Source organism: Eschscholzia californica, unplaced genomic scaffold, assembly GCF_041429995.1.
Source record: "Eschscholzia californica isolate CP2 unplaced genomic scaffold, dmEscCali1.0.p SCAF_2, whole genome shotgun sequence".
Taxonomy (NCBI): Eukaryota; Viridiplantae; Streptophyta; class Magnoliopsida; order Ranunculales; family Papaveraceae; genus Eschscholzia; species Eschscholzia californica.
In genome coordinates, this window is record NW_028238309.1 from 60,387,109 (window position 1) to 60,439,038 (window position 51,930).

General features: G+C 37.0%; 6 protein-coding genes and 1 long non-coding RNA gene across 11 annotated transcripts; 2 read left to right on the forward strand and 5 right to left on the reverse strand.

Moving 5' to 3' along the window:
* Positions 1-8,921: 8,921 nt before the first annotated feature.
* LOC147559819 (protein CYTOSOLIC ABA RECEPTOR KINASE 5-like) lies at positions 8,922-13,943 on the forward strand. 2 transcript variants are annotated; one of them, XM_086661769.1, is made up of 8 exons: positions 8,922-9,042; positions 9,655-9,784; positions 10,157-10,389; positions 10,543-10,669; positions 10,768-11,041; positions 11,893-12,025; positions 13,143-13,229; positions 13,521-13,943. In XM_086661769.1, the coding sequence occupies exons 2-8, from the start codon at positions 9,703-9,705 to the stop codon at positions 13,644-13,646; spliced, it is 1,062 nt and encodes a 353-aa protein (XP_086517895.1). In that variant the 5' UTR covers positions 8,922-9,042; positions 9,655-9,702; the 3' UTR covers positions 13,647-13,943. The 2 variants fall into 2 exon arrangements, with proteins under 2 accessions (XP_086517895.1, XP_086517894.1); XM_086661768.1 differs by having other exon boundaries at positions 9,041-9,379.
* Positions 13,944-14,425: 482 nt separating this feature from the next.
* LOC147559820 (protein VERNALIZATION 3-like) lies at positions 14,426-19,554 on the reverse strand. Its single transcript, XM_086661770.1, has 4 exons — positions 19,354-19,554; positions 18,981-19,042; positions 15,087-15,127; positions 14,426-14,716 (listed from the first exon to the last, which is right to left on the reverse strand). The coding sequence occupies exons 1-4, from the start codon at positions 19,552-19,554 to the stop codon at positions 14,493-14,495; spliced, it is 528 nt and encodes a 175-aa protein (XP_086517896.1). The 3' UTR covers positions 14,426-14,492.
* On the reverse strand, positions 15,908-18,648 carry LOC147559821 (uncharacterized). 2 transcript variants are annotated; one of them, XR_015234669.1, is made up of 8 exons: positions 18,458-18,648; positions 17,309-17,399; positions 17,205-17,228; positions 17,070-17,120; positions 16,910-16,973; positions 16,550-16,580; positions 16,096-16,221; positions 15,908-15,996 (listed from the first exon to the last, which is right to left on the reverse strand). It is a non-coding gene; the product is annotated as an uncharacterized LOC147559821 (long non-coding RNA). The 2 variants fall into 2 exon arrangements; XR_015234670.1 differs by having other exon boundaries at positions 16,910-16,976; positions 18,458-18,634.
* A 2,462-nt stretch (positions 19,555-22,016) lies between the features above and the next one.
* On the forward strand, positions 22,017-23,449 carry LOC147559822 (uncharacterized). Its single transcript, XM_086659218.1, has 2 exons — positions 22,017-23,118; positions 23,415-23,449. The coding sequence occupies exons 1-2, from the start codon at positions 22,017-22,019 to the stop codon at positions 23,447-23,449; spliced, it is 1,137 nt and encodes a 378-aa protein (XP_086515344.1).
* Positions 23,450-28,273: 4,824 nt separating this feature from the next.
* LOC147559823 (2-isopropylmalate synthase A-like) lies at positions 28,274-35,914 on the reverse strand. Its single transcript, XM_086661771.1, has 12 exons — positions 34,743-35,914; positions 34,250-34,463; positions 34,084-34,164; positions 33,770-33,862; positions 33,065-33,151; positions 32,462-32,562; positions 30,942-30,975; positions 30,684-30,758; positions 30,230-30,313; positions 29,984-30,121; positions 29,207-29,352; positions 28,274-28,652 (listed from the first exon to the last, which is right to left on the reverse strand). Exons 1-12 carry the CDS (start codon positions 35,444-35,446, stop codon positions 28,529-28,531), a joined length of 1,881 nt encoding a protein of 626 aa, XP_086517897.1. The 5' UTR covers positions 35,447-35,914; the 3' UTR covers positions 28,274-28,528.
* Positions 35,915-36,678: 764 nt separating this feature from the next.
* LOC147559824 (Pentatricopeptide repeat (PPR) superfamily protein) lies at positions 36,679-43,597 on the reverse strand. 2 transcript variants are annotated; one of them, XM_086661772.1, is made up of 13 exons: positions 43,331-43,597; positions 42,762-42,877; positions 42,090-42,321; positions 41,481-41,583; positions 41,321-41,385; positions 40,952-41,071; positions 40,763-40,861; positions 39,712-39,853; positions 38,936-38,965; positions 38,768-38,841; positions 37,814-37,963; positions 37,354-37,449; positions 36,679-36,896 (listed from the first exon to the last, which is right to left on the reverse strand). In XM_086661772.1, the coding sequence occupies exons 2-13, from the start codon at positions 42,860-42,862 to the stop codon at positions 36,795-36,797; spliced, it is 1,314 nt and encodes a 437-aa protein (XP_086517898.1). In that variant the 5' UTR covers positions 42,863-42,877; positions 43,331-43,597; the 3' UTR covers positions 36,679-36,794. The 2 variants fall into 2 exon arrangements, with proteins under 2 accessions (XP_086517898.1, XP_086517899.1); XM_086661773.1 differs by lacking the exon at positions 43,331-43,597 and adding an exon at positions 43,026-43,327.
* A 2,432-nt stretch (positions 43,598-46,029) lies between these two features.
* LOC147559825 (Polynucleotidyl transferase, ribonuclease H-like superfamily protein) lies at positions 46,030-50,350 on the reverse strand. 2 transcript variants are annotated; one of them, XM_086661775.1, is made up of 8 exons: positions 49,708-50,350; positions 49,042-49,172; positions 48,407-48,619; positions 48,210-48,322; positions 47,995-48,111; positions 47,331-47,445; positions 47,021-47,236; positions 46,030-46,949 (listed from the first exon to the last, which is right to left on the reverse strand). In XM_086661775.1, exons 1-8 carry the CDS (start codon positions 50,067-50,069, stop codon positions 46,321-46,323), a joined length of 1,896 nt encoding a protein of 631 aa, XP_086517901.1. In that variant the 5' UTR covers positions 50,070-50,350; the 3' UTR covers positions 46,030-46,320. The 2 variants fall into 2 exon arrangements, with proteins under 2 accessions (XP_086517901.1, XP_086517900.1); XM_086661774.1 differs by having other exon boundaries at positions 48,210-48,619; positions 49,708-50,215.
* Between the last annotated feature and the right edge of the window lie 1,580 nt (positions 50,351-51,930).

Consider the following 51,930-nt stretch of genomic DNA (forward strand, 5'->3'; position numbering starts at 1 on the left):
TTTATGTTCCCGCGAAACCCGCTCTTGGAGGAACTTTCACTGACTTGTATTGTGGGTATTTTATCCAGTTGATGGACCGACAACCCTCAAGATCAGAGCGTTAAATGTGCCCTAAGTGAGGTTTGATTGGTAACTGGGAGCATTATCCACTACGAATTGGCAACTTAAGGGACCAGCTTTGGAGAATATACTTCTCACAGCACACTGGTGGGGAGTGGGTTGATGCTTGCAAGTTGGGATTCGCTTAAAAGAACAAATCAATCGTTGATTCATCCAAATCTGGTCACGCAAATTTCTCTCGCCCTGGAAGCTATCCTCAAGGATCGCTTGGTACAGGGTGTAGGAGTTAGAAACTACGCAGCTAAGAGCAATTTTTTGTGGACTCAAGCACTAAATACCAAATAGTTCCAGCTGAGTATCTCAGAGATGGGTTGTGACAGGACCTTGTTGGCTGTAGTATACGAGAGAATGCTAGAATAGTAGAATGGGGACCAAAATAGTTCCAGCTGAATATGTTTGAGAAATTTCTGGTTGTTCCATATTATACAAGTGGGAAGGAACGAGGTAAATCAAATTGGTTGTGTTGTGCAAATATATATATATATATATATATATATATATATATATATATATATATATATATATCAATCACTTATCCATACAAGTCGTTGTAGTATAGTGGTAAGTATTCCCGCCTGTCACGCGGGTGACCCGGTGTCACGGCCTTTTTGTCACGTTAGGTCGACCCGGCATATTATGCTCAAAGACACGGGTCGATAGTGCGGAATATCAAATCCTAACGTACCGTGCGGCGCTATGTATTCCCTCCTAACACATAGCCAGCCTTCCCGAACATATTCGGAGCATCTCGACTATCAAATCATCTTGGTTCCCAACCAATAATGCGGCATGACACCAACGTGTCCCAACCTACGAGCATAGCTCGAGCCGTCCCGTATAACGCTTCCTTGAGTCATAGACTCTCGCCCACTATAAAGGATACCAACATATGTGCGAAGCACACCAAGCCGCATATGCGGATCTTGCCATCTAGTCTCAAGCATCCGTCACCTATCATCTCGGCTACCATCCGGACATTGGGCATAGGAGCATCCATCTCTAATAAGCTACCTCATGCCCAACATAGCACATCAAGACTTGGCCCCTTGAATAGCTCAATCCTCCTTATGGAATATGCTAGCACGACGCACGCCTCGCCATGGCATGAGAACATGCAACACCTTTTCCAAAGGAACCCGCAGTAACCTATCTCCAGGTACTGTCCCGAGCCATTTCCTATGACAAGGGAACCCGTGCAATATGCTTCTCTCGCATACGCTAGGCCGGCCTCATAGGTTGCGCCACGAGGATGCTCACTTTCGTGCATACCATGCTAAGGATGGGCGAGCTCCCATCCACGAGGTCTTGACATATGCTGGATGCATATGAGGAAGGGAGACCACCCCCTCCTAAGGTGCAAACTTCTTGTTTTGCCTATTTCCACAAGGAAACATCAATCCTTTTAACCAGGCATACTCTCGTCCAAATGACCCTTCGTATCCTTGACAAAGTCTTGAATGCCACGGGCGTCCCGTGCATGGCCTAAGGAAGCTTGCTTGGCACTCTTGCCCTATCTCGACCTCGTATTCGGCCCTACGGCCTATATGCTCGTACGTGCTTCTAGCACTCGTCACGTCATATGCATGCTCAACAATATGCACGTGACATACTCCCCCACTTGTAATGTCGACGTCCTCGTCGACTAAGTTTGGAGTACTTCAATCTTCGGCCTCAACTCCGATGCTACCACTGCACCTTCATGTCTTCGGCATACCGCACCTCCGTGCGAACTACACAGTCTCGTCGTGTAGGCATCCCGCAGGATTACTTCAGTCTTCTGCTTTGCATCCACTGATGCGTTAGGATAATGGTCTTCTCTACCATCCATCCATGCTCAATGTCGCTTCTCCGTTGCAGCCTCCGCCGCTCCTCGAACTCAGGTACCTCACCTCCTCGGCTTCACCTCGAGTTGGCATCTCGATTGTCACCTTCCATCTCTGCTTTTGTGACCAATCTTGCCATGCGTATCGCAGTGAACTGCGACACAACTCGTCACCCTGGTACCTCAGCAACCGTTGCCTTCACCCGAGTTAGCATCTCGACGCCACTGCGTCTTGCCATGTGCTCGCAATGTTACCATCGCGAAGCAACTCGTCTTCAATGTCACTCACCTCTGGATCAGACCCTACGTACCCATGTACTCCACGTTCTGACTCCTTGGTTTGCTTGTTCATTGAGACCCTCGTTTCGCCCTCCGGCTTCTCACATCAAGTGCACTCTGGTACCTAAGCATCACCACTTGCACCCTTGAGTGTATACCACTTGAACTCTTCGCAATGTCGCCCCTCTCTCGACGACCCTTGCCTCGATTGTGCCTCTGCACCTGCACCTCTGTGCAACTCAAACAAGCCTCTGCTTGTGCGCCTCCGCGCTTGCGCCCCATGCGCCCGGCATCCTCCATGCCATCCCTTCCTCGGGAAATTGTCGTGTTGCCTTCGATGTCCACTAAACGAGCACGGTAGCTTCTCTCCGCGAGAACTACATGGTACCAAACCATCCACCATTGGCATACTCTTGGGAACGTCCACTTGACTACATCCAGACACACACTTGCCATTTAATCATTGGCGATGCTCCTTAACCCGAGCATCTTGTTAGGCTCGTGTCCCTCTTGAACACATCCGAACGTACCACCGCATAAGTTCCAACACATCTCATGCAGCACCATACGGCTTACAACTCGAACTCAAACTCGACGTTGCCATATATCTCTGACGATCTGAACTTGGTTCCAACTATCACCAGAATTGGACGATGCTAAATGTCACCACGACACACCATCCTGAAATCCCAAACGTGAGCTGATCTCTTCTCAGTCACCACGTACTCATTGCACACTGTAGGCTTGAACTCGGTTCCAATTTACCTCCAATGCATAACTCAAACATGGGCCGATCTACTTCAGATACAACGACCCTCATATTACTTGACGGCTTGAACTCGGTTCCAACTACCATCAGTACTTCACTTGGTCTCGTGAATCTGTCGTCTAGACTTCACACCAATATGTCCATAAGCTGCAATGTTGGTTTCGGCTTATAGCACTCATGCGACATACCAAACACAACTGTGCTAGTATATCCATGTCTCATCTCAAGTGAGGTCCGTTCTCTTCGGACTCAAATGCACTTATACCACATAAGCACCTTGATCTAGCACCAACTTGCCCAACGATGTACTCTGTCCATCTATCTTACTCTTGACTTCTGTCTTCTGTAAGTAGCTTGAACTCACAACATCACAAGTCACTCGATGCTACCTTCGGCTTAAGCATAAGAGAGTATCCTTCAACACCTTGTTGCCATACCCTGCTCTAACGCTCAAGTATTACTCGGATCAACACAGCTCCACTCTTGGATGCCAATCCAACAAGCTTACTCAGACTAGCTTACCACAAGCTCTCAGCCTGACTCTACTTGCCACCTTGGTACACTTCTTACCAAGCATGTTGTCCACTGCAAAGGACTCTAACATATGATGTACCCAATGCGCACCAAATCGTACTGAGCATTACTACACTAAGCTCGTACACGACTCACCGTGCCATTCTCGGTTCATCCCATTCTCTGCACTTGTCCTTACTTCTAAAGGACTCAAGCATATATGGTACCTCCTTGTACACCAAGTCACACTGAACTCTTCCAGCTTGCACATGACTTCTTGTGCCAATACGGTTCCATCTCATATCTCGCGTATGTCCTTCATCTCAAAGGAACATAGACCCAAGTATAGCTACCACCGTAGCATCCGTGCACACGGCCTATTCCTTCCATCGGAACTCTCGTCGCCTTATGCACCATGCATCCCTCGACAAAGGTCCCATCCTGTATCACAGCTTCAGAGACCCTATCATCTTGAATGCATCTCACTCTGAAAGCCATCTCTCGGAATCATGCTCTCAACACAGCTCTTCATACACACTCCGGTATACCACATACCATAGTGGGAGAATCACTAAGCTCTTCGTCAACTCTTCGAGCATAGATACCATCTCTTTGAACCTGCCGTCCAGGCTCTGGAAGTATGCTTCCAAACATACCACATGTTCTTAGGCATATCTTCGTGCTTGTCCTGCCAAGCTCCCAAAACATATCCATTTGCCACTACAACTAGGTTCTTGGAACATATCTTGTAAGCTATCAAGCTCTTGATCCATCTATCACAAGGACCAGAGCAATATACACGTTGGCCTATCCACTAGGCTATTATACCAATTGTTAAATGGTTATCAGGATGCAATACATCTTCACTCGTGCATCTCCATCCTGCAGCTCAGGCTCTGACATCCATTTCTCATCTAGGATCAGAGCTCCATACTCTTAAGCTTGACCAATCAAGCTCTGATACCAATTGTCAAATAGGTATCAGAGTGTAGTAGATTTCTAGCCTGTACCTCATCAGGCTCTGATACCAATTGTCACGGCCTTTTTGTCACGTTAGGTCGACCCGGCATATTATGCTCAAAGACACGGGTCGATAGTGCGGAATATCAAATCCTAACGTACCGTGCGGCGCTATGTATTCCCTCCTAACACATAGCCAGCCTTCCCGAACATATTCGGAGCATCTCGACTATCAAATCATCTTGGTTCCCAACCAATAATGCGGCATGACACCAACGTGTCCCAACCTACGAGCATAGCTCGAGCCGTCCCGTATAACGCTTCCTTGAGTCATAGACTCTCGCCCACTATAAAGGATACCAACATATGTGCGAAGCACACCAAGCCGCATATGCGGATCTTGCCATCTAGTCTCAAGCATCCGTCACCTATCATCTCGGCTACCATCCGGACATTGGGCATAGGAGCATCCATCTCTAATAAGCTACCTCATGCCCAACATAGCACATCAAGGCTTGGCCCCTTGAATAGCTCAATCCTCCTTATGGAATATGCTAGCACGACGCACGCCTCGCCATGGCATGAGAACATGCAACACCTTTTCCAAAGGAACCCGCAGTAACCTATCTCCAGGTACTGTCCCGAGCCATTTCCTATGACAAGGGAACCCGTGCAATATGCTTCTCTCGCATACGCTAGGCCGGCCTCATGGGTTGCGCCACGAGGATGCTCACTTTCGTGCATACCATGCTAAGGATGGGCGAGCTCCCATCCACGAGGTCTTGACATATGTTGGATGCATATGAGGAAGGGAGACCACCCCCTCCTAAGGTGCAAACTTCTTGTTTTGCCTATTTCCACAAGGAAACATCAATCCTTTTAACCAGACATACTCTCGTCCAAATGACCCTTCGTATCCTTGACAAAGTCTTGAATGCCACGGGCGTCCCGTGCATGGCCTAAGGAAGCTTGCTTGGCACTCTTGCCCTATCTCGACCTCGTATTCGGCCCTACGGCCTATATGCTCGTACGTGCTTCTAGCACTCGTCACGTCATATGCATGCTCAACAATATGCACGTGACACCGGGTTCGATCCCCGGCATGGGCGCATTTTTCCTTCTTGTAGTGTAATATTGTTTTTATGCTAAGAAGCTGCCTTCTTATTTCTTAGGGTGGTGTTTGACATATTTTTCTTAACAGGATGACGATCGGCGGCAAGGGTCTGTCTCATCTTCATCACCACCATCAATCACCATTGTCGTCGCCACCATAATCGTCCGAGTGTGGGACTACAACCTAGGGGTGGGTGTTGGGTCAGGTCGGCTACCATGGACTTTCTCCCTCATCGAATTAGACCACCATAATCGTCCGAGTGTGGGACTACAACCTAGGGGTGGGTGTTGGGTCAGGTCGGCTACCATGGACTTTCTCCCTCATCTAATTAGAGGCGAGCTCTGAAATTATATGTCTGTTAAGATTATTGGGCGGACTCGGTCGAGTAACTCATACCATAATCGTTCGAGTGTGGGACTACAACCTAGGGGTGGGTGTTGGGTCAGGTCGGCTAACATGGACTTTCTCCCTCATCGAATTAGAGGCGAGCTCTGAAATTATATGTCTGTTAAGATTATTGGGTGGACTCGGTCGAGTAATTCATACAATTCTAGTGTCTAGACTCATCTAAGCATGTCAAGTTTTTTTTTGCCTTATCGAGTAACAAACTATTCACGCAGGGGTTACACTATCCAAATGGAGTGTGCCTTTACGCGCTACCCAATAGAGGGGCACCTTGAGATGTTGTCAACACATAGGCATCAATGCCAATGCCCAACTCACTTGAAATTAATAAAAACTAGGTTTCCTCCCCGTCCGTAGGACGGGGAAGATCCCTCTTGGCTAACGTCGTTAGATCGAATATTTCTTATTTTCTTCAGTCCAACAAAAACAATCCAAATTAAATTAATGGTGAAAAGTTTTTCGGGAAAAGTAGTTTTTTGTGAACAATTTTTTAGTATTAGAATCTTTGAAATAAATTTTGACATAAATACAGGGAGTTTCAAAATCAATTTACCTCTCTTGAAGAGTAACCGTGAGGATTAGTGGAGATATTTGAGGGCACAACCTCCCCTTCCTCTCTATTCTAAAGGTGGGTTACTTTTACTTAATTACCCCAAAAATATTTATGTAATTACAAAAATGTGTTTAAACGGTTTTTATTCATGAATTATCGTCTGTTGGATCAGGCTCCAATCAAATCTTTAAAATAAAATGGACGACCAGATTTATCCCTTGGATAACCGACCGACCTGTTTTAATATAATAGATTTGGGAAATTCGATCTTTGTAAGTAAAGCTCATCCAAATATGTGTGCTCTCTTTACGGCGTGGGATTGTGTCATTTCTATTACTTCTCTAATGTTGGATGGGCAACCTTTAATAATCGCTATGATTTTGCGCAAATACTAATGTGTCGGTCTCAAAAGGGATGCAGGTAGCACTTGCAAACTTGAGGTTGGCCCGTTTGTGGATTGGGTTGGTTTGGTCAAACTCGCCTTCGGGTTTTACATGTCCATGAGTTTTAACAAATTCGAGTGCCTACGACAGGTTTAGATTCTCGGATTTGTTTCCTAGCCTTACTACCACCTTCATCTTTCTCTTGCATCCACTCTAGTCTCTGTGAAACCAATCTCGAGCAGGAGAGAGTGACAGTGGTGCCGTGGTGGTTGGTAATAGTCGACAAAAAGACAGAGATAACGAGTTTTTTGGCGTGAGTAACTATTGACTTAGTCATTGTCAATTGACCAAGTCATAGTAAATTGGCCGAAGTCATAATAAACTGACCAAATCAAAATATACTTGTGTGTGCAGACGACGGACATTGGGAGTAAGCATTTCACCACTAGTTTTTACTCGACCAAAACCAAACCAACAAAATTTTTGGCTCAATTAGTTGGTTAATTAAATTTGGTTTGGTTTGGTTCAGTTGATCAATTAGCCGATTGCAAGATATTACTGCAAAGGCAAGTCCCCCACAAGCCACAAGGCTATTGTAAACGTACCCACATATGCATTTATGTGTATGTCTATCCTTTTTCCTACTTATGTGTCCACAGAGCTTTTGTTGTACCATCCAAAACATGGAGTCCAAAGCCACCAAAGCTCTTATACCAAAATATCCAATTTGATAGGCCAGAGTTATAATTAGTTCGATTTCATTAAAAAGCATAAAATGGTTCATAATCGACTAACATTATCCTATTCATACATTCATACCATATTTTTAAGTTCTTTTGGAAATTTAAAGACGTGCAACTAATATAAAAAGGTTAGCAAGCAAATCTTGGACAAAATCATAGTATATAGAATAGAGTAAGAGGTCAAATTAACATCATATTTTGCATTATCCTACTACCTCATTTTATTTTATTTTGCTTATCATCTCTTGAGGATGCATATTGACTCATAGTGTTTACCTCTCTACATGCAAACCACCATCATAATAAATAGTCACACACATTTACATATATATTTTTTTGTTGAGCTCACTCACATTTACATATGTTAAGCTATATTTCTTTTCTTTAACTCCTTTTCCCCAAAAAATAGTCATAAAATGTTATTTTTACTTGCTCTACTAGTTTTCGTCCACTTTCAAAAAACTACAAATCAGTAATCGTTGAAGTAGTAAGGATTAGACATGAGATATAGTTTCTTATTACAAACAACCATAAACTAATATTTAATATGACCACCTGAATACGGTACATTTAGTTTGAAGTGGATCATTAGTGATTTTGATAATCAAACAAATAATTGCTAGATATAGCTATGAGTTTATAGTGTATATTAATTTGGATGGAAACTAACCGTATTTAACTAAACTAAAGTATATTTCTTTCATCCTTTTTTCTACTAAGATCTTAATGTCATTACATCAAGCAAACGGTTACTCATCCAGTTGGTTGAGTAATCGTTCAAAATAATTCAAAAGTTACATGATCGATAGTTGGTGAAGTGGATGTCCATCATTTATTACTTTGGGTTATAAAGAGCACCAGTAAAGTAAATATAGGTATAAAACAGTCAATTAGTTGTACATCTATTCCAAAAATTCAGAAACCGCCGATCCGATTCACAGTAGAGGTTCGGCATACTTAATTGGCTTTCATCCCAAAATACATTAATTTAGGGGTGAATTTATAAAATATTAGTATCCAAGGATCAATCTATAAACTAGAAACGCGTATGACTTTTGACTCAGTCATCAGTCGTCTATTCTATGGGTCCCGCCCACAATAAAAAAGTATCAATTTCGTCCAGCCTAGAAAAAAAAATATCTCAACTAGGACCCACAAAAAGCCACGTCACAACAATCAACGGATGCCTCCTCCTCGAGTGAATAAATAATTTTAGATTATCGGTGACCGACTTATAACGCTACGACATCAGAATAAGACGTCGCAATAAACTAGCAAAAAGATTCCAACCCCGAGTATAATTCTCACGTAGGTTACCTGCCATCATCTCTCGATCACCAATTTTCCAACAGAAAGAGAAACCCTAGACAGAGAAAACCAGGTAATTCTCTCTCCCTCTCTTTCAATTTCTCTCTCTAAATCTCAATTTCGTCTCTCTTAAAAAAAAATATACCCTTTTTTAGTCTTCCTTATATTTTAATTATTTCTCAACCGATTGATCTAGGGTTTTTTTTTTTGGTGAAATAATATTCATCATGTCTTTTCTTTCATTGTTGGTGGTTAAGTCTTTACAATCGAATTGATTTGTGAGTTTGCCTTCCTTTTCATTTTTACTTCATCTGGATATTTCCAGTTGTTGTAATTTTAAGGAAGGGCAATTGTTTGAGTCATTTTGTTTTTTGAATATGGAAGATGATATTCAGAAATTCGGTTTATTGGTAAGAATTTGTTCAAAAAACTCATTTATTTTCATACTAATTCATTCACAATTTGATATTAAATAGTATATTGATTTCAATTGTGGGTTTGATTAATTTTCATCTAATTTGATAAATGCATCATTGGCAAATGTAGTGAATTATTTGATTAAAACGTTTTTAGATGCATTTGTTCATACCCATATCGAAAATTCTATGTATATATATATATATATATATGTATGTTAATCTTTGAAAGTAGATTGTTTTGAGAAAAAAAATTGTGGGTTATATAGGGAAATGCACAATCAGCTGGTGTTCTTGAATTAAAGAAGAGACAAAAGATGCGTCGTTGGCTTTGTTGTAATTGTGAAGTAGAAGAATCACATGCTCCCCATGAAGATGAACCTCTCAAGAACCAGGATGGTATGTTTTTTGTTGTATAGAGGACTTCTCAGTTTCGCATCAGAAGATATTGACTTAAAGTTGATAAATGCGTATTGTTTTTCTAGTAGGTGAAGACATAGTAAATAAGCTAGAAGACCGAAACATATTTGTAGAATGCAGTAGTATGTCTTCAACATGATATTGCAGAATTTGTGTTCTTTCACAACCAACGGTTGTGGGGATTACAAAAAGTGGTTCGTAGAACTACGTAGATATGTATTTACTTTTATGTAGTAGTAGTAGAACAGAACTAGATCTGCTTTGCTTTATTTCCTTACTTCCCGCACGTGTATGTGGTGCTCGGCATAAATATGATTTTCTTCTAATAACGTACATATTTCTATATTTCAGGTAAGCCTACTGGGTATACTGAAGTTCAAAAAGCACCACCAACTATCGAAGTACCTCCTTTGTCTTTGGATGAACTGAAACAGAAGACCGACAATTTCGGTTCGAAGTCTTTGATTGGTGAAGGGTCATATGGAAGAGTATATTATGCAACGTTAGATAGTGAGACTGCTGTTGCTATAAAGAAGCTTGATGTTGCATCTGAACCTGAGTCGAATATGGAGTTTTTGACCCAGGTATATATGCAAATATTACAATTAATGTACTCCTTTATCAGAACAGTTTTTTTGAAGCATGATATTTTCAGGAAAAGGGGCATGCTTTGAGGTATTTGTTTATTGTTGGGAGTTCTTATTACCTTCTTACCGTGTTCTTGTTTCCAATTTCAGGTGTCTATGGTATCAAAACTAAAACATGAGAATTTTGTTCAGTTGCATGGTTACTGTGTAGAAGGCAGTCTTCGTGTCTTAGCTTATGAGTTCGCTACCATGGGTTCTCTACATGACATTTTGCATGGTATGGAATTTTGCTTGTTCCCTTAATTTTTATCCATTTTCATTTATCTTCTTTCGTTCACAACTCTAGTCTGCTCTGAATTTTTCTTCAACCTGCAGGTAGAAAAGGAGTCCAGGGTGCACAGCCAGGTCCTGCACTTGACTGGATGCAGCGAGTGCGGATTGCAGTTGATGCAGCAAGAGGATTGGAGTTCTTGCATGAGAAGATCCAACCTTCAATAATACATAGGGATATCAGATCAAGCAATGTGCTTCTATTTGAGGACTTCAAAGCCAAAATTGCAGACTTCAACCTTTCAAATCAGGCTCCTGACATGGCAGCTCGTCTTCATTCAACTCGAGTTCTGGGAACATTTGGTTATCATGCACCAGAGTAATGCTGCCAAACTCACATTTCTTCCTTCTAAGTTATCTATAAATAGTTTAACTAGTTAAATTTTATACTGGTGTATGCATACATGGTCTCCTTATTTTTTGTTCATATATCCCAGAGATCTAGTTGATTAATTGAACCTTAAAGCGACGTGCAAACTCACTAGGTTTTTATTTTGTTGAAGGGGTTTCTCTGACAATAAAGATATTTTGTACGTATAGATGAGGTTCTTCATGAACCATGCCCGCTGCCCAAGTCTTTGTCTCTCCTATGTTCGACTACTTAGTTTTGTTCTAGGTCTTCGCAATCCCCGGCATTTCTTCTATACTGTTGTAGTGCGATTCTCGTTTGCCTTGTGGCAGCCTATTGATGCTCTATGTTTGCAATTCTCTTCTTAATCTTAAATCAAGCTTTATATGGTGAGTGTATTTTAAGAAGCCTAGGTATAGTTTTCCTATGTGTATCCATTGCAACAAAAAGTAGTTCCAAACTTGATGAGGGAAATGGTAACTTGTTAGCTGTACTCCGTAGCAAAACCATGGAAATCTGGAATTATGAGTAGACATCCTATATAGTTATAACCTTTTTAAAATCACAATCTGTAAGGTAAAAGTATCTTCCTTCTGGAGTTCACATCATGCCAAATGTGAATTTCTTATGCTATTATTGTAATTTCTTGGCTTCTAGCAAACATAACTCTAAGGCGTTTGAAAATACATTACCCAAATTTGACTCCAGCATATTAACGCAATATCTTGTACGAATATAGATATATTTATTATACTGTATATATGGTATGCAGTAGTTCCCATCTTTCCTAGTTGGTGACTGACTTGTAAAAGCTGATGCAGGTATGCCATGACTGGGCAATTGACACAAAAAAGTGATGTATATAGCTTTGGGGTTGTTCTCTTGGAGCTTCTGACTGGTAGGAAACCTGTAGATCATACTATGCCTCGTGGACAACAGAGTCTTGTTACTTGGGTAAGTGATTTACTGTTTATTTCACCGGTAGTGATCAATCGCCTGGAACATATTTAGTTAGTGATCTTAACAGCTAATAAGCATTTTACTGTTTTTATTTCACCAGTATTGATCAATTGCTGATACATATGATATATTAATTAGTAATTTTAATAGCAAATTCTGGAGGTAATAATTAAGTACTGTGATTTTCGCTCATCAAGGAGCTACCCATATTCCTCGAGGCACCTCAATTTCACTAAGTGGAAGGAAGGACCTTGAATCACTAGTATTCAGTGCTTTTACACTTTTGTTTTGCGTGTACTTTGAATTTTTCTGAACCCTTATATTTTCTTTACATAAAGTCTTATTTAATTTGAATACTACTTTTTACGTACATTTTACCGTTTTGGATACTCGGACGCTCATATACTCATTTACTCTTGGCGCATACTGGCAGTCACTTCAGTGGGTATAATACGAGATGTTGTATGTATATCATGAGAATACTTGCACCATATCGTGTTAGGAACTTAGGACCACACACATAATCAACACAACTCTGAACTTGATAACTAAGCTTAAAAATATGTTGTCACAAATAACTGAGGCAAGAAATATAGTTTTATGGTTATATCCCTATTTTCATATCTTATACCTATAATCAAAAGATTTCACAAATACAGCAATAATAATAAGTGATACAACAATTTCTAACTATTAATTATTTCTAACCCTAGTACAGTATTTCGTTTAAGTATCTTGTATGATTTTGTTGCTCTAGAACTACATTTATTGCTATTTTCGTACTCCCCCTATTAATTATTAGTAGTAAAATTTGAACCTGACCCGAGTTTTACTGAGGTTGAATCCACTTTGATTCTTTCTTTTTCTATTAAAATTTCTATATCATACACAACCTCCTTTTGTCACCCTCAAGTTGACTGGACTATGAAAAGCATTGTTCTATTTGGTTCGATAAAGTTAACTGCAGATAGGGTAGACTTTTGTATTTACAACCAGTCAGTGCCCTTTCTCAGGAGACTGACTAGATATTTTTCAAAACTTTATTTATTTTGTATTGAGCAATTCTCTTTACGAATTACCTATAATGTCGTTTCTTTATATTTTGTGATAGGCCACTCCACGATTGAGCGAGGATAAGGTTAAACAATGTGTTGATCCAAAGCTGAAAGGAGAATATCCCCCCAAAGGAGTTGCTAAGGTACATTCCTTATACCTGCTAACAATCTTATTTGGTATAAAAGAATAAAATAATCTAGTTCTAGTTACTTGGAACCAAATAAATCTTAAGAGTTCATCAAATGCCAAGTATCCCCTTATGAGAAACCAACTTTATCAATTTCGTTTATGAATTTACGTGTAACTGTATAAGACGGGTGATAGTTTAACTCTTACATAAAATAGGCAAGTTTTAGGTATAAATTTTTTGCATTGTACACTGTGAATGTTCCGAAAAAAACTAATGATATAAGGGTGTTATTTGGTAATTCAGATGGCTGCCGTGGCTGCATTATGCGTACAGTACGAATCAGAGTTTCGCCCAAACATGTCTATTGTTGTGAAAGCTCTTCAACCACTTCTTACGCAGAAGATGCCCGTTTCAGCTCCCGAGATTTAAAAAAGCGTACTCAAAATCTTATTGACCGATTCTTATTTTTTCCTTTTTTACATGTTTGATCACTCTGCATATTCGCGTATGTTTGATTCTGTTTCTTGCCGTGCAGATTGATCCGAGATCAGGGTCAAATCTATATATATACATATTATACATAATTTTCCTAGTTGCTTTTTGGATATGTAAACGAAATGAAACAATTGGGATTGGATGGAGTATCAGGAGTTTACAACGGTGTGATCGGTTGTAGTTGACATTGGGATTAAAACTGTTTTCTTGTTAAATGCATATGTTTGTTCAGCTTTTGTATTCTATTTGAAGAGTAATGTGAAACCCTTTGGATGTCTATATTAGGGTTGCTTAGAGTCCTACATTGTCATTGTCAAACAACCCTAGAGTTTTATGATCAAGTATGATTAAAAGAATTTAGAGCTATTTTCCATTAGGCCCCCTAAAGTGCCACTCTTGAGGACTCTGTCTCTTAACCCCTTTTTAGGTTCCATGTGACTTTTAATATATTATATATGTCGGATTGGTTACTTTAATATCGTCGGTAAATTGTTCTACCTAGGGCATACGTTTGTTGCCTAGGGTGTAAGGTCATTTCATCCACTAGAATGAACAAAATACAAACAAACTTTTGTGAAATTTCTAGTTGTGCCTCTGTTTCTCTATTGGTTTTAATGTATTTTTATAATATTGGTAAGAAATCCGAGGCACGTTGACAATTCAAAAAAAAAAAAAGAAAATACATTTTAAGAACCAAATAGTCGGGCAGAAAACTGAGGGAAAACTTTCTGTTCATTGTTCTCATGGGACTAGATATTGTGGATTGTTCAAAAGCCCAAATCACCTTCTTCTTCCTCCGGAACCAGACTCCCTCTGGCAGTTATAATAAACAGCGGCTACCGGAAGTCCAAGATTGTAAAGTTGGGAGAACTGTTTGGTGTTGAAATTTTGACGCCAATCAGGAGCGTAGACAGTTTGTCGTCCAAGTTGTCTGAATAATGCGAAAACAAAACGGTGAATGCCAGCCGATGGGAGTGGATTCTCGTAAGGCACCATTTCTTCTCCTGAAAAGTAAAGGAACCATCATTCAAACACATATTCACTAATCTATATTAATCTCTATATCGCATGAGCCTTGGTATATCCTTCGTAAAACTATTACCTTTGTGTTCGATACGATATTCTATTACTTTTATCACCATAGAGATGAGACTATTGTTCTGTAAGTGGACATGCCCCATAAAAAAAAACTGGCCACATGAAAAATCTTAGAAAGCAAAATCTCATTGTACCTTCTCAAAACATTTCAAAGGAAGGTACAAAATCTTTCAAGGGCCAATTATCAAACTTTTAGCCAGATCTCCAAAGGAAACAGCTGGAGTCATTTATTTTTATAAATGAGCACAAATGATAAATTTGGTCAATTTTACATACCAAATTCTGCACCCATGGTCGCTGGAATGTCAGTCACCAACCTATAATGCCATAAATGTAATTTTTTATTAGATACATAAATTTTAAACAACCCATCTTTCAGAAGAAGAGTTACGGATGACAGATCTGATATGTTAACTGAAAGAGTGTTAAGATGGAATCTAATTCTCAAAAGGAAGGAGTGGTGTCTTATTAAGATCGATCCTGATTGATTCTATATCCATGGGTTTGCTAGGCCTACTTTAATTGTTGAAAGACTTTTATGTTGTCTATCTTTTGGGCAAAAGAATATGAAGTGATCAAATTCCTTAAAGACTAAGCTCAACAAAAAAAAAAGTACTTACTAAAACTATGATATTGAACATCAATTGGAACATTACATGAAAGATATGTTCTTTTGAAACTCAAGAATATAAAACCTTAAACTTAAGATCCCAAGTAGTAAAGAGTGAACAAAGGTGACATTGATGACAAAATTTAAGGTAATCTTTGGCTTTACACATGTAATGTGGGTTTTGGCATAGGAAAAGGTGATGATGATGATGTCATAGATGGTTAAAGAATATCAAGTCATTTCATTGATTTTTGGGTTTCTTGCCCATGTACCATACTAAGATTTTTTTTTTTTTTTTTTTTTTTTTTTTTTTTTTGAGGAGAAGATTCTTTCTCTATAGAGAGTCCTTGTCTACTTTTCAGGAAACAGTTTTACTCTGAATCTCTAGAAAGTCCTCCTTTAAATAATAACGAGGGTGTAACCCGTGCCCGTGGGGCACGGACAGTTCTTTCCAATGCGTTACAAATCGAGCAAATTATGCGCACGATCATAGGAAGTAACTTATATTTTAAAGAAGTCGTGGGTTTTTTGTACAAAAACATCTCGTGTTCTCATCCAAATTCGCATTTACGGTACCTGGATAACATTACAGAAATTAGTAATATGCAACATCACATTGTCAATGTAAAACCATCATGAAAGATCTTATCAATACGAATTAGAAAAATGACTTACAATAAAAAGATTGTTTACCCACTTCAACAATAATTCTAATAAGAAGTAACTTCCAATTGAAAATAGTCGCATGTTTTCTTTAGAAAAAAATCGCATGTTCCCATCTGAATGTCGCATTTATGATACCTGAATAACATTACAAAAATTAATAACGTGTGACGTCACATTACCGCAAAGAAGAGTAATGAGGACAAATAAACTTGAAACATGAAGCAAATAGCACCAACCAATGACATAATTCTGATATTCTAATAAACTTAAAAAGTACGTACTGAAGACTGTAACTTTTGATAAGGATCTAATAACATCTGAAAATGTGAGAATATACATGATCCGGTCTAACGGATATAATTCTTATTTGGAATGAGATACAATTTGTAACTATTCAGATATTTGTAAAAGACATAACCATATCCACTATCTTAGCAAAACCAAGACGAAAAAAAATACTTACAAATAAAAGAATTGTAGCCATTGAGCAACACCTGAAAAGTTATTAACACAATAAATTAAAATTCGCAATATATTTAACACAAATCTAGTAAAGTTATCAAATTAGAGTAAGAAAAATGCCGACTTCCTACAAATGTTGAGCACATCTCCAGATCACATAATGATGTCAATGTCTAAAGCATGAAAAAAACAAAGGTTATGCAGTCTAAAGTTTAAGGATGTTTTGTTTCCCATGTGGTTGATGCGCAAGACTGAGTTCATTATCTAATTAAGGGAAGAAACCCCAACGTTTAGTATAATAATTAAAAGTAAAATTTATATTATGCTCACAACTTGATCAATTAAATGTTTGAAAGTCTACCTCAGATGTTACCGCTGTAGACTTTCCTTTGTCTATATAAGTCGCCTTTTTCTCCGAGGTTTCTCTGCTATTTACATCATGATATGTCCATATTAAGTATGAATAGTTTGAAAAGATTAGTCAAATAAAAATTAAATATTAAATGACTTAGATACCAAACCTCCATATTGTGGACTGTGACCTGCACTCCGCTTTTGGTTAACAGTCGAATCTGCACGAAATTGTCATAAGATTGGGAAAAAATATGGTAACTTGTAAAGATTAGTTGATTAAAACTGTTGTAAGTCTCTATTACCGTTTCATCCACGTGGGAGTCGACCTATTTGAAATGAAAAATAATATTTGTTAGTACAATTAAAAAAGTTGTCAGAAGTAATTATACTAACAGATATATTGTACCTGCCCGTATATTGAGAGGTTTGGAGATGAGGAGTCTCTGAAAATGCCATAGTATTTTCTCTTCCTTTGACTCTCGGTCATGTTGAGAGATCTATTGGAAAAAGAAGAATGTACCACTTAACGTGCATAAGAATCTATAAGAAACGGATTGAAACTATATCATGCCTAAATCACCAAACTAATCTTTATCATATCAACTAAAAATATCACCGTTGATCACTAAAAATCATGTGAAATTGTTTGGATTATGAATAAGATGAATAAGATAGATGCCTAGATTGGTGAGTGTATATCCATATGGATTATGACACAACCCCATCAACATCAAATCTATAATGTGTCCATCAAGTTACATTAAGAAATCAACTCTAGCATTTATAACAGATTATGAGAACTAACACAACAATCCCAAATGAAATGTCAAAAGTCCAAAAAGAAAATCCAAATTGAGAGATGAACATAGTCACAAAAACACTAAAATAGGATAAATAAACAACACATCAAACATCGCAATCCCCACTTAGTCCGAGCATTACTAATTCACCAAGGAATCAACTATTATCAAAAATATCAAAAATTATGTTTAAGATAAATTTTATTCAACATAAACTATTATCAATGAATCAACTCTCATGTTTAACATAAAAAAACAACTTAACATCAAAACTAACCCAAACATTATCAAGAATCATAAAAACAAACAATGGTGGGAGGGTAAGATGAGAAGCTAAAGTTTACTAACCTAAACATCAAACCTAAAATCATCAACTCTCATGTTTATCATAAAAGCTTCAAAACCTATATAATTTAAACAAAAGGAACAAACTAACCCAAACATTATTAAAAATCATAAAAACAAACAATGGTGGGAGGGTAAGATGAGAAGCTTAAGCTCTCAATTTTAACCTAGAATTAACCTAAAATCATTATCAAAAACAAAAACAACAAAGCAAGTAAACTTAAAAGCTTCAAAACCTAGAATTGATTAACCTAAAATAAAAACAACAAAACACAATAAACCTAAAAACTGATTAAGTAAACCTAAAAACTAACACACCAAGTAAATCTAAAATCTGATTAACTAAACCTAACAACTAAAACACCAAGTTAATCTAAACATCAAAGATAGAAACCCTAGAAAATCTTTACCTGGAACTCCAACCTTTAAACCCCAAATTCAGAGATAGAAATCCTATAAAATCTTCCTTGAGAGAGACTATGAGTGAGAGAGTGTGAGAAATAGTGAGATCTTTTCAAGAGAAATGGAGGGAGATGATAGAGACAGACGGAGATGGGAAGATGAGAGAGAAGGAGATGATCGTGGGCGGGAAGGCTCGAGCGGGAAGAGTCGAAATAAAATAATAGAAAACGTAAACCCGTGTCTTTTGAAGATGGCATCTTTGGAAGATGCTATTTGTTGAGATCTCAGCCCTTGGATGAATTGGCATTAAAGGTAGGCCATCCGATTTTTCAAAAATACTCTCAATTTATTCTCCTCCACTTGATATAACTTGTGAAACTAAATCTTAGCCATTGGGAGGAGGGGAAAAAGATACCCTCCTCCCTTATTATATAGATACTAAAAACACTTGTCAATACAAATAGTTTCCTAAATAGTACGTAATATGTATATTCATTTTTTTCATTATAAGAAAGATTAGTGAGAGATTACCAGTGCAAATATTCTCTTAAATTAGGGTTACTTGGACTAGGAGCATCAGGGTCCACCATAACCTACAAAGTTCCAAGGAGAATACAGCCCATTAGATTAAGATAAAATATTAGATTTGCTCAAATTATATCATGAAAAGTTCTATTCGTCCCTCCATTTTGGTGTCTCTCTCAGTCTTCACTATGTGGAGACGTATCACTTGAGTGTGGAGTAATTGGAGAAAGAATGGTGAGAAAGTATACTCCAATAATATGACGCCACATCAGCAGAAGGCTGGAGGAGGGATGAATAGAATTTATTTGTTAAAAATGTGTGAGATAAACTAGAGTAGTTAAGTATTAAGAGAATAAGAGAGAAAGAGATGATGACCAACCAGAGTGTAGAAAGTTCTAAGATCATCCCCACCAATCTCAACTCTAGGTTGGTTAAGGACAGCTGAAGGTTTAAGTTCACAACCATTAGTAATGTACTTTGAACCATATGTCACTTTGAGGGGTATTGTTCTCTTAAATGGGTCTAATATATCACCTATTACACGTCCAACCACCAATGGATCTCTTTCTCTAGGCCTCATCTAAGTTACTACCAAGAGAGAGAGAGATGGGTAGTGAAGGAGTGGACTTGAAATAGATTAGAGAGAGATAGCAATGGCCAATGGGGAATGGGTTTTCAAGATGTTAATGAAGAGAGAGATAGTAATGGAGAATGGATTTTGAAAGTGTTCATGGAGAGAGAGACAGAGAAAGAGAGAGAGAAGTGAAGGAATGGGTTTTGAAGGTGTTAAATGTTGATGAAGGGAGATGACAGTACACCATGTACACATTTATATATATATACACACATGAAAAGTTAGCATTAGAACTTTTCTACGAAAATGTTGGAACATATTTTACTATATATGAAGCCCTAAAAATATAGAGTTTTGGTATAGGAAGAGCATTTTTAGCAAAGGCAGTGCATTAGATAGGGAGAGCACTCTTTTTAGAATAGGGAGGGATAAACATTTTTTTAAAATATCTAATTTATACTTTGGTCCCTCCCATCAGACTATTTTCAGCCATCTCAACCGAAATTTATTACTATTTTCAGCGGGACCGGCCGAAATTTGTTATCTTTTTCAATCGACCCAACCGAAATTTGTCATCTTTTTCAGCCGTTACGACCGAAATTTGTTTTCTTTTTCAGTCGACCCTATCGAAATTTGTTGTCTTTTTCAGTCGATCCAACCACAAATTCTTTACGAAAAAAAAACAACCTAAAACCCTAAAATGTTTGTTCAACCATAGAAGAAGACAAGAAAATGATATTTCTTTACCTGAGACATATTATCTTAATTATAAATGTCTTTGTTTAAGTCTAAAACTTCGTTTAAGTCGATGTCCTTGTTTAAGTCGATGGTTTCGTTTAAGTCGATGTCTACGTTTAAGTTCTATCTTGATGTAGGCTGCCTTCTTCATTAACGGTGGCTCCTCATCCATGAGATCTTGAGGCATCATTAAAAGCTCGAAACTAAGACTACAGTGATAGTAAACTTTGCAAGTTTTTTAAGACCAATGGTGATGTTGATAGTAGTGACGATATTACGGTTTTGGTTGCTATGTGAGAGAAACTACAAGTGAAGAAAATATTAAATTTATTATTGATTTTTATCTAAGTCCTTCTATTTTGGCACTATTTATTAAATGATCCTTATAACGCCCTCCTTAAACTAATTTGATAAAGGAAGAGCAAATACATAAATTGACTTTTCTAACGCACTGCCTTTACTAAATAGTGTTCTTCCTATACCAAAAGAGATATATTCTCTTTCTCTCTTATTTTCTTACATTCATTTCTATTAAAAAGGAGACGCAAGCCAAAGGGATCCTAAGATGCTATAAGAAACAATAACACCACACTTCTTTAATCAATTTGTACTAGCCTACTAGGAGCCTAGACTATACTTTCTTTCCCCTATGATTCCTTTGAGATCAGACAACCTTGTCTATATGGAAATCATTTCATCCAATGGTTTTATATGATCTTGAAACTTGCACTAATTTTGTTCTACAGTACAAATCATTCTAGTCCACATATAGCCCATTTTTTTCTAAGAAAATGATTTGGGGACTCCCTCAACCCTACTCCCAAGTGTACTCCCCGTCACATAGAAATGATATTTTGGTCTTTCAGTCTGGCAGAAACTATGAAAAGATTAAAATGGCTTTCCCATGTGAGGGGGAGTGCACTTTTGAGTAGGGTTAGGGAGTCCCCTATCACCTTTGTTTTTTTGAATTTTGATGTGCATATATCCTTGTATATCTTATTTTCTTGTTAACACAATTTAGCCTATTACTATATATTATAATAATCATGATTATAATCCAAAGGAAGTCGACCAAGGACATGAGAAAAATCAAATAAATTGCTTAGGTAATATTAGCTTCTCATTCACCCATACTCTGTATCAAGCTTGTTCTCCTTAACTACATGGGTTATGATCGAATTAACCTCCTTTGTTTTTCTTTCAAGTCCCTATTTGAAACTCACTTTTTTTTTTTAATATGTTATATGTAATACTAAAGGGTCCAAAAACTGGGACATGACACAGACAAAATGGTGATGTGGTTGGCTCCAATTGGACAGGTCTTCTCTTCGTGGTGTTTCTTAACCAATTGGACCATTCGACCTGTAATCGAAATAATTTCGGATTATTTGGCATTTTATTAACGTATACACATGTATACACAAACACACCCGACCACTTGGGTGTGTCAACACTCTCCAATACTCTCTTTTACTTAGTCAACTAACAAACTCTAGTTGTTAAGATTTCTTTAGATTGTATCTTGTTAATATCTTATCATGCACTAACCTATATATATATACATGTATAACAGCCTAAATGATAACAATAGAAATCATTTTGATATCTCTTCTTCATTCTTCCTGTTCGGTTCATCTCTCTCTCTCTCCTTCTCGATCTTCACTTCACTAATAGACTCGGTTGAGTCTTCATATGGTAACAGAGCATATTAGATTTTTTTTTGAGTACTAATGGCTTCCTCAACTGATCTCTCGGGTTCCAATCCCTCTGGTTCTATTCCTACCAATGGCGCTCAAACTCCTTCGTTTGATGTTCACCATTCGGAATCACCAACAACAATCTTGATCACACCCCTTCTATCGGGAGACAATTATCCTTCTTGGTCTCGTGCCATGAAGATGGCTTTACGTGCCAAAGACAAGTTTGCCTTTGTCGATGGTTCTCTCCCACGTCCAACTTCTCCAAACGATCTCCATTCATGGAATCGTTGTAACGATCTTGTTACTAGTTGGTTATTGAACTCCGTAGAACCGGACATCCGTCAATCGATTCTTTACGATGACAACGCTGCAGAAATATGGCAAAACTTACATGAACGGTTTTATCAAACCAATGCCCCGAAGATCTTTCAACTCAAGCGTGCTATTACATCTTTACGACAAGATGGATCCGACGTTTCCGCATATTTCACATGTTTGAAGTCTCTTCAGGATGAACTCCAGTCACTCATTGTTTTTGAACCATGTATGTGTGGTCATGGCAAAACAATGATGGATCGCTTGAATCAAGATCGTGCCATGGAATTTCTCCAAGGTTTACACGATCGTTTCTCCTCCATTCGAAGCCAAATCTTGCTTATGGACCCGTTTCCATCTATATTACGTATACATAGCTTGGTCAAGCAGGAAGAAGTGCAACAAAACATTATGAATGACAATGTTATCACTCCAGAAGGTGCTGCCCTTGCGGTTCATCAATCGACTCATGGACATTTTAATCGATCGGACAAAGGTGACAACATTGAGAAACCACGTACTAAACGTCCACGTCCATTTTGTGAAAACTGTCGTATGCATGGTCATCTAATCACTACTTGCTATAAGATTCACGGATACCCACCTCGTCCTCGACAACACCATACTACTGCTGCTGTCCACTCGGTTCAAGCCAACAAGGAGGCGCCCATAGCCACTTCTATGTCCCACGAACAGTATGTAAACCTATGCAACTTACTGTCCCAACAGTCACGGTCCTCTGTAGGCACCCCACCGGTCCAACCTTCAACGTCTTCTCCTGGTCCTTCTACTACCGACCCACATGTGAACCTTACAGGTAATTATTTTAACTACACCCCCTGGGTTATAGACTCGGGTGCTTCCCGACATATATGTTCGGACTTATCTTTGTTTTCTATTTATTATCAAGCTCCGCCTAATTTTTTTGTCCGATTACCCGACGATAGTCGAGTTCGTGTATCTCACATTGGTTCGGTATCTTTTTCAAGCTCTCTCTCTTTACAACATGTATTACATATTCCATGTTTTAAATTTCATTTAATCTCCGTTTCCGAAGTATCTAAATCACTTGATTGTGAAGTGATTTTCAATTCTTTTTCGTGTATCTTTCAGGACCGAATAACGGGAAAGAAGATTGGACATGGTGATCAAAGGGACGGCTTATATTTTCTTCACACGGAACCTAGAATTTTGTTTTCTTCATTATTTAATTGCAATAATATTTCGGATTTATGGCATTGTCGCCTAGGACATCCGAGTCTTTCCCGTTTCAAGTATTTAGTGAATAAATTTCCGTGTATTCCGTTTAATTCATTGAATAAAAATTCTTGCAATGTTTGTCCATTATCAAAGCAAACTAGATTACCATTTCCCGTTAGTACGTCTACTTCTTCCGAACCATTTGAACTTATTCATGTTGACCTATGGGGTCCTTTTTCTCTCCCTTCTCTTTCCGGAAGTCGTTTCTTTCTTACCATCGTCGATGATTTTTCTCGATGTACTTGGGTGTTTTTTCTTTCCTCTAAATCGGATACTAAAAATTATCTTATGAACTTTTTAAGTTTTATTAAGACTCAATTTGGTTCTTCTATCAATAAACTTAAATCCGGTCAAGGAGACATTCCTTTTCCTCAAATACAAACAATCCGTTCCGACAATGGAACTGAATTCTTAAATCGTGACATCCAAACTTGGCTCCACGAAAATGGTATTATTCATCAACGATCGTGTCCTTACACCCCCCAACAAAATGGGGTTGTCGAAAGGAAACATCGCCATATTTTGGAAGTTGCTCGCTCACTACGTTTACAAGCAAATCTCCCACTCGATTTTTGGGCCGAATGTATACTAACGGCCGTCTATACAATTAACAAATTACCTACACCTCTTCTAGATGGGTTATCCCCACATGAGAAGCTCCTCGGTTCTCCTCCAACCATTTCCCACCTTCGGGTTTTTGGTTGTTTATGCTTCGCCCGTCATCCCTCACCTAAAACTAAACTTGATCCACGTTCGATTCCGGGTATTTTTTTGGGCTACCCTCATGGTCAAAAGGGATACAAAGTATTTTCTCTCCAATCACGCAAAATTTTTATATCTCGTGACGTTATTTTTTATGAGGACCGATTCCCCATGTCTACCGTCGGCAGCCCTTCTCCCGACCGGATCCCTGTCAGCCCTTTTATTCGAATTTCGGACGACGGTTCTTTCCAATTTAATTCTAATAATCAGTCGGGCAACATCATGGATCCCTCCTCTGACCAGTTGGTTCATATAGGCACCTCGGGAGAACATCACCCATCTTCTAGTTCGGATTCTGTGGGCACCTCCACCACCGAACCCATCTTGGACACCGTTGTTAATAATGAATCTCACGATTCTGGAGGCACCTCCCATCACGACGTCACTCCTGGCCCAGCAGATACAACAACCCGATCCACTCGGACTCGTCGACCACCGATCCATTTAAAGGATTATATTTGTACTGCCATTCAATCTCCTACTCCCGAGGTTGATCACCCTTTACCTAATATTATAAATGTCGACTCAATCTCTTCTCAACATCGAGCTTTTCTTACTTCGGTAATCTCGAACATCGAACCAAGATCTTATTCTCAGGCCATGACATCTCCTCACTGGCGTGACGCTATGGCAAAGGAAATTTCGGCATTGGAATCTAATAATACATGGTCCTTGGTACCTCTTCCTCCTGGTAAGAAACCCATTGGCTGCAAATGGGTCTATAAAATCAAACATCGATCTGATGGTTCGATTGAACGGTACAAAGCCCGTTTGGTTGCCAAAGGTTATACTCAGGTCGAAGGCCTTGACTATAACGACACATTTGCCCCTGTAGCTAAACTTGTCTCGGTCCGAGCACTTTTGTCAATCGCAGCAATTCGAGGATGGTCTCTCCATCAACTTGATGTCAACAACGCTTTTCTTCAAGGGGATCTTGAAGAAGAGGTATTTATGAAACTTCCGCCTGGATTTTCAAGTCAGGGGGAGACTCGTGTTTGCAAATTAAACAAATCTCTTTATGGTCTCAAGCAAGCCTCTCGTCAATGGTTTGCCAAGTTTTCTTCGGTCTTATTACAAAAGGGATTCACCCAGTCCATGGCCGATTATTCTCTTTTCACTTTCATAAACAAATCCATTTCTATCTATGTTTTGGTTTATGTTGATGATATCATCATCACTGGATCAAATAAATCTGCAATTTCTGATCTCAAATCTTTCTTGGATCGCACTTTCTCCTTAAAAGATCTGGGTGATTTACAATATTTTCTGGGGATTGAGGTGTCCAGATCTTCCAGAGGAATTTTTTTATGTCAACGTCGTTACACACTTGACATTCTTGAAGATTCCGGTCTCACTGCTTCCCGGCCTTCTTCATTTCCGATGGAACAAAAAGTTCGCCTTCGTCCTGACGAAGGTTCTCCTCTTACTGATCCTACCGTTTATCGACGTCTAATTGGTCGTCTCATCTATCTTACGGTAACTAGACCAGACATCATGTATGCGGTTAACACGTTAAGTCAGTTCATGCAAAACCCTCACACGTCACATCTTGATGCTGCACATAGGGTTCTACGATACCTTAAAGGATCTTTTGGTCATGGTATTTTCTTATCCTCGACAAGTTCACTTCATGTGTCTGGTTATTGTGACTCCGATTGGGCCGGATGTCCCTCCACTCGAAAATCAACCACGGGCTATCTAACAATGCTTGGTAATAGCCCGCTATCCTGGAAATCTAAAAAGCAGTCGACAATCGCTCGATCGTCTGCTGAGGCCGAATATAGGGCAATGGCTTCTCTTTCTTGCGAACTTCAATGGTTAAAATTCTTACTCAAAGATCTAGGTGTTGATCACTCTGACCCTATGTCTGTCTAAAAAGCAGTCTTCATACATTTAAATCTGAAACTTTCAACTTCATTCTGGCAGGTTCTGCTGTTGAGGGGAAGAGAGCCTGGTGTGATGATAGATGAGTTCATTGGCACAAGAGTCCTGCTAGCTAGTTTCAAAGATTTCAGAGATGAAGAGAAGAAATAGTATCTAATTTTGTTTCATTCATTTGTCTTACTTGTTCTCTTTTTCTCTTCTTTCACTCTCTTAACTGAACAACAACAGTAGTCTTTTCAGGAAGACAACCATACAAAACTGAAAAAGCTTTTAGTTGTAATTAACTACCTCATCCTCTGTTCATTATGTACTTTTGTACATAATCTATTCATTTATTTATTTAAACCTAATAGTGAAGCCACTCTTGTTTTTAAAACAGAAGCCCATCAGCTTTACACACCAAAAACACACAATAAAGAGGTGTTTGTTTTCTTACCTTGTTCCGTTGAGATACGTGTGTAACATGCGTATCTACGTAACAAATCGAGAAGATGAGATCCGACAATCAAGACTATTGCAAGATGTTTGAAGATATGTGAAAATCCTGAAGATATACACGAGGGCGTAACCCGTGTGCCCTTGCGCACGTACAGTCTATAATCTCAAATTTTGGAAATAAATTTGGGAAGTGTAATCTTAAACTGTCTATTAAATTTTGAGTTAGACGACTACAAATTTAACATAGTAACAGAACTAGACAACCACGTTACAAAAAAAAAACATGTATCAAACTCTGAAAAAAATTAGATGTGAAGAGAGGTGTTAGAATAGCAATCTCTCTTCTCGTAGCATATTAATTTTGAGTCTGACACAAACTTAACCCATTCCTTTGGCTGACAAAGGCTGAAAACAATCAATATGAATATTAACTTGAGTTGAAACTCAAGTCAGTCTAATGAACACATAATGCAGAAAAGAAAAGATGGTCTAACATTTCACCATATTGTCTGCAAAAAGGGGGAAAGGACTGAATCTCAAGTTATGGAAACAACATTTATAGTGATGTTTTTTTTCGTGTAGACATGATTTTCAAATCCCAAAAGGTTTTTCCTAGTGATAATCCTCATGATTTATAAGATGCTTATAGAGGGAAGAACCTAGAAAGACATTTCTTGAAAAATTTGCAGGTAAAGGTTCATGGGTTCTTGGAACTAGTGTTTGAAAATGTCTAATACATAGTGTAACAATTTATACCAAATGGACTGTAAGAGTTATTACATTCGTAACACATTGATGCATTATGAATACACGAAAATACATCATGAATTGAATTAACATTATAACTGTCATCATCCATATATTTTGGATCCTGCCGCATAAATATCTTTAAGATCGTCCTGGGAGGTATGAGGGTCCATCTGTTCTTAGATTTACTTTATTGTCTTAATTACATGAGATGAATCTTGTTGATAAACTGTTACCGTTGAAATTCGATCACAGTACCTCATCACGAGCTCACAAGAGAGTGTCCAACTGCTACACCAAAAAAGTGATGGACCTGAAAAATACATTGTTGTAATACTTTTTGACATCTAAAAATAGAAAAACATAAAAAGAACAATCAAACAAGTAATAGTTGATCCACAAAAACGTATTTGTAATGATTTTATTTATTTACAAATATACAATGTTCAATAAAACAATTATAAGGACTAACAACCATTCTTATGATTTAACTATGATATAACTAATAATGTGGGTATTTGTAATGAACCTTTCAAAACTTAATTATTTCTTCACAACACCAAAAATTGAAATCAATCTCATAGATGGAATTTGAAAGAACAAATAGGGTGTTAAAAGTCTTTTTTTTTTTTTGAAGTTTGAGATCCAAACATCATTTATCATCATCATACTTCAACTTCACATCAAAATAATTCATGTGGGTGTACAAAAAATCAGATGTGTGTGTCTTCTGCATAAACAGGTTAAGAAAGCCATTTCATCATAATCCAGGGTTTTGATTGATTGATTGACAGAATGAATATTGTATGAGGTATTAAAACTGACTAATGTTATTTCATCAAAAAAAAAAACTGACTAATGTTATATTTTTGGCACAAAAATGGCTGAAAATAGTCACTAAAAATAAGTTTGGTACACTTCTATTTTACATGCTTGAGAGAAAATGGGTAAAGTCTATGATAGTACAACAATAGCTTAAATTGTGCATAATGGACTCTAGGTTAAAACCCATTACAACATTTTCTCTTCCAAGTTATGGTGTCTTCACATTTTTTTGACTAATTCTAACCACATCAAGTTAAATATAAGAACTAAGAGTTGTAATTGACAAATTTTTTGCCTCCCTGAACGCATATTTATGAACTCTTAGAGGAAGCCTTTGAAGCAGCAGATACAGTCTTGAAACCCAACATTTTGTTAAGGGCGTTAACATATGCACGGACACTCGACACAACGATATCCATCCCCGCACCAGTTCCACTGTCAAAAAACAAAATTGACGGTGTTTCAGAAGAAAAAGATTTGAAAGGAAGATACAATGATGTGAAATGAAAGTTTTATGTCCACGCTACTTAGTCCCACATTGCTTAAGAAGACCTGACCAATCTGTCTTACAACATAATACCACATCTTACATATTGGCTAGGCCTTTTAGCGTCTACATCAACTATATGGAGAAGCTTGGAGTAGTCTATGTTAGGCCCATGCCAAGGAAAAACCTTGTAATGAGTGGAACTAGGGTAGTTGGTATGGATGGTGCTTAACTTAAAGACAATATGACTGATACTTAGACATGTCTTGTTATCGCCCAAACACAAGCAAGACACAAGCAATACAAGTTGTTAGCAGTTTGTACAGTACAACCATAGAAATATGAAGGAACAAGGTTAGGGTACTCTCGGATCCAGCTTTTGAAAGTTCGGACAAAAACGACAAAAAACCAGCATAGAGTAAAATTTTAGTATAATTGGTTATGTAATTGTAGATAGATATGCAAATAAAATGACAAGTTAACTGGTGATGAGGATCCATACCTGAAAGTTCGATGGACTGGTTCTCCAGTGATAGCATGGGTGGAAGTTTCGGTATTCTCTCCACGTACTACAACACGGGTCGAGGCTATAGCATCAATGCCTTCAGTGACTGAATTCATTGAATACTCGAGAAGTGTCACCGGTGCCTGCAGAATAAAAGTAGGGGATCATGGAGATGGTCCTTTCTGCACCATCATGGAGGATATGATAGAAACAGAGGGAAAAGAAATATGATACATTTCAGCCAAATTTTGTACTAATTTTCAGATCGAAATAAACCTGTGGTCCATTGTATTAAACATCTAAAGTGTTTCTATGATTCTATCTACATAATCGCAATGCGAGCCTTCTGGTAGTTAGAATAAACCTATGGAATTTACGCAAAAATCAATATAGAAAAAAAAAAGTATATGGATGATGGTCTAGTAGAATTAAATAAAGATTATTTGTAATTTTTATTTTTCAATTTCCGAAAAGTTGTTCTTCCATGCTGATGGTGCAGCAATTACGGCAACGTGGTGGTTCTGGATACTCCTTTGATGCTTAAGCAAGGAAGCCTCAATTGGCATGTGATGTAGTTTGGGCAGTATACATCATGGGCATTTGATGGTAAATCAGTCTTGCTTGTGTTTGCACAATTTTGAGATATTGAGATGCGAATGAATTGAGTTTGAAGATGAACAGACTCACATATGTTGTTGAGATATCGGCAAGCATGAGCGAGCAAGAGCAAATTTTAAAGAAGAGACTTTATGGAAACATTTTTTTAGGTCAAACCTTAACAATGAGATCAATGGCCTTGTAAGCCGCATCTACTGGTCCGGTTCCAACAGAACAAGCAATATGCTCTACCCCGTCAGCCGTGCCAATCAGTTTAACAGTCGCGGTAGAAAGACCAAGAGTTCCACATGTAACCTGCGTGTTTTTATTCAACGGTACCAAGTTGAGAGTTTAAATAGTTCGAAGACAAAACCAGCTAGTCAGTTCACACTACACACTAGAGGATCAATAGAATGTTAGTACCTGCAAATCACCAAGAGACCATACAACTTGCGGCTGAAAAATTTCATCAGAAATCAATGCCTCTATATCACCATCAGATAAGTGCTGCACAATGAACAACCAAATCAATTTGGGGCATAAAGCTAAGCTGGTCCATACATATTTACACTTCAATCTAAACTAACAAACTGATAGAGCATGTTTCATTCTTCATAAAAGCAAACAGTGTTTTATTTTAAAGAGACATCAAAAACTGTTTGGAGATCAAAGAAGCAACAACTTGCTCACCTATGTAAGAAGGAAATGAAAATAAGCAGCCTAAGTCATGAAATCAAAGACCCCGGGAGCTCAATTGTATGCCAATATGCAGATAACCCAGTGGTGATTCACGTTATATATATATATATGACACCACTCATAACTCATAAATAATACTTAAACAACAAGTGTCATTGAAATGTTTGGACCGTCTTACCTTTTTCTTTTCTGCCACTTCTTTGAAACGACGGAAGACATCATCAAGTTCCTTACTGCCCAACTCATATCCCATCTGGGAAGTGCAATATAATATTGTTTAGGAAAGAAAAACTAGTCAAATGTTGTAAGCTTGGGGTTAGCCACATTCTGACGTTCCCAACATTTTTTTAGAACATGTAAGAAAAAAAGTGTGGAGGCACATAAGTAACAGGTAATTCAACAAACAATCTTTCTAAGAATGAACGTGAAACTATACCTCCAAAAGTCGAGATCTCAAAGCATGTCGTCCACTGTACAAAGAGGAAGAAATTATTAAATGTTATTATAAAGAACAAAAGGTCCAAATGGAAAAAGGTTTTCAGAATTAGCATCAATATGCCTTAATCAGTAACTAATACTACTATTGAGTGCATTATACATGTATTAACAAGACAAGAGCAGCTACAGTTGGTATAAGGGGTGAGCAATATTAGGTTATTAAGAGTTGATGACACAGTTAAGCTACATTCTTGCTAATCAGTAACATAGGTTATTGTTCTGTATTATTCAAAATAGAGAACTATTATATAATTTTGAAAAAAAACTAGATCTGAACTTCTGAAGTTCCCAACTCAATAACTTCAGAATTAGTATCGTTACTTGAATGGAAGCCTGTAAAGAAATGATGCAGGGAGATTTTCTGAAAATCTTAGACATCAAATCAAGTTATTTTAGTAGCTTCCTATTTTTTTTTAGTAGAGAATTATTAGTTTTAACTGTTTTATATTTTTAGGAAACTAGTATTTTATTTATTAGAAGTTATTAATTAGAGTTTGTTTAGGTTTAGGAAACCCCAAATGCTATATAAAGGGGCTTCAGTGGTTGTTTAGTTTATCAATAAAATCAAATATTTAGTTTAATCTTTGTTAGTTTTGGTTCTACAATTCTTAAAACGGAGATCTAAAGACCTTTTCTGAGTTTTAAAAGTTTTAGACGAAGATTTAATTCTATCGAAATTTTTCGCTGCGTCAAGATAACACTCATTTTATTCAGCTTTTCTAAGCAGAGTAGCTATTTCCTGTTTTCATTTAATCTTTTGTATATCCTGGGTATACCAGGTACTCCCTGTTTTCTCTATTAGGATCTGTTAGCTAACTGGTTATTGAAGAATCAAGAAAAGATACATGTAAACCTATTAGGACTCCTCGTTGGAGCATGTGGTCCACCAGATAGATTTTATATGACTTAAATGTTGTATATCTCTCTAACAGTAAACAGATAACTTCTATAAAAGTCAGCATTGTATCACAACCTGGATCCTCATCCTATCGAATGAAAGAAACCGATAAGAATAAGGGAAGAGGGGAACTGAGTTTAATGTAATCTTTTCGAAGCTCCTACCGGAAGTGGGTAAACAATTTCCTGTTTGAGAGAGATAGCGCCCCCTCCTTTCTTTGATTTGATTTGTTCATTTTTTAACAAATATAGATCAATAAATTTTGATAATGACGTTCAATACCAACGTTTCTTAAGTTTTTGTGTTCCCTATCCCACAAACTATATCCTTAAGAACCTTATGTATGAGTTACAAACTGTCTTTTTTGCTTCAATATAAGGAATTTAGGAAAACAAACAGGGAAAATCCTCCACAACGGAAAGTTTCAAGCAAGTTCAGTTCACAAAAGAACGCAAAAAAGAAGACAAATGCACAGTATGCATTCGAGGGCACCAAAACTAATATGGCTAAGACCATGAGGCAATCAGTAAAAAAATAATAATGAACAAAGAAGTGCTTACCTTAGTTTCCCGAGGACAATGCCAGCTTCATTAGACCGAGATAGTCCAATATCCTCGGGGGAAATAATCTCATATGTACCTTTAAATTTGAGCATTCCATCCTGCAAAAAGTGAAACATGGCCGGATAAGTTTTAACCCCTCACTCATCACGAGCAGCAATTCAACTACTCAGGATATCCAGAAGGCCAAAATAAAATCTAGATAGACATTGCTTTTTGATAATAACTCAATGAACGGACGAATATCAGCTCCAAAAGAAAATGACAGGCATAATGCTACTCTAACACTGCATGGTACAAAAGACAAGCAGTGTAACAGGACGTTCATGTTAACATTGTAAAAATGAAAAAAGAAGTCATGGAATTCTATTTTTGTTTTCAAATTTATCATGAAAAAGAACTCTAAGTAAAAGTTTGTAATAATTCCGGCATCCAAATTTTCAACATGCTTCCAAGTTCCAACTAAGATTATTGAAGAGGCTTTCTCTTTCGATAATGCAATCTAAGGAAAAGAGTTATTTTTTTTTTAATATGAGAGACATAGGACACCTTTGTCTGACAGTTACAAGAAACAGTACAAAAGGTACAAAAGACAATTACAACCTGGTGAATACCACTTTCATGAGCAAAAGCATTAGCTCCAACGATAGCCTTGTGTGGCTGTACAAACAGTCCAGTATACTCCGCCACCTAGAAGAACATCAAATTAAGAACTTCTCATTCAAAATAAAAGAGAGAGGGTTTATTGTATTAAAATACAAGTGTATATCACCATAAGAGAAGAGGCTGTTGTTATCAACTTGAAATGGAAGTGAGGTACACAAAGCATTCTGATAGCTCATACAGTAAGGAACATGCCTTAGGCAGAGGGCGTAGAAAAGTACACACGAGGGAACGTCAAGATCGAGAGATCAAGACAGGTAAGATATTTCCTAGCTTCAAAGTTTCCACTTTTGGTGGTGTTGCAAGGCTTGAAATTATATATGTAGGCCCTGCATCTTTCTTATAATTTAAGCAGTTTGGCTCGTGATAGAGATCAATTTTACTGGTTTACTTTACTCTACATTTTAGGTGTACACCAGCCGACTCTTTAGATAGCATAAGTAATCCAGCGTCACGATTGGAGATTTCTAAACGCTAAATTTGCCAGACCCTTGGACCTTAATAGTGCACCTAACTTCAAATGCCAAGCTTATATTGGCCTATTTCTCACGAAAGGTCATGGCATGTCTACTATGAGTTCTGCTTGTAAGGCTATAACGACCTGTGGTCAAGAATAGAAGCTATTATATAAGGTACGAAGATTACCATCTTGCTTGCCATGACAATATATTGCGTATTGATGCCAGTATTAAGTCCTCCAAGTAGTTCTTTTCCTCGGCATCTTATGGCCATCACAACCTGCAAAAACGTAGAACAATTGCGTTAGCCAATAAGAAAAGGTAACAGTATTAGCTTTTGTAATGAAAAGAAATGAAACTTGATTGGATAGTAGAAGTTCAGATTTTATGTTTCCTTTTTTTTTTTATCGACCCTCGGGTTTAATCTTCGTCGAATACAGAGTAAAGATCATGAATTGTAGCTGTGGTGACTGGCACCTACATACAGAAATAAACTTGTACCTCCTCTAAAGAAGCATTTCCAGCTCTTTCCCCAATTCCATTGATTGTTACCTCCAATTGCCTTGCACCTGCATAAGCCCCCTGGATCCAAATAACCATAGATGTGAGTGGTTACTGCTCTTGCCAATTACAGTACAAATATTATGTAAAAACCCCAATAACATACAGCTAAAGTGTTGGCAGTAGAAAGACCCAGATCATTTTGACAGTGAGTCGAAATAATCACGTTCTCTATTCCGGGTGTGTTTGCTTTGATATTACTGATCAATTTTCCAAATTCACTAGGCAAAGTATAACCAACAGTATCTGGGATATTGAGGGTAGTGGCACCAGCTTTTATAACCTCCCCAAGAACCTGATATAAAAATTCCCTATCAGACCTGATAACACAAACAACAAATGTCACAATTAAAGAATAGACATTTCTGCTCAAATTCTAATCATAATAACACTCAACTCCCATCAAATTATAATGTAAAACTTTCCAACTATTCAAAAACCATCCATGGCAAGTTCTAGGTCATCAAATCAATGATTTAAAGGTAACTGAAAATAGGGTAAGAAAATCAATGAAGTACCCACACCCCAGATGGAAAGATGCTTAGAGAGAGAGAGAGTAATTCATGTAAAAAGTAGTGGAAATTAAAGAAGAATTGAACCTTCCAGCATCTTCAGGACTAAATTCAACATCTTGACAACCCAAACTTCTAGCATAACTAACCATTTCTCTAGCAATATCAATAACTTCTTGTCTAGATTTCCTCAACTTATACTTCAAATGAATCTCACTAGTAGCAATAAAAGTATGAATTCTAGGTCTTTTAGCATATTTAACAGCTTCCCAAGAAGCATCAATATCAGATTTATTACATCTAGCAAGACCACAAATTACAGGAACATAACCATCATCATCAATTGTATTACCAACTTCTTTAGCTATCATTTTAACAGCTTCAAAATCATCATTTGAAGAAGCAGGAAATCCAGCTTCAATAATGTCAACCCCAAGTTTAGCTAATTGACGAGCTACATCAATTTTCTCTTTACTAGTCATGGTAGCTCCGGGAGATTGTTCACCATCACGAAGAGTTGTATCGAAAATACGAACATAAGAAGGATCTGAGATACGATTAGGGATGTATTCAGGTCGGGGATTAGAAGAAGAAGAAGAAGAGATTGAACATTTGATGGATTTGCATGGAAGAGAATGTTGTCGACTAGTTAGAGAGAGAAACTGAGATTTTGAATGGTCGGTTATGGATATGAAAGAAGGAGATGTTAGGGTTTGATGTTTGAAGGAAGTCAAGTTCTTCTTGGCTGTTGAGTTGGTAACATTAGGGTTTAAGAACAAAGTAGCAGCCATTTACGGAAAGAGAAGAAAACCAGAGAGAAAGTAGAGAGAGAGAGAGAGATAGTATACAGAGAGAGAAGGGAGGAGCTGGGGTTTTAGAACAAGTGGGAATTGAAATAGAAAGCTACTAAATCACCCAAGAAAAGGAGCCGGACTTAGGCCGAAGAAGCTGTGGCGAGTCCTTATTGGTTGAGTTATTTCTTTCAGAGTAGTCCGACCAATGAAAAACGGCCAGATCATATTCGGTTTTGTAATCGGTTTTTTTCTTTTGGGTCATTTGGCACTGGCAAGTGGGGTACCAGTTTGGGCTTATCGAGCAGTAGAAAGTTGAGATAATGCGTGGATCTGACGTGGTTAATACCAAATCCAAACCATCCGGTTATATTAAAATTGAGAAGGGCGTCCTGTCCTTTTGCTCTCAGCCGCCCTTCTGTTGGCACTGCCAGTAGGGCTCGGACTGAGCAGATTGAAACCACCCAAGGACACTGGGACCTGTTGTTTATATCCAGCACGGATTACGCAATGTCCGAGTGTCTTCGGACTGCCCCAATCCGTGGGGACGCTAAGAGTCAAGGAGGCGCCTGAGTATACGGAGGGTGCCTAGAGACGCACCCATTTGGAAATTCAATGAAATTTGTATGTCTGATTGTTTGTTCGGTATTGGCGTGCGTTCTTTTGGGACATTGAGACCTACAACTGCTGACCCAGATGGTTTTGATCTTCGCCTCCCTTGGGTGTAAGTTTTTTTTTGTGGCCACATTTATACCTCTATTATATTGTGCTAATATGTTATGTAATGGTATTTGTTGGACTGTTTATACCTATTTTCTTTTTTATGTTGCATAACTTAGGTCTTAGACGAGCACACTAGAGGCGACTTTGATTACTTGGTATGCTCGATTTTCAGTGGTTTTACTCGTGTTAGTCTAGATGAGTTGTCATCTTTCTTAACTAATTACTAATTGCAGGAGCAAGTCATCTTACACAGATACTTAAGAAGATAAATCATCCTCTTGATATTGGCAGGCGAATACTTTATAATCGTGGTGGTAGCAGAGGAGAAGTCAGAGATGGCGGTGCAGTGGTAGTGGCGGTGCTGGTCTGTGGTAAGAAAGAGGAAAAGTGCTCATGGAGTAGGAGTAAACAGTTTGAGTATATCAATTGGAGGATTCACTAAAGAATCCCTCATGACAATACCCATTTCTCTTTAAAGCTTTAGGAGAGAAGAACACCAACAAATTGTGTTTGTTAGAGATTTGAACCATTGCTACTTTTATTCTGAAAATTGGGTTTATTCATATAACTTATTGTCTCGGATAAGAAGATTTTATTAAAAAGAAAAAATTTTGACCTTTGATGATCAATCACATAATCCATCACTCTTCTTCTTGATGTTTCTTCGACGATACTGTGGAAATAGCATTCTTTGAATCTTCTTCTCCGCTGCACTTACTGATGTGGCCTGCAAGACAAATTCAATATATAAGGAGGAAATAGTTTAAGTACTCATATCGAATTTCTACAACATTATCAAATTTAAGGTAGTTACATAGAGAAGATTGAGGACGGGAGCAACATGGAATGGCAACAAGAGCTTGGTAATTGCATGTACTCAAAAAACACCCTTTCGATACCTTGTTTGTTCTTACACTCATTTTACACCGACTTTTAAGGTTCGCCAGATGATGGTCCGAGGGATGCTTTTAGAAGGGCAAATTATTATTATTTTCAAAAAATATTTGATGGAAGTATGTAGTAAGTATGATGCCACATCAGTAGGCAGGTAAAATTACGAGTATAACTCTAGGGTAAAGAAGCATTTTCCATATAATTTTAAGGGGTAACGAGAAAAAGATAAATAATATAGCCTAAATCAGAATGCATGTTAACAACGTAAACCAATTAATTAAGGTAATTACCTCAACTTTAAATGGAAACCGAAGAGTCCGGGCTTCTGTCCCAGAGAAAGCTCTCACATCCACGCCAAGACTGTCCACCCCCATTAGATGTGCTCGCTACATGAGCATGAAAACCAGCCATATTTTTATGTTATTACAACGTAGCTCAGTCCGTTGTTTTAAAGCACTTATGTCGTAAACGTCATTAGAATGTGAAGGTACTATAAGTTTATTTTGATGATTATCCACAACAAAAGGTTTTTTTACTAGAGTAGATTGTCTTATGATGTTATGAGAAATGGCGTGTCCCCGTTTGAGGAATTTTATATTGTGGTATCCAACAACTCTTCATATTGGTATCGGATTCTTATACCCGTCTCGATGTCCAAGTATGTCAAAGACACGATCAAGCATGAAGAACGATAGTTCACCTATAAAAATTAAATGATGTAATAAATTATCTAAACCCTTGAAGTGTTACCTCAACATTAAAACCTTTCTTTCGACAGAGAACTCGAAGTGCAGCATCACACACTATACCCTTGTCGTTGAAGTGCTCTATAATCATTGAGGCACAATGTACAAACATATCCGTCTGAGCGTCTAGGAAATCTTCTAAACTGATCAAACACTGCAACATATTAATAGACAAGTTATCGATATCTGAAAGGAATTGCTCTTTGGCACAAAGATGCATTTCTTGTTTGTTTGAAAGCCAGTACTTGGAGATCTTATCTTATCTAGCCATTGTTGGCAACTTGGCATAACATAATTAACTAAGAGAGCCTAACCATTTTCATCGAAGGCCACTAATCTCTAGCATAATGATGACAGAACAGAGCCTATTAACTAAAGCAAAATAGTTTTGACCTTAGACTTTTTTATTTTTGCGGTGTCAGATACTTGTTCGGGGTACTTCATTACTCTTCTCTGATACTTCAGCCGCTACATTAGGTGGTAATATGTCAGAATTTGCATATAAACCTCAAGTGAAATTACACGGAATTGTGCTAGGACCACAATGTAGCTCCATGTTAACTTCTTTTGTGTATATAATATAACACTAATTGAATTTTGTAAGCAAAACTAGATACTCGAACTAAGAACTAACTCAAGATTATACTAATTTACATGTATATGTACATAGAGTGATGGTTGTATCCTTGTTTTTGCCGCTCCCTGTATCTTGCATATCGTACAGATGTTAGACGCCTACACCCATATTAGTGTCCATGTTGCATATAGGTTTCTGGATACCAATTTGATTTTTGCAGGACCCGATTTCAGTCCCTATCACTATAACGGCTTCAACTAGTCCTACTCACGAGTACACATCACATGTATATCGAGTGATAAAAATTTATACTAAATGGTACTAAATCTAAACTAGTGACTGACTAATTTGACATAGCTCCTTCATTTGAATAATACTTGCCTGATCACCATATACAGAGAATAACTCAATTCTCATGATCTCCAATTTGTAGAGCGTCGATCTGATGCTGTCATCTTCACAGAATAAGAAAATCAGATGAAACGATCAAATGATGATAAGGAAAGACAAGTTGAAATTACAAATCACCAATTAAGTGGTAAGATTCACCTATTTGTTCTTCCTCCCTATCAAATGTGCCTGCAAATCATAAAGTCCGACGAAGCTTTGATCATCAAAATAGCCGATTTAAGGATATCACAGGGCCACAATAGTAAACATAAAAAAAACAAGCACATGTTTTCTTAATAAAGCAATTAAAGAATAGAGATCAACTATCCAATAACGTGGCTTTCATTCATGACAGGAGTATTTATGGGTCTGGGTGTAGAACCCATGAATAGTGAATTCAACCAACCAACCTTGTTTTATAACAGACTAGATAAGTGATGAACTCCACAGAAACAAGTAGTATAACCCTAAAAAATTGGTTCCCTTTATTGAACCTAAAACAAAAAAACACTTTCCCCTAGTGGTACTTGGCTATTCAAGTGCTCTTATGTCTAGTTGGCTGCATTAGCATCGGCCAAAATTCCCTTGGACAAATTTTCTTTTGTCAACAAAGATCCATTACTTTTTTTCAGGCTTCAGCTCCCTATGTCATTCTCGCTTATCTTGACTCCAAAGATCATTGGATCAGGTAGGTCATTTTGGACAAGGGTTTGAACATAGGATTTTAGCACCCAGTGGGAGAAATATTATATAAATATTGCTAATCTAAGACGAGAAGTCGTCAAGAGTTGAACTTATGTCTTGGTTAACATGCTACAAGTACAAAGCAGTAGAGGAGACCTCCCCCTACATGCTCCTGTAATAAGGTCTCTCCCTAATTAGCTGATTGGGTTTTTAACTTTTCGTTCAGAAATTCTAGTTGCCGAGATGAATACCTTTCAGGTATTCCTCGCAGTCATTGTAAAAGAAGTCTCTGATGTAAGTATCTTCATCAGCATGAGCAGGTCTAAGGCATCCCATGATTGAAAGCCCATTTGATGGGCGGTCCATCTTCTTCTTGTTGTTAGTATTAGTTGCCTACAGTAAAACATAACTTCAGAAAGTTATTGAGATAAGGAAGTTCATTAGGATAATGTATTTCAATAAGAACAGAATTAAGTCATTAACAAAATTATGAGAACATAACTGCTAAAACTATCAATATAAATCATTTCAAATGGGAACAGTTTTCACAACATGTGTCACGTAGATTCAGTTGAGTCTAGAGACATTAATGTTTCTGTCGCAGCACGGAACCAGAATCTCCTTTTTACTAGCTAATGTTGCATCAAATTCTTCGATACTCTTGCTAGATACTCAGATTCTATTGTTAGATATTTCGAGATTTTATACGTATATCTTTTATGCACTTGTAACAATCATGGTAGGACCATAAAATGCCAGTCTAGGTCAATGTCTATTGTTATACTGTTATTATACAATGGTAGGCCGAGGCCCTATGGGAGGTTAAGTCTTCCTTGTCAATAATCGGAAATTCTATGGGGTTTAAATGTTACTCCGAAGTGGATGACTCCGGATTGTGGTGGGTGGGCTACAGTAGACCTAATAACTAAGATAAGAAAATATAAGTTTACGGCGAAAACTTCGTGTTATGCTTGTTCCACTCACTGTATCCGATACCTCGTCAAAATGTCGATATAGGTACCTGTACAAGATCGATGTCTCATAGGAGAAATTACAACATGATCGATATTACTTTAACTATTTGTACAACTCATTTTCTAGATGGCCGGACGAAACATGACAACTAGCTCAGGAGTTTTGACGGTTGGACTTTTAGGACCACCAGTCAATTTCGACCTAGAAATGTGGGGGTTTTAGATAGAGCACACCTGCAGAAGGAAAGCTATTGGGTCCTACCTACGACCTGATAAATCTATCCCGCAATACATGAGCGAAGGATTCTTATTAAAGACCAATTATTACCTTTGTCAAACACTTAGCGAAGTACAAGGGATGAACTAGATTAGTACGTTTTGACGGCTCCCAGTTCGCCGGAATGTCTGATACTTCGAGGCCCAAAGCCTGTTTGAACCATAAAAAAAGTGATTAATTAGGGTCACCAAAACTAGAACACCAAAGATCATTTTGTTTCATGAAGAAGCAGTTCCTGACCTCAAAATGGATGTTGTATAGATTGATATCTTCATATAGGAAACTGTCTGGTCTCTTCCTACGGTTATGAGGTACTGTTCTGTTCACCTGCTTTGGGATATCCATTCCGATGAAAACATTCTGTAAACAAAGTTCAATGGTCTACTTAGCCGCCTTCTCCCATATATAAAGAGATTAAAAATGAAGAGGATGCTAGGGCTAGGCTTAATCTCTACAGACTGAAATCTAGACCTTGGGCTCAAGACCCGTCTTCTCAAGATCATTGCTACTGTTTCTGATAGATAAATGAGCAAGAACGTTGAAAGTGCACTAATATTTCTTGTATTATAACATTTTTTCAATAGAAAGAAAACATAGCCATATCCTTACCACAGGATTAATTGCTCCACGATCTTGTAAGATGTTTTCATCGTCATGAATTTCAAAATATATATCTGGAAAGTTAAAAGAAAATTTAAACCATCTCCACGAAAAGGATAAGCGAACGATAAGACGAATCATACAGAAATAGAGCAAAAGAAATGCAAACCTCCAGCTTCATCAATTATATATTGAAATTCAGACCATAAGATATGGTCATGCGGTTCACAGTGTACTGCTCCAGGGAACACCAGTAAACCGCTGTGATTAGCCTAAGAAAAGAATAGAAGCTGAGTGTTCTGAAACTAGAAGGGTTTTAAATTGATAAGCACAAAAATACAACATGATAACACTCATTCAAAGCAAACCGCCTCAAGGAAGAAAAACGGTTTTTAAAAATTTAATAGGGGTCAACAAATTCACGCAATTATTGGAAACCTTAATTCTAGGAGGACATAGAAAGAGGAAATTTTCATATTCACTTATTAAAGATAATAAGCAGAAGAAATTTCAAAAAATAATCATTACGTGTGATCAAACACATGCCAATAGTATCACAAAAATTCACTGAAGAAAAAAAAGGAGGCACGAAATCAAATTGAAAAAAGAAATCGCAACAATTCAGTAGTCAAATGCTTTCGTATAACCAATGAAATGCTCAAGAGTTAATGGGGCAATCTAGAAACACAGGTCATAGGAATCCTGGTTTGATGAATTAGCATTTCAAAGTTGAACGTGATGATATAAATATGTGATTCAAATGCTGTAAGATGTTAACCTCAACTGTGTTTCTTGCTATTTCAGCCGAAGTAAGCTTAGTGTTTTTGTTTCTTCCAGTAACTTTCAATTCTTCAAGAGGATGATATCCTTGACTTCCTGCATAATTAGATGAATTTGGAACCGAGTCTGAGTAATCTGCAGCTACCCATACTTTTGACAGGCATGGATCCTGACCAGTGGGCAACCAATGGAATTGCTCCGTTCCGAACAACGGGTTCCTGCACCTAAAGCTAAAGAACGAAAAATAAAATAAAAAAGTCAAACTCAATTAGTATAGGAGCTAGGTCGAAAAGGATACTCATTTCTAATATAATTTTTGTCATGTCAGATACCCCGAAACTTGCAATCACTCTAATGAGTAGTGGATACAAATCTACAGTACTATACTGTGATATACGTAAACGAGTTGAAAGATCATAGTTTCTCTAGTATACGCTGAACTTTTTGCACTTCGACATTATTTCTTTAATTCTCAAAAAACCCACTTTCTGATATTACAAATAAAATCAAATTATTCAACCCACACTTTCTTTTAACTTTCTTTAGATCATCTAGGACTATTTCATACATACAGTTTAGACTAATAAAAGAAGTAACAAACAACACAACTAGAAAATTTTCCACAACTATTATATTTTCCCATATTTGAAATTGAAACATTAGAACAAACCTTATGTTGGAAGAATCAGAAGCCCTTCTATTATCCAAAGAAGATTTTGGCCAACCTAGAACTGACCCAGTTGATGATATTGAGTTATAAATAACTTCCATAACACTATGCAGTAGCTGAAAACACCATAAATAAACATTAAAACAAACAGAGAGAGAGAGAGATATATATATAAGATCACTTGCCACAATTATGTTTTTAAGGCCATAATTTAAAAGGGAAATTAATTAGAACAAATACAAGGTATTAATCAAAAATGGGTACCAAGTAAAGACATGCATCACAAAGTTAAAGTTTCTTAATTCAATTTTTTTTTCCTCTTCTTGTTCTGAAGATGAAAAGGTGGGTTTTTTTTTTGTTTTTGTAAATTGTAATGAATGAAGAGATGGGTAGCTTTGATGAAGAAGTAAATAGATCCATAGATAATTAGGAATGGGTTTTCGAAGAAAACAATCAAGTAATAGTGTTTTCAATTTTTATATCAGAAAAACAACTCAGAATTTTGATTTGCAATTTTGCTAAATAATCAATCAAGAGAGAGGGTAGAGAGAGAGAGAGAGGGACTCAACTGGAGAAGAGATTAGTAGTAGTAGTTAAGAGGGGATTTGAGAAGTGAAGGGGTGATGTTGATGTTTTTGTTTCTTGGCGGCAGAAGCAAATCTGGAGATATATTTGTCAGATGGGAAAAAAGAGTTTCTTCTTCTTCTTCAACTTGGTGTAGAATCGTAGAACATCAAAACAAACTGTCCTTTTTCTTTTCCCTACTCTCTCTTCTTCGTCTTGTTCTGGGGGACCCTGATTCATTCTCATTATTCACTCACGTGCCATGATCACGTGACACATTAGAACTATAAGGGGGGTAGTGGTTCAGGACATTGGAGGACACTCAGAGACAAAATGTTCCAGAGACATTTCAAGACATTTCGGGACATTTGTCCGTAGACAAAATGTCTTTATGGATATTTCAGGACATTTGATTCATAGACAAAATGTCTCAGAGACATTTCAAGACATTTGGTTCATGGACAAAATGTCCTGGGGACATTTCAACATATTGAATCCATGGACAAAATGTGTAGTGGATATTATTATTATTATTATTATTATTATTATTATTATTATTATTATTATTATCTCATCATTGAAGGATAATTGATAGACCTTTATTATTTTAATATTATCATTATTGTCAAACCATATGAAATAATATATTTGTACTCATGTTTCAATAATATATTTTTCGACTTTTGTGGACATCTGTGGATATCTGAGGACATTGATGGCAGTTGGTAGACATTTATTATTTTAATGTAATCATTATTGTCTAATCATACGAAATAAATTTGCCCTACTACTTTGAAAATATATTTTTCGACTTTCGTAGACATCCGTGAATATCTGTGGACATTGATAGATATTTAGTTGATATTTATTATTTTTAATATTATTACTGTCTTACCATATGAAATAAAAAAAATTAATTAATATTTCCAAATATATATTTTTCGACTTTCGTAGACATCTGTAGATATCTGTGGACATTGATGGACAATTGGTAAATATTTATTATTTAATATAGTTAAATATTAATATAATAATATAATATAATATAATAATAATAATACAATAATATAGTAATATAATAATAAGATAATATTATAATAATATGATTTGATAATAATAATTTTTTTTATTACCTTCCTTACTCAAATATATAATAATAATAATAATATAATAATAATAATAATAATAATAATAATAATAATAGTAATAATAATAATAATAAAATAATGTAGTAATATAATAATAAGATAATATTATTATAATATGATTTGGTAATAATAATTATTTTTATTATCTTCCTTACTCAAATGTCCCCAAGTGTCTTCCATATTTTGAGAGACATTTTCTCTCCAAAAGCTCTCCAAATTTACACTAAAATGTCTCCAAATGTCCCCAAAAATAATTTGTCTTGAAATGTCCCTAATTTCGTGTCCCGAACGAATAACACAGACATTTGGAGACATTTGAAATGTCTCCAACCAATAACACAGACATTTAGGGACATTTTGAGACATTTGAAATGTCCCCAACCAATAACACGGACATTTGGGGACATTTCAAATGTCCCCAACCAATAACACGGACATTGGGGGACATGAAAATGTCCCCCAATGTCCCCGACCACTACCCCCCCCCCCCCCCCCCAAGTGTTTTGGGAAATATACCTTTGGTTGGGGACCTACATGCCTAGCTACCATTTCCAACCACAACCACCTCCCACCACCAGTTTTCCCTCCTCTCTATGTTCCGACAACATAAAGAATTTTCTTAACTTGAACAGAGAGATAAAAAATATTTGTAGTGGTGGTGGTCGAAGATAGTGGTGGTGGTCGAAGATAGTGGTAGTGAAGATGAATATTAGGGAATAAACCAAAACCAAACACATTGATATATATGAGACTAACATTAGGTTTTAAGTCAGTTTAGGTGAAATAGGACTGACCCAAAATCTTTATGGGCCCAACCAAAGTTGTATGCATCAACCCACCCACCTTCCTTAACAAAAAAAAAAACCCACCCACCTAGATCAATTGCCCAATATGGGAGATCACAAAAGACTCAAAAGACCAAAATGGAGTAGATAAGATTGATATCTCATTCAACAAATAATTCACTATTAAGGTAAAGCAACCCCATTTTTAGTAATGCAAAAAAAATAAGCTACTTTTTCTTCCTACTATATAAAAGTGGATGATTTTATTTTTGTAAGTTAAAAAGGACTATATTGTCAAATTGTAATTATATTGTCTATTGTTATAACTTTGTCAAAGGTTTGATGTTTTGTGGAAATAAGATATTTTTCGGGGAAGAAAGTTTTGGATAGAAATAATTTTCTTTTGTTTCTTCCAAACACTATCCACTTAGCTTAACAAAAAAAAACACTATCCACTTATTATGTTCTTATTTTCTTCTTCCTCCGTCTTCCTTCTCACCATCATCAACTCCGGCGATCATTAATTCCGGCGACAACAACTCGGATCATCTCTCTCCCTCTCTCTCTTCATCCCTAAACTCTTCTCTCTTTCTTATGGTTCCGGCGAAGGGGAGACCCTCTTGTGGAAGAGAGAGAGGAAGAAAGATGGAGAGTGTGATAGAAAGAGAGATCAACCCTCTTGTGGTTTTGGAATAGAAGATTAACAAGTCAAACTCAAACAAATCAACCTGAAAGATAAACAATATAAAACCTACTTCCAACTTTGACATCTTTCCACAAAAGGTGTTATTGGCATCTCCCCTTTTTTTATGAATAACTACTGAGCATTTTTTAGTAGCATAAACATGAACAAATAAGTAGAAGATAACAATAACCAATAAACAAGGTTGGAAGCCAGGATGATCACATAATACATCCTTGCTTTCTACATAATGTACAAACTCGTGCATACAAAATTTTCTTCAGCTTTACCTGAAACTTTTGGGCTTCGATGATCCACGGAATCTTCTTCGGATGGACATCCAACTATCAAGTGATTCCTGACTCTTCAAAGGTTATAACTCAAAGATCGTCAAGTTTGATGGAATCACCGCTCCAGTATACCTCTAAGTGTTCCCTTCTTGACTCGGCATCTGCAACTTCTTGAGAAAAATCTAACAAAGCCTTGTCAAATGAATCAGCTAAATCTCTCTCCCAAATACCCAATTTACAAACTTTTTCGTAAACCTCGTAACTAGCTGCTTTTAGCCCTTCGGACATCAATTCTAGAAGTGCAATTCCAGAATCCATTTCCTTGACTAATTTCTGAGCCAAATTGGGCTTCGAAAAAGCTAGAACAGCACAGCTTTTGTCTACCATTCGAATATCGAATTCTTCAGAAAGTATAACATGGGTTCCTCGGAGAAGGGACTTCAATTCTCCACCTGAAATCCCACTTCTAAATCCCCAAAAGAAAACTAAGTCTTTCGTGTTGACCTTCTTCACATTATCCAGTACTGTGTTTTCGTCATCGATTGATTCCCGGAGATTTGTAGAGCACGTTGTGAAGATATTTGCGTAGTTCTTGGTGGAAGAAGCTAAACCGTTGGGTACAGTTTGATGACTGATTTTCAGTATAGAACTTAGTTTAGCAAACAAATATGCTGTACGAAGAGCTTCGTGACCTGGGTTCTTGCCTTCATTTTCCTGAACTGGTAAACATAAATGTTGGATGAGAGAGAGAGAGAGAGAACAAATATGAAATGATGTAAAACTAACTTGCCTTGGTTAGGGATTTCCATATCAACAGGAACAAAGAACTGTCTCTTTAAGTAGGAAAGAGCTGCAGGCACATTGTTTGCTTTTCTTAGAGGACCGATTTCTTTCAACAAATTGTTCACGTCAAGAATGTGAGGGAAAGCCAAACGTATCGAGCAAACAAACTCATTTAGACTTTGAGGAAGAGGACCAATGAACTTTGAATGAATAAATGAAAATTCTGCATCAAATTGACGTATAAAATTATTTAGAAAATCTGAAATATATGCATCATTAGCCCAACTCTTTACACAAAAACTAAAAGTTATTAGTACCATTCAGGCAGTTGTATGCAACGACTGGTTTTTGAGAAGCCGATATCGCATCAATCACCTCACGAAATCCTCGAAGTTTCTTATTTTGTTCATCTTCAAGAACTTCAATCTCCTTCTGTAAATTTTAATAGTAAGCAGAAGCATTTTGTATCAGGAATCCAAGATCCTGGAGATCCTTACCTCAGACTGTGATTATATCAAGTAATAATAATGTTGGATAAGATCGTAAGAGTTAAATAGCTTTTTTCTTTTTATTCTTTCCTTTTTTGCCAATAATTAGTACATTTACTCGTCTTTCAAACAAATAATTAGTACAATTAGAGGCAAAAATTAGTTTTTGGACTTCAAACTCAATAAAAGAAAACAATCGTTAGAAACTAAGACAAATTTCCCCAGGCCTGAACGGATACCCGATTAACTCAGCCGTTCTAGCAGAGTCCCACTACATACAACTGCACTAAGTAGAAGACAAACTCTCTTAGTCGTTAACTTCCCATCTTGCTCAAGGTAATATACGCTAAGTAGTCGATATCTTATTATTTTGAGCATATTGGCTAAGAGGTGATATATGGGTAATTTTGGATATCCATGAAGGGGCTATAAACGATAAATGGGGATATATCACAACATCGATCAGATCCAATATATATTCTAACTCCCTTACCTCGAGTAGATTCTTGTCCTCCTCTGAACTGGTTAACACGAGCCTTAATGCGCTTGGTCCCCTTCCTTTGTCTGGGATAATTATTGGTGTAAGATCACCAAAAAACTCATCCAACATCTGCAGGAAATCGAGAAATCTGAGGTAAGGTATAGGCAGAAACGACATTAATAAAAAAACTTGCACAATATTCAATAAACAGAGAAACTCTTATCAACCTGAAGTACAAGCTGTACTTGACGTTCGTTACAAACATCTATGCTCATGCAAGGTCTTGACCCATACATTTCACCTCCTAAGATAAGTTTTCTTAAGGATCGAATAAGAGCTTCTGTAGAAAACAAAAAACATGTAATAATTACAAAAAACTGAGGAATGTTTAATTGGCAACTAAGTACTGCAGTTTGTCGCTTACCATCAGAATTCTTGTTTTTACTTTTACAAGCATCTCTCCAGTACTGAACTCGTGATTTAATTCTTTCAGTGAAAACGGCATCAGCAACTGATGGTAACGAAGATGATTTTACTGGAGTGACTAAAGAGGAGTTTACAGGTCGGGTACCACTCGAATTATTGTCGAGACGACCTTTGGCTTTAGATTCTTGCACTCTTGATAAGTATGATATTCCTGTTAAAATGGCACATAACTTTATCTCATGTATAATAACATGACTGAGGTTTAACAGACAAGTCAACAATGTAAATCTCCTTCTCTTCCATGATAGCCCCTTTCGTGTTTTTAGTTTCAAACATCTCATAGAAATAAGAAAGCTCGAATTAAATGCTTGAAGACAGGTTCACATGTTTAGGACAAAAAAAATAGAAAGTAACTATAGTACCACTGGTGCAGACGAGACACAAAACAAAACTACAAACAACGCACGGAAAAGGGAAATTTAAGGTTGCGGAAGTTTAGTGAGCAGCATTAAGGTCTTTCGACAATGTAATTGCAGAGAAGATTTAGGTATTGTCTCGTGTCTAAATTTGTAATTAGTTCTTGATCATATCTAAAAAAATCGGCAAAACCCATCATTAACAGAATGAACTTACCGTCATATATACAGACATTGAAGTCAAAACCTTCTCGAGCCATCGACGTCAAATATGATGTTTGACATGAAAAGCTGTATGATGGCATTCCCATATTCAACTCATCCCTTGGGAACAAGTTAAAATTGTATCTGTACAAAAAAGTAACGAACTAGTAAAAAATTAGGGCGCGTATAAGGTACAAGCAAACAAAGTCTTAGGAATGTAATAGAGAATGAACCTAAAGTAGTACATACACTTCAACTAAAGTTTTAAACCTAAATTATGATTTCCCTCTCTAAAAGGTGATCCCTTTAGGGTTTTTGTTTACTCCCATTTTACTTTCAATGCAAGAATTATAAAGTATATAGCTTAGCTCAAGATCATTTCACCCCCTTCTCCTCTATTACAAAAACTAGAAATCCCTAAATAATCAAAACTCAATACCCATCAAAGTAACTAAAAACTTAAACCAAGTTATTATACTTCAAATAATTAATTTAAGACACCCTTTGAAAGAACGTATAAGCACTCAAAGTGAATCAAATCAAAAGTAAACCCTAGACTAGAATATGCATTTCAATACCTCTAATCCCTAAATGAAGCAACTTTAAGAAAAAAAAAAACTTGAAATTCAAAATAGATAGGTTAGAGAGAGAGAGAGAGAGAGAGAGAGAGAGAGATTACGGGTAAGCGACGAGTTTGGTGTTGGAAGTAGAAGATGAGGGTTTAAGAGTAAAAGGGCAAACAACAAATTGAAAAAGCTGAAAACTTTCAGCAGCAACTTTTGATTTGAGGTAAGCAATTTCTGGGGTATCAATAAAAGGGATAACCCTTCTCCAAGGAGAAGAAAAATCTCCAGTTTTCTTTGAAGAAATAGCAATGAAATCTGAATTGTGAATGTGATTCTTCAATTCTTCTAATGATTCAGAAAAATTTGATTTTGTTACTTGTTTTATACTCCAACGATTCAATGGAAGTTGATTTTGTTGCTGTTGTTGTGAAATATTTGTACACATTAGACGTCTCTGCAAAAGCTTTGCCGCCATGAAAAGAAACTCTGTGAACTCCACAGAGTTTTGTAACGAAAACAGTGACGAGAGAAAACGCCCCCGAAATGGGAAGCTTGCTTTCCTTGGGGCGATTTTTGTTTGGCAGGGCCGCTAGGGCAAACATAAATATTTTCTGGGGGTTCGTCCGCTAAATTTTCCACTACAACAAAACTTTTTTATTTCTTTCTATTTTTGACCACCATCTCTGACTGACATTTTTCTCGCTCTATCTGACTGACCACTACTACCGCCACAAAAAAATTAAAAGTCAACGCGGTAGTAGTTTGTCGACTACTCTTACCAATTAAGAGAAGAACTGGTGGTGGGGATTGGAGGGAAACAAAAGAATGTAACGAGAAATTTTGTTGTTTCCTCAAAAGGGTGGTCATTTACTTTCTTGGTCATTTTTGTTGTCTTGATCTTTCTCTTTGTCGTATTTGAATGTGATGATCCACTGTTCTAACCTTGAAGGTGATGCATCAATGGTTGATTGTTGTCTTCTATAGTTACATGATACATGGTTTGTTGCTTGACCCACCAACTGTCTTTTAAGATGTATTTGCTTCACCTTTTTCACTAATATGAGCTTTTAGAATGTTTTTCACAAACCAGTACAAAAAGGATTAGGCTATCATGAATAATAGGACCTGATACGTATATTTTATGTCACTGAGGTACAAGAAGCATCAAAGTTTATTTTATAGTAGTGATCTAAAAAGGTTGAACTAAACTTTTTGAGTTTTTCACATATAGTGACACACAAATCATTGTTGCCTTCAGATTTTGAAGAAGAAGCTAAGGGTCTGTTTGATATTGTGAAAATAGGGTTGAGAAAGTCGTTTTCGTAGGAAAGTTGATTTTCTACCGTTTACTTGGACAAAAAAGATGTGAAAAATCGGTTTCACATGGTAAAAAAAAGTTGAAAAAAGTGTATATAAATTTTACCACCCAAAAGGTGGGAAATCCATTTTGGCACAGTTGAGGACGCGCTCTCTCTCCTCGTCTCTCTCGTAATGTTCTCTCTCAACGGTACTGAGCCTATCTCCAACTTATATATCTCTAAATTTCTGCTTAAAACTATAACAATCTAAATTTCGATCTCAATCACAATCTCTAGCCGATCCTTCTTTCACCATTTTCTTCTGTTTTCAATTAATCCCACATGTTCTTCACCTCTCCATAAATATTTTAGAGAGAGAAACAAGTTCCTTAAGTGAGAAAAAGTGAGAAGGGTTAGGGTTCTACTGTATTCTTCTTCTATATAGTTGTAGATGATTAAGTTTGATTTTAATAAAGAGAAATTAATTGTTGAACTGGAGAGAGATGTAAATCTAGGTGACTGGTAAGGTTTTTTCATCTCTGTAATAAAATCATTTTCATCTCTGTTTAGTTTTAGATGATAATGGTTTTGTTTAAAAGAAAAGAGATCAAAGATAGAAGAAAAAAGTTTGGGGTGGTGAGATTTGAGGTGAGTTTATCAAGAAGATGATTGTGTATAATGGGGATTTTTTTTGTGAAAAACCCACAAAATGGGTCCAAATAGGAAATTAGGCCTACTCAAAAAAATAATATTATAAAAGAATTTATTTTTTAACATTATCAAAAGTATTGAAAACATAGACAAATGCTAAACGAAGCTGCATAATTGCTTCATAAAGCTATTTGCTAGACACAACCATTTATTTTTTGTTAAATTGCTAAACAACACCAAAGATCGATTTATTGGTTTTATCTAGCAAATAATTTTTTGAATCTTAGATTGCTAAATACAACTATGTTTTAACTTCCCAAAATTATTTACTAGACACCATTTTTTCTTTTATTAAATTATTAAACAAAAATAAAATTGGTTGTATTA

What these genes read in the sequence shown, in the direction of transcription:
- LOC147559819 (XM_086661768.1), top strand. Translation starts at nt 9,347, where the DNA reads ATGGAAGATGATATTCAGAAATTCGGTTTATTG. An exon ending in ATATGGAGTTTTTGACCCAG is followed by an intron (nt 10,390 to 10,542) that starts GTATATATGCAA and finishes TTCCAATTTCAG; the next exon opens with GTGTCTATGGTATCAAAACT. An exon ending in CCCCCAAAGGAGTTGCTAAG is followed by an intron (nt 13,230 to 13,520) that starts GTACATTCCTTA and finishes TTGGTAATTCAG; the next exon opens with ATGGCTGCCGTGGCTGCATT.
- LOC147559820 (XM_086661770.1), bottom strand. Translation starts at nt 19,554, where the DNA reads ATGAGGCCTAGAGAAAGAGATCCATTGGTGGTTGGACGTGTAATAGGT. An exon ending in TTAGAACTTTCTACACTCTG is followed by an intron (nt 19,043 to 19,353) that starts GTTGGTCATCAT and finishes GGAACTTTGTAG; the next exon opens with GTTATGGTGGACCCTGATGC. An exon ending in TTAAGAGAATATTTGCACTG is followed by an intron (nt 15,128 to 18,980) that starts GTAATCTCTCAC and finishes ATGGCATTATAG; the next exon opens with GTTGGTGACTGACATTCCAG.
- LOC147559822 (XM_086659218.1), top strand. Translation starts at nt 22,017, where the DNA reads ATGGCTTCCTCAACTGATCTCTCGGGTTCCAATCCCTCTGGTTCTATT. An exon ending in CCCACATGTGAACCTTACAG is followed by an intron (nt 23,119 to 23,414) that starts GTAATTATTTTA and finishes TGTATCTTTCAG; the next exon opens with GACCGAATAACGGGAAAGAA.
- LOC147559823 (XM_086661771.1), bottom strand. Translation starts at nt 35,446, where the DNA reads ATGGCTGCTACTTTGTTCTTAAACCCTAATGTTACCAACTCAACAGCC. An exon ending in TTGTCATGGCAAGCAAGATG is followed by an intron (nt 33,152 to 33,769) that starts GTAATCTTCGTA and finishes ATGTTCTTCTAG; the next exon opens with GTGGCGGAGTATACTGGACT. An exon ending in ATTGTCCTCGGGAAACTAAG is followed by an intron (nt 30,976 to 32,461) that starts GTAAGCACTTCT and finishes CTCTTTGTACAG; the next exon opens with TGGACGACATGCTTTGAGAT.
- LOC147559824 (XM_086661772.1), bottom strand. Translation starts at nt 42,862, where the DNA reads ATGGAAGTTATTTATAACTCAATATCATCAACTGGGTCAGTTCTAGGT. An exon ending in GTGGAGCAATTAATCCTGTG is followed by an intron (nt 41,072 to 41,320) that starts GTAAGGATATGG and finishes CTTTGTTTACAG; the next exon opens with AATGTTTTCATCGGAATGGA. An exon ending in TCGCTAAGTGTTTGACAAAG is followed by an intron (nt 39,854 to 40,762) that starts GTAATAATTGGT and finishes GTTTTACTGTAG; the next exon opens with GCAACTAATACTAACAACAA.
- LOC147559825 (XM_086661774.1), bottom strand. Translation starts at nt 50,069, where the DNA reads ATGGCGGCAAAGCTTTTGCAGAGACGTCTAATGTGTACAAATATTTCA. An exon ending in ACCAAACTCGTCGCTTACCC is followed by an intron (nt 49,173 to 49,707) that starts GTAATCTCTCTC and finishes TTTTTTGTACAG; the next exon opens with ATACAATTTTAACTTGTTCC. An exon ending in CAATGTCTGTATATATGACG is followed by an intron (nt 48,620 to 49,041) that starts GTAAGTTCATTC and finishes CCATTTTAACAG; the next exon opens with GAATATCATACTTATCAAGA.